Below are 72,089 nucleotides of genomic sequence, written 5' to 3' on the forward strand. Positions count from 1 at the left end.
AAAGATCACTAATTGACCCATTATACCTTTTAAAAAACATGAAGTTTTAAAAGGACACAGTGTGGTTTTACCTGTTTACAGTTGTTTTGGTAAGTAAGATAACTGGCTACTAGTATCTTAATTACCCTACAGACACAAGAGTGATATCAGTAATTTCATCTGGCTCTAGAAAACGTGTAAAATAATGTATTTAAAACCATTAATAAGTTACAGTTTCAGACTGAGGCCAGTGTGGCATTGATCAGAGCAATGCCAGTAAGGTTGGTGTCTGCTTTGTCCGACTGTGTCATGCCTTTGTAACCTTCACCGCCTTTGCATGTCACTTTTCGTGTCTATAATCACTGGACTAACAATTCCTCAAAAACCATGGCGAGATCTGCTTTTACTGTGTAAGGAGAACTGGAGGTAAACACTGGGGTTTTCAAAGTCAATAAAACCATCACTTTACGTCCACTGACAAACACTTTTCCAGGAACAAAACACACTTGTTTTGGGCCACATATTTTGAGCATCAGTGTATACTCATCAACATAGACTCGCACAGCCAGCATTGACTGGGAAAAGTAGACTATGCGGTAGCTGAGAAGATTTATTTCCTCAACCACTAATTGGATAATGTAGCAACAGCACTAAACAGATGTGCTATTTTCATGTGTACGCCACATGAAAAGGTTAGCTAATGGTTCAATTTAGAAAACACCTTAAAGGTAACACCTGCAGCTAAAGCACCAGCTGAACATTAGTTTTGCTGCAAAATTATATTCACATACGGACAGCTGAAAAGACCAAGGGCTTAAAGTCTATAACCTTTTTGAAAACTTCACAGCACCTGCCTTTTATTTTCCTGTCAAATCTATGTGTGATGGCATGCCTTCTTTATTTTTTACTGAAGTTTGTGCCTGAAGCAATCTTCTTCTTTCTGATGTGTGATTGATAGGACTTGGCTTCTGTTACAAGATGATTTCCCACTGGAAATAATTAAGAACTCTGTATCTCTTTTATCCTGTAAATACCATTTGTACAAGGCATTCTTGTCCCACCTTATAAACTGCAGATAGTTGGCATGCAGGATACATTTTAGCATACAAATAATTGTTATTGTGTAAGAAGAAAGAAACGCTTTACTGAAGAATGTTTGTGTGAAACGGAACACAAAATATGAGTAAATATGCTGTAGCAGCAACAAACAGACTGAACAAAACATAGTGGTATTATACATTGGAATTTGTTTGTTCAATGCTAAAGGAGTGAAACTTCCCTGTAGTCTTGTACTGTGCTACTGTTGGTTTTCGTTCCCAGCTTGAAACAAAAATGAAGACAGACGAAATCATTCAGTAAATTAATTACAAATGTGCATTGCTTATTCCTAGCACATTAGTGCTGCTTTGTAAGCACAACCTGTCTGCAGTAGATTCATAAATGCAAATGTAGGCGGACAGATACTATGTGTTTTTATCAAGGTTTTAATCACACTTGGATTGAAATAGAATAACAGTGCTTCACATGAACGATAAGGAGCTTGTATAGTCCACATTATACAGTATATGGCTGCAGTGGCTAATCTATATAGACAGAGATTAATTTGGGTGGTGAGTGTTTAAGTTTCATGTCTCTAATTTATCATGAAATTACATCAACACATTTTTAACTTGGAGCGAGGGGTTACACAAGGGAGGGAGCAGGGATGGAGATGGGGATTTATTTGTATATACTTCAAAATTCTTTTTGAATGTATTAAAGGGATAGTCTTTGCTCATGGTTACGCTAACATAGATAACTTAGAATCAGACCTGTTTAATACATTTGTATCTGTCTGCTTTCAAATGGAGAATCAGTGACTCTTGATCTTCCTAATATTCTTAAAGCGGGGATGAGCCTGAATGACACGGAGCTAAGCCATCCACTGGGTGATGTGTTCCAGGAGCTCCAGCCAAACCTTGTTCAAGCAGACCCCAATCAGTTACAGATTAGATGTGTGGAAGGGAGCAGCCAGGCAACAGTCAGACACACGGCAGGCTACCGAGACACTTCTCTCTGGATAAATTGACCTCTGCTCTTTGGTGCACAGATCTTTGACCCATATCAGGGTCAGCTAGAGTCAGGCCTGAGGCCTCATTTATCCATTGTCTGCTCCTATCTCATCAACTGCTTTGAGCATCCTTCATGCTATTTGTTACTTTGCCCCCTTTGAACCTTGAATCTAGTATCTGCCTAGTTTACACCTTTTCCCCTGAAGTCTTGGATATTAATCACATAATGCTAAAAGACTTTTGAGACCAATAAGCTATTTTACAGACAACATAATACAATGTGGGAAAAAAATTGGAAACTGTGAATGTCCTTGAATTGTCTTCAATTCACACTCATACCAACATTGTCCTCCCTCCATCTGAAGTTATAGATAAACACTCACATTCACCCAGAATCACATTCTTGCTGATGCTAATGTTGGACTGTCTAGACAACTGCATGACACAGTACTGTCCACATAAACTGATTTACTGGATCTGTACATCACTGGATAAACAATTGAAGGAGCTTACAAACAGACTTAGGGTGATTGACCCATTATGGTGAAGTTTATTCCAATGTAATTGCATGTTTATGAGTGTGCTCCATTTGTCAAGTGTGAGCTAGTAAAGGTGAGGGAAGAATGAGATTTCCCTCTTCTTTTGTTTACGTAATCTGTGAGATGTTCCAAAAATGTATCAAATCATCAAATGTCTGGTGGGATAAAACATAAAACTGCCGCAATATCTGATTAAACATTTCTTTATACTTGTGAACTGTTAAATTGTGATACTACTTAACATGGCAGCCCGCAAATTACACTCTAATTTTGTTCTTAAGGGAAACCAATAAAATACTTAAAATAGTATTTGTATCTAATCATGTCTGGCTTTGCCGCCGCAATTTATTTAAGTTTAAGAGGTATGTTTGTCTGTGTGTGCTCAGCTTGTGTGTGCTATTTTTACATTGTATAGAATAATTCCTGTATTTTTTTCTTTTCTGAAATATCTGCATGAAATAAAACAGGTTCCTTTGTTTCTTTATGATTTATTGGCATGTAAATCATTTTGGGGCGTCCAAATGTGAAGTCCATAATAAACATTAAAATACATGAAGTGTTCCATAGAGTAAGTAGACTGTTCCACAGTCATACAAATAACATTAGAGCAGGTCTTTTCCACATAGGAAATGATGGTCTTGTCATACCTCCAGCCTAAACTATTTGCGCCATGCTGTCACTCATAGCAGAGAGACAATCAAGGTTTCTGTCAATTGTACAGCACACCACCACCACCACTGCTGCCAAGCTTCCACAGTTAAATGACTGAATCCTCTGTTTCACCGCAGGCAAGGGATGTGCCCCTGCATGCAAACACAGCGTTAACACGCCAACAAAGTCTGATGGGAAGCAGCTCATACGGACACACAAACCTGACTGCGCTACAAAGCGCTTTCCTTAGATGATTTAGTAAATCCCTCCCCTCCAACTTGCAAAATTAAGTTTTCCAGAAAATAACTTTATGACCCCACCGCTCAATCACACACACACACACACACACACACACACACACACACACACACACACACACACAGATTTACACCACGAGTATTGACTCACTGACGCAGGCAGGGACACTGCCAGAAATCCACATGCCTTTGATAAGTGACAGCTGGAGGGCAAGAATACATCGTTACCTCACTCTGAGAGTATACTGTGAATGTGATATACCATACTGTACTCTGCTATTAGGCGGCAGAACAGAGCTATGACATCTGAATGTTATTCTTGCCTGGCTAATGGGCTGGATGCTGTCTGAGTTGAGTAACTATCAGACATGTTGTCTCTGAGTGGGTCATGTTTGGCTCCACTGGTGCTCTGAGGGAGATTCAGCTCTCTGCACAGCTCCCAGCTGTGTTGTGGCGTGTCTTCCTTTTGGAAAATATATCAAATGTTGGGAGTGTCCATTTCTGTGGTTTGCATTTTCATCCAAACATCAACAAATATGTGGATGTGCATGCTAAAACTTGGTGCTGAAACTTCTGCTTTTAGAATTTTCCATCAATCTTCCAGATAAACCAGCATGCTGTCTCTGGCGGTGCCCCAGAACAGACCAGCTGGAACGCACCAGTGATATGTTCATGTGTGCATGTGTGTACATGTCTCCAGCAGAGGCCTACTGGGGCGTAGTGAAGCATCCACCCGGTGTATTGTCACTTGTGTAAAATAAATTACCCTATCTCTGCTCCATTTCACATTGTCCAAGCCTCCTGATAGGAAGGAATACACCGATGCATCTTCCCCACAGTGGCAGTAAAGGATGCAGCGGCAGTAAAAGATGATGAGTGTCTGAGGGAAAGAATCTAATGCACTGTGTGCAAACATGTGATCTTACTCAGCTGCCTGCCAGATGACTCCTAATCCGCACTTTTCTTTTGATCAGTCTATGTTGGGGCAAGGTAGGTTTCACATGATGAAACAGGTGAGTAATCACACTCGATTGAAACTCTCTACGGTTTATTAAATCACATATTATGGTGTCATAATTTAGTTGTTTTGAAATAGTTTTGAAATTGCGCTATGTTTCCCCTCTACAAAGTACAATTGAATTAAACTGTTGTATTTCTGATGACTTTACCTTCTACTGAAACTTCTGATTTAAATGAAATCATGCAGCTTTGCTTTAATCTCCACAAACAAACAGTCCCCAAAGTACCGGAACAGTTTCAGTGCAATAAAAACAGCAGGGTTTCTAATTTCTAATCCCTGTATTCTCACTCTCCGACTCTGTCACTCATGTGTCAATTTTTCCATTATGTGTAGTGGTCCTTTGTGTGAGTGTCAGTGTGGTCCTTCTCACTCATCCATGGCCTTGGCTTGGAGTCAAAGTGGGAGCTGCTATTTTCCAACAGGCAGAGTGAGACGTTGGAGCTGACCCGTATCGAAAGAGGTCCCTTCAGCCACTGGAGGGCAGTCATGCTCTATGTTACAGGAATGCATGAGATGTGCAGACCTTTGTGTATGGAGGCAGATCGGGAAGAGCTCTGACAAAGCTCTACTTTTCTCAGATGATGACAAGAGCAAAGTGTGTATGCTGTCGTTTTGCATTGATCTCTGTCTCTCTGTTTCTACTCAAACATTTTCTGCATTACAGGGCAACATGATACTGCCAAAATCTAATCTAATAGTTTAATAATTTTAAAATGTTGTTATAGTATGGTATGTATAGTACACACACTTGTGTTCACCCTGTCATATTAAAGTTAGGCAATGTCAGACCATGGTCAAGAGCAGGGTCGCAAAGGGTGTGTGTGTTCTCTGAACTGGCATCAGCACAAGAACGTCTCAATAATGCTCCGTTTGAAGAGTCTGGGGGAGTTGAGACTGGAACTCATGAGCTCCCTCAGCAGTAGTTGAATTGACTAGACAGGTCAAGGTCAAAGCTGAGGTGAGACATATGCTCGCTGAACTGTGACCTTGGATCAAAGGTGACCCAATGTGCAAACAGAAGCTTTATTGTGATAAAAACAAGACTGTTGTTTTGAGCTGCTGCTCCAGGACTGCCATGTCTATACTAAGCGTCAAAAGCTATCACTATCATTTACAAGCGAATGGAAAATATTTTCCCCCATGTCGGGATATATATATATATATATATATATATATATATATATATATATATATATATATGTGTGTGTGTGTGTGTGTGTGTGTGTGTGTGTGTGTGTGTGTGTGTGTGCTTTTCTATTATAGCCACCAGAGGGCAGTAGTAAAACAGTGTATTATTTATAGGTTCTGCTCCAGCCCCAGACACTGAAAGCTAAAGTTATTCTGTATCTTAAACCACTAACTCCTGTCGCTGTGTAAATACAATAGCCGAGTTCCAGTGAGAGATTGAATTGGACCTCATGTTTTATTTACATCACATCACACATCACGTCTTAATAATAACTTAATGTAATTATTCTACTGCCTGAGGCCCACCATAGTAAACCGCTTAACTTTCCAATGCACTATATTATCTAAGAAGCTGACTAAAATTCTTCTTTAACCACTTAAATGTTGTTATACATTATGTTGATGCTTCCTCTAATTAAATAATGAATTAGCCCATTCTTCAATGTCAATATACTTTACTTGACAGCATTAAATAAGGATCCAAATATTAAGGATAAGTTTCTAAAAAATGTGTCTCGTTAAAATGGTAACGAATGCAGCATCCAGAATCTAATTTGATCATCTACGCTTAGGACCACTCCTAGTTTCACTAACCACATACCATAAGCAGCAGGGAAAATCACATTAAAATAGACTTAATGAAACCAACACTTTATGAAGAGACATTTATTAGATCAGTAGAATACATCACCACCATCATCATCATCATCATCATCATCATCATCATCATCATCATCATCATCATCATCATCATCATCATGTCAAAAAGCAGCAGCAGCAGCAGCACTTCATTTCCTCACTTTCACTCTATGTCCAGGACACATACAGTGAGGCACCCTATATTTTTCTCTTTATAATGATGATCTTATCATATGCTCATCTCTACTAAAAGCTCCAAAACTCTGGCGTTGAGCTTGACTTGTTAGCCTAAAATTGTTTTCTCGGGGGCGGCACCAGCTGTTTCTCATCTTCCGCCGTCATGGCTTCCAAAAGCAGATGAGGTTTGCAAACACTCACTTGACAAGGTCATCTGACATTCTGGTGTGTTGCAATGCTCAACTGGCATTGTTGTTCATTGTTGTTAACAGGTCTATGAACATTTAAATCCACAGTTAGATCATGTTTCAATCTATTTTTTTATGAATACCTCCTTCAGGAATGATCAATTATACAGTTGAGAGTCCTAACAGAAATAGTATGTACATCTTTGAAATACTTAATATTGTGTACTGAATAAGCAAACAACAGAATAACGGTGACAACACCAGACTAGTATATCATTGCTATAGCAAAACAGGAACACTACAATAGTATTCACATGCACTAATACACAGTGTCATACTTGTCAAACATACACTATAGTATTTATATTTACATAATGTTCACAGCTACATTCCAGGTTTGTGTTTTTGTGTGTGTATTGTAATAAAGGATTGTTACAATCAGATAAACTAGAGTTTTTATGTTACATGCAGTGGTATTAAGTTGTTGCACTGCGCTGCCTGTGAAGACTATGATTATGAGGAATTAAATGTGGAAGAAAAATATTATTGATACTGGGTTATTGCTCAGTGCATTTTTATATGTAACGCATGTAATATTGACCAATAATGATAAACATAGTCCAGTCTGACTACGGTATTTTTGATAATACAATTATTTTAAGAGATTGGTCCTGGACATCAGATTAATCAAACCAAGGAGAAAAAGCCTGCACATCGAAAGATATTCTCACAATGTACATTGTATATCAATAAATACACAGATAGTGGAAAAACGTGTATACAAATCAAATGAACATGAAAAAGTATGACATTTCATGCATTGATATGATGCAAAATAATAAAAACCTGACTTTGTTTGGGAAGCTTATCTAGGGCGTAGACACACTGACTCGTACAAAATCTCTCTGTTTCCAGATTTTTTCTTAAATAAATGTTTATCTGGGGAACAACATAAAACAACAAGACAACTGCAAGCCATTCCCTTTAGTCGGATGAGACACCATAGAATACAGTATTTACACATCTTAGCTACATAGTTGTATTTGTTGTCAAATGGTGAGCGTTGCTCCTAGTTTCTTGCAGTGCTTGGGTGTTTTTCTTTCTCGTGTTGACTGATTCAACCATCTACAATACCAAAAAATTACCAAATATCCCAAATTGTGCTCCATTTTTTTTGTGCTTGGAATTCCACTGCAAGTCCATTTACCATCAAGACTGTTTTCCTTTTACAATCACACCTACTCATATTTGTGAAGTAAAAAAAAGAAATGATCAGTTATTTTTAGGTACTTAGTTTCACACTGATAGGCAACTTACTAGCATGCCATGAGACAATGCCATTGACCTCTCAATGTGGAATCAGTCATGTCGGTAGGGTGGTATGTGTATCCAGTTCTTGTGCTGCTTGACACTGTTTTTTTCTGCAGTGTTCAGGCCACAGAGGCCAGCTGAGATAATATGCACAAAGGGTCTGGTGTGATACAACATCCGGGTTTCCTGCAGTCCTCTGTACTGTCGTACTGTTAACATCGCTGCCCACGCACAGAACACACCAGCCGGCTGATCAGGATAGTATTACCATTTACCAGTTGAACTTTTCTATCCAGTCTTTGTGGAAGATTTCTGTATCTCAGTATGAAGGAGACAGGTGGGTAGGTTAATCAGGGTTACAGAACAAGGTTGTGGTTTGAGTGTCAAAAGTCAAGGGTTATAGGTCAGACACTGCGGGGGGCCCTCTCTAGTTCATGGGTCCTGCGGTTGCGTCCCTTCTGCCTGTCCTGCAGGTGTTTCCATTTGGCTGCCAGCCCTTGAGCATGCAGGTGAGTGCGAGGGTTCACAACCTTCTGCTGCTGTTGGTGCTGCTGGTGTGTTTGTACTTGCTGCACCAGGTGAGCTTTCTGCCTCCTGTGCTTTCTCTCCCTTTTCCATACCTGCTCACAGAACTCGTCCACACTGTTCAGAGTTGGGTGATTGACCAAAGACAGGAAGTCTCTGTACCACAGCTTTTGATTTGGGGTTTCTTGAGGTGGGGAGAGATCCTGGGCAGGGACGATAGCTGCGGCAGCTTCATCCTGATGTAGCAGGTCCTCCAAGCGTTCGGTGTCAATGACCTCCAAGGTCACCTTCAGAAGCATCTGCATGAAGCCGTGCTCCACCGCCTGGCACAGATAGATCCCAGAATCCTTCTTGTTGAGTGTGCGAATCAGTAGGCCCTGGTCTGTGCGGACGAAACGTTCTTCTGATTTGATCTACGGAATGATAGAGTGGCAGTGACAGAGGCAGAGTGAAGGACAGATCAATACAACAAATGTATTTGAATGCACTATGGCTGCAAATATTTTTAAAATATGATATTGTATTACCTATAAATATGTTCATCATGAAGTAATATCCATCATTATTGAGATTGTATAAGAGTATTTCAACGCAATCGTGTGTGCTGAGTTAATTCCTACCTCTTGTTTGCGGTCATCAGTAGAGCGCTGATACTGCCAATATGTCAGGGCTCTCTGAGATTTGGGACTGCACTCAAGAAAGGTGCTGCTGTTCTCCACACCATACACGGTTTTATCCAGGAGAGTCGTCTGCCCACTTAGTTCGTCTGGATAGAAATCAGAATATGTTCGTCACCAAGTTTTTAGAAGTAAAGTATATGATTTTTGCAGTTTGTTGCAGATTTTATCAGTTGGTATAATGGCTGAATGTTATGCCCTAAGACCAATTTTTGTGATTATCAATTGAGTTCTGTATTACATTTTTTAATTTTTTCTCTGAATGAAATGTAAAAAGCGTTGTGAGATAGGAGCCTGGTGTTTTTTATCCCACACTCAATGATGTGCAGAATGCTCCCATCAGAGAGGCATTCGCTGGAGGAAAAGGGTTTTAACACAGTCAAGTAGGTGCAATGCTATTCAGTCAGGATACGGTTCTTGTTACTGATTTCCTAAATCCTGATGGAATTGTTAAAATGCAGACTCTAGTGAGATTTTGAAAATATTGTTGTTTCCTCATTTTCTTAAAACACTATTGTGTCCTTAATCTTTGCTTCATAGAGCGCTGTGTCTGCTTTTGGACTAACAGGGCAGTAGAGTGGAGGGCTTGGCGACAGGGAGGAGGCTTGGTGGAATCCTAACCATGTTAATTAGAAGCTACACACATGGACCAACTCTAATCTTCACACCACCAGACACACTTAAAACACACACATTCAACTGGCTTCCCTAGTGCTAGTGCTCCTAGTGTTTTGATCACATCAGGGAAGGACAGCAGCCACTTTGAGACAATGTTTATGTTGAAAGAAGAAATTCATTCTTAAAACAAAAGTTCAACATTTGGAATTTCATAGCATAATGCCAGTACTAAGCCCGACATAAAAACAGTGTTATTACACATTGCCTTGATTATACAATCGTTTGTTAAATACATCTTTTCAATAATCTTTTCAATTATGTACCATGGTGTTGCAGATCTGAGCATTGTGTGAGTGGGTCTCCATTCCTGATATCTTGCCTCCTTGTTCTCCTGCAGAAACACAAATATAAACACCTTCATGAGTCAGCAGACACACCAGCATCCTTGAATGTGTGTGTGTGTGTGTGTGTGTGTGTGTGTGTGTGTGTGTGTGTGTGTGTGTGTGTGTGTGTGTGTGTGTGTGTGTGTGTGTTGGGAGTTTGTGTGTGTTTGAATGTGGTTTCGATGTGCAGCAATAGTGGAGGCCAACACAAATAAATAAACTAACAGCAGGCAGCCCACAGTATCGTAGAAAAGCTTTAATTATAGGGTGTGTATGACGCAGGAATTCAAACCTACTCAATCATTTCAGCCTGTCATTCTTCTGGGTTGCGGATGCAAAAGAGAGAGAGTTTTAAGTAAAGTGTAAAACACAACCCTAAGGATAAGAAACTATGGTAACACCAAAACAAACTGATAACTTCTCCTCTCTGCTTCCCATTGTCCTGACCCAGCGTTTGTGTGTTGTTAATTGTAGATAAGAGTTTGCACTGGCTGTCTTGTGTTTGACTCTGGAGTTCAACTACGAGCGAGAGATTCTGTGCAGCTTGCATTTAAATCAATAAGCCCCATGGAGCTATGAGTGGGAGGCTGCACACAGAGCACAAGTACACACATACATGAACATATCCAGATCAGTCCACTACTACAAGCATACTACCACCGAACCTCTACCACCAACCTCACCCCTGGTTCACCCAGACAGCCTCCAGACATCCCTGACATTGGGTTTCATTCACGGTAAACACATGAGGCAGGTTATATTTCTGGCTCTCTGGTAGAAACACAACCCACTACCTTTAGGGTGCTTTGGCAAATATACAAAGCCTGCACTAGAAGTGTAGCCTAGCTCCAGCCCTGAATCGCAGTCTGACTGCTTATGTCCTCAATCACTATGTGAAAATACTTCTATATAATGTAGTTATACCTCGGTTAAATATATATATATATATATATATATATATATATATATATATATATATATATATATATATATATATATATATATATATATATATATATATATAAAACACTTAAACAGGCATGACTCAAATATGTTTATAGTTAAAGCAGATTTCTCTAACTAAGTGGAAAACACAAATGTTGATGTTATTATTTTCATATGAAAAGCAAATCCCAACAGTGCTACAGTATGTTTGAGAATGTGGTCATTTATCCAAAGTATGCATGACATTCAATGTGTATAACTTGCCTGTTGCATTAAAGTAATGCTGTTGTTTGGAAGTATCATATTGAGTTTGTGGCAAACAAATAAAACACCTGCTCAATGTTTTGAAGCTCTGATTAGTCGTTGTGTACAAGGTGTCAGGCAGCTTGTGAAACACAATGACAGGTTGTCGACATGACATAAATGTAGAAGTATGCATTCAGTACCTCTTAGCCATGGGAAAGTATCTGGAGCACTCGGTGCCATCCCATGCACAGTAAGGGTCCCTTGCCAGGCAACACTCAGCACAAGCCTTTCCATAAACTTCACACCGATGCAAAGGCATCTGGGACACACCGATGTCTGAGCCCAGATACAGTTGTTGCTGTGAGGGCAAAAGAAAAGAGACTTTAAATATACAATAGTTTATGTCTTTAGAGCTTCAGTTTTATGTCGTGATTAGCGGTGTGCTTTGAGTAATATGTCTGTTTGGCTCAGCTTGTGTGTTTGCTCAGTGAAAATACAAGTCAGGAATGTGGACAGACCGTATTCCTACAGATGCACCAACCCATCTCTCAATTAGCTGTCTCGTTTTGTCTTTCCCTGTAATTTAAGTTCATGAGCTAACTGTTGTTGAAAAGCCAACAATTGAGATATTTGTGCGACAAGTCTTAAACACAAACACGTCTTTGTTCTGTATTTCAGCCAAGCAGCAAGGTGTGTCACCTATGAGGAAAAGCTCTAACTGACTATGAGACAAGGTTTTCAGACACGAAAACCCCTTTTTCATTATGTGTCATATCTCCAAATGTTTCTCCCAAATGCAGTCCAGGAGGCTTATATCCAGCCTTCACTGAGCCCATTTAATGAAGTAGTGTTATTTTCAGAGTAGATCTCCTCTTGGCTACAGTGCTGCTAGTTTTATTTTACAGAAAATAAGAATGACAATCAATACCTGTTTTGTAGAAAGTTCCATCGCTGTAATGGCTGTTGGCTCCTACAACGAATACAACATGACAATACAATAGATTGATTAGACAACACCCGCTGATTCTACAATCATTCTGTAACCTTTAGGAAAATAACCTACTCTGAAGACAGTCATTTCTTCCAATAGGACTTCCTCCAAGTCATGCCAGGAGCCTCTGGGGATGGATACCACTTTCAGAATGGTCCCCATGTCTAACACACAAAGGAAGCACACATGATGCAATATATTATAATACAGCATGTAGGCAAAACAATCAGTAACATATTAGCATAATATGGTAAATTATAATGCAGTTTGGGATATAATATATAATATTAGATGAGCTAGAAATATAATAAAACATAATATATATATATATATATATATATATATATATATATATATATATATATATATATATATATATATATATATATATATATAGTACATGAATAAAACATAGTGGGGAATAGAAGGTCACATTTACAGTATGTATTTGAATGTATACCTGTTCCTATGAACATTACGTCGTACTGCCCATCTTCTGCTTCTACTTTGTCCACCACTATCTGGGTGAACTGGTAGTCCACATCTGTTTTGACTATGATTGGCCGATTGTTAATGGGGTATACAGGGTTGAACATGGCTGGGTGGCTTCTGGCAAAGGTTACAACTTCATCAGGAAGATCCTTGGTTGTGTCAAACCCTCCAAACGTCTTGCTTGGGCACTGTTGAGAAGAAAAAAAGGATAACTGTTAGAAGAATTAAGATGTAGGACATAAAGTAGAATTAACTGTCAAGCTCAGTTCATAACACACTGACATCCCAGTTATTGGTGTACTGCACTCACTGTGCCGGGCCGCGGGTAGGGAACACGTCCCTGGAAGGGCACCCACTGATAGTTGGGTCCATCTCTATGTGCGTAAGGACCCAGGAACACCCTCCTGATGTCCGTCATGCTGTACATACACACAGCTGAACCTTTGAAGATGTTGCTGATGGTGCAGTAAAAAATGAGTCAGTTAAGGAAAGGTCAGATTCTTGTTGAAAACATGGGTCAATCAGTGAATAATTAGTACAGCCCAAAATATGTCCATGTCAGGCATAGTACCTGGAAGTGGTAAATACTGCATAGATGATCGGGCTCTTAGGATCCTTTGTGCTCATGAGAAAAACATCCTCTGAAAACCAAAGAGAGGATATATATATATATATATATAAATATATATATATATATATATATATATATATATATATATATATATATATATATATATATATATATATATATATATATATATACCAGACACATTCACCACTGACAAGATTCCATTTCATCTTCAGGAAAAAAATTGTGAAACACATTTGAAGGTGCGGGAACAATCACTCACGTAGTTCATCAAAGTGTGTGTCTATTCCATTACTGCCGGGCACGGAGCAAATAAGTCGCGCCTTCAAGAAGGTGGTCCACTTATTTACCAGACTCCTGTGGCCTCCCAGGTCATTCTGTTGGCCAGATCACATGCACAAGCTCAGCAGGGAAATACATTTATTTGTAACTCACGGAAATATTGAGGACTGCTGAACCTGCTGCCACCACGACCTGACCCCGGATAAGCGGTTGAAAATGGATGGATGGATGGAAATATTGAGACAATTGCTGTTTTATTTTCTACAGTTTCTTTCCCTCCTTTAGCGTACTAATATATCATAGAATGTACAACTTTCTTAAAGTTTTTGTATGTATATGCAACTAAACGTCTGTAAAATAAGAAAATAAGGTTTATAGAGGACTTGCATAGCCTTATTTCATACTTTCATACTGCTGAGCTGAGAATATGCTTCATTTCCCTCTAGTTAAATAAGGTGCGGTGTTCTCTTGCTGGCTGCATATGGAGCATGAGAACTGCTTACCCTATCCAATGGTTGGTCTCATTTTCTCCCTCTTACTCTTTTTAGAACATACTGTAGACACTGTTTTGGCATTTAAAACAGATATGGAAAGATATTAAAAAAGCCCTTTAAAGTTTGGTTATGCATTAAACTTGTACAACGTGTGTATGTCAAGGTGTGTCAATGAATCTGAAGCAGATTAGGAGTCTGGTAAACTACATCCTCCTTACAAAGCTACAGCAGAGAGTAACCAGGGTCTGATCATTAAGGTAATATCACTATGTTAATATGTTTCTATAGTAAATGATTGCATTTGTTGGTCATGTGACTATGGAAACTTGTGAACGGTCTTCAATAGTCTTTGCATTGACTGATTATTTCCACTAAATAAATTTGAACCTTAAACACGACACATTGACAAATCAGTGTTTACAAAATTCAATGGACAGTTTCTTTAAAACAGATTAGGCAGACTAAATGAAACATAAACTTTTCATTAATTGTGATGTGAACATTTGTGCAGGATGCGCTTTCTCTTAAGAGGCCTGTCAATCAAACACACATCCCATGAATTTCCCATGATAAATAATGAATTTTTAGATGCTGTGTCTCTAAAGTACTCTATGTCCCAGCACACAGCTTAATAATATGTGTCTGTGCGCCTCACAGTAGAGTGTTTTGTTTTCCAGAGTATAGCACACAAACATAAAGTGCTGGCTCATAAAAACAAATCCAAGTTTGTGTTGATTTATAACAGTAAATAAGATGTGTGTCCAAATGTGCATAGACCATAATTAATACCACATCTTGCAAAATGGATGGCTTGTCTTTCGTCGAGCAAAGCAGATTCCTGACAGACTGGGTAATGGGAGATTATGACAGAGGCACAATATGCAGCTAAATAGGCAGTTGAGGCTGGACATTACATTACTCGCTGATCTGCAGTCAGCCTGGTGGATTCCTGCTTCATGAGTAAGAGTAAGATTTGGACTGCGAAAGCTGATACAAGGCCAGTGATTTAACATAACCACCCCCCGGAGCTAGAGGGTGTAGCAGACCCAATCAGTGCCAACGCCTGACATTTGGATAACAGTGCTGCCATTGACAGCATCTTTGCCTCTCAGGTTCTGGTGACATTTAACATTTCTCTCAGGTTTCTGTCTTCAGGGGCTAATTGTACTACACACAACAAAGCCCACTCTTTTCCTGACTAAAAATAATCACAGAGCCCCTGAAATCTGCCATTATGAAAGCCACTCAGACACCCGTCAAGTGTTTTTCCAGATACAGAAGCTATTTCACATTATGTCGGTGTAAGAGTGTGTGTGGCTTTGTCTGATTTTGTCTTTGTGAGAACCATCTTGTGTGAGTGTGTGCTTGAATGAACATGTCGCTGTGTGTTAATGTGTGTGTGCGTACTTTGCAGAGCTGCCCGATGCGAGCGTGTGTGGCCTTCCCAGCGTGCTCTCCGTCCATGGCGTTCTCTTTGAAGAGCAGGTAGATTTTGTCATCTTCTGGGTTGTCACTCTCTGGAATTAGATGAACGCCCACGAACCTGGGATCTGAAACAAAGAGGGACACACATTTGAGATGAAGGAAATCAAGGTAAGTATCAATTAAATGATTAGGTTTTATCTGTATGTATTTATTTGGTCATTTAAAAATGTGTTTGAAGTGCCTCACAATAAAAGCATTTAGTATTAAATATCAAACAGACAGGATAGTAAACACAAGAGCAATAAGGACAGCGAATTATTGGTAAGCCTTCATTTACGAGAGTTACTCAAGGGCTTCAGGGTGTAGAGCCGCTTAGATAATAACAAAAGTTTTATATTAAATTCTAAACTCCACCTGCAGCCGAAGGAGAGAAGCCAACACTTGAGTAATCTGCTTCTTGCGCTTTGTTTTTGTTAGAAAACCGGCTGCAATGTTTTCAGCCATGTAGAAAAAGATTATAACGAATTACTAAAACGTATTTGTGAGGACACAAATGCCTGGATTCATCTCTATTTTCAAAAGATAGAATATGTTTCTTGATAACAGAAGAAATACTTCACACAGACAGATGCAAGGTAATTACATTGTTAAATTGTTTTTGTGACAATGTCTTGTTAGTTAGTTTGCTGAGACCATATATTTATCAGGTAATAAGTGCCATCCCCATAAAAGTGGACAGAGATATTTAAACGTGAGATATTTAGGCGTGACGGTAGCATATAGAAAACAAAAGAGACAATCCAATGTGACAGCATCAGTCTTGCCATCACCAACTGCCATTTAAGATTTTCAGGATAATACATTTAAGTTTATTGCATATTTGTAACCGCTCATGGTTATATAAATGTTAACAGTGATTTATCTCTTCTCTCTCACCATTTAGCCATCGGGAGTCATGCTGCTCCGTCCTGATCGGGTGATGCTTTCCAAGAGTGCGAAAGATGGCAAAATCCCGTCCCATGAAGTCAGCTGAGGTCCCAGCATACAGTTCTCCATCTGAAAGTAAGAGGAATAAAGTGTGTTAGTTTACTACCACCGGATGAGAAAACCGTCTGAGGGGATTTCTCCCCAGGGATCCAGGTGTATAAGTCTGAGGATTGTTGAGGGGCTTAGCAGACAGACAGTGATGGACGTGATGAACATCGGGAGTGTGACATTGACATTAACACAGTAGGCAGGCGGAGAAGGGAGGCAGGGGAAGGGTGAATGGGTGGATAGACACACGAGGAGGGACAGGACAGAGGTGTAAGACAGGGGGAGTACATAATAATGGTGTTGTGTGTAGAGAGAAAGGGGAGAGGAGATGAAGGGTGATGGGCTGGAAAATGGCCATCTGCTAGGTTAAACGGTGTGATATAGCACAATGTGACTGGCAATAATTGGGGGTAAAGAGGAAAGACATGCTCACATTATTCTGCTTTATTTGCAAACAAATGTGGATTCAGTACAAATAAAACTCAATAAAGCGTCATCTGCCATGCACGCCCAGCATTTAAAGGAGGTATATTGAGATTGAAATAGAGTTTGCAGTTCTGCCAATGATGGGGTTCCCAGTGTGTAACTACAAACCACAGAGCTGATCCACTGGTAATGAATAGCAGGAATGCCTGTACGGTTATTCACGTTTACTTTAAACCCAATATATCTTATGAGATGAAAGAGCGAGGCAGAGGGTGTTTTCAGGACTCCCACGTTTTTATATGACCTTGATCCAACACACAGAAGAACAGCTCAGCGTATACGGTCTTAAACCTCACCAATTAGCATGGAGGCAGTGAGTAACTTGGGATCGTAGGGACTCTTTCCTCTGCCGTTTTCTATAAGAGGCTCCAGTTTGAACACACTGTCCTGGACATGGAGGGACAGAAAGTGACAGGAGTTGTAATACATTGTCAAATACAGGGGCTCACATTGTAGGCAAATTATATAAAGAAAGAGAGACTTCCTTCAGTATGTCTGGAATTATCTCTGGGGAACCAGTTTTACTATGACATCCAAGTTGAGAGAACATTACAGTATTTTATGAAAATGAGCACTGTAACAACCCACAGAATCAGGACAGAATGTAGACACCATTTTAGTCCAAAAGGTTTCGTAGTGAATCACAGAAAAATGTGATCAAAGGACATTTTAGTTTACTTTGTTTATAAAGCAATTACAAACCCATTATGTCATACCATGTGTGGGAAACTTGGATACTGGTGCTGTTTAAAATTACATTTCCCCCTGTTATATACTGTTATATACTGTTATACTCCAGGAAAGAATTGAGAATGAAAACTACAAATCTCATTACTCTCCATGACTAGGTGACCTCGACACTCAGGCTATCCATCAGATAAATTACATGTACATTTCTAGGTTATGATCTATAAACAGTAAATGGCTTTTCTCTGAAATATTTCCCTCTAATTGTCTGCAAATAGCCGTCTAATGAATAGGAAACGCACATAAGTCAGACTCAGTGACATTTGGAGGAGAAGAAAGCAATTTCCTTAGCTACTACTGAAATGAAAACGCACGCACGCACACGCATACGCACACACACACACACACACACACACACACACACACACACACACAACACACACACACACACACACACACACACACACACACATAACGCACAAAGCATTTCCAGATTAGAATGATGACTTGAAAATCCTGCAGACTATGAAACCCTGTGTGTAATTTGTCCATCTAATTCTGGTGAATTAAACCATTTTTATGCGATTAGCAAATCATCAGAGAATGCAATCACACCCGACTACACATAGTCCATTTCAACTTTAAATACATAAACTTTACTATGATATGAAACTTGGTATAACTGTTATATTGCCAACATGCATTTCTGTGTTTGACAGCTAGTGGAAGCAGTGAAGAAAACTAAATGTGTGCCTGTACCTCTGGTTTCTTGCCGACCTCTAGGTAGGAACAAACAGGGTGGAAGGCTCCTGTCCCGCACACATAGAGATGGGTCTGGTTGAATGTCTGCAACACCTTAATGAAGTTCGAGCACTCCCTCTGATGGATCAAAGACAGATAACAGATTAAGCTGGATGGGTAATCAACCTTTGACAAAAAGCTATGTTAAATTCACAGTTGTGACAGTCTTTGGTGCCATGGTTGTCCAAAACCTAGTTGTGATAACAACTGACATTTGTGTCAGTAAAAAAGTGGTGAAACAGCTGGAGAAATAAAGAGGTCAGACCTCACTAAGAGCACAGGTCACAAAGGAAAATCCAACACTTACAGAGAAAAAACTCTAAAGATAACAAAGAGCAAAGCCTACTGTAATCTACTGTAAGTATCTGGACAATGGCTTTTATAAACTGTGCTGAGTAATATTTCTGAAAACAATATTATGACCAGACTAAGCTTTTTTATCCATGACTGTATCTTTTTTTTCACTTCATCTACAGACACATATACGCTACAGTGTTTATCTTTAAACTCAGTGACATCTATCACTGTTGACCCCAGATATGTTCTGCACATGTGCTTTGTAATTTCCCATGGAATAATTGGGAAAACCATACAGGAGGGAATTAGACCGTAGAATAACAAAACAGGCAGTCGACAAAAGTCAACCACAATAATCCTGCAGTTTACCAATCTCTGTAATGCAGGCCAGCGTTGCCTTACTGTCATTCTGTCAGTGAAGTGATGGTCTTCTGCATTGTATTGGACTCTTATGTCTTTGTTTTATAATTATTCTAGGAATATAGGCATAATTATCACAATAGGCATCTGTATTTGTTGGATGCATCGCTACATTAACATATGGCATATTTCCTTGTGGTCTGTTAGCACGTGCCTGAGCAGAACTGACCTCAAATAAAACCGAATGTGTCGTCACATATTCAAAAGGAAAAAAAAAGAAAATAGTGCCACAAATTATGCATGACTAAGTTCATCTGGCTTTAGGTCATCAGCATATAGCAGACTCTGCTTGTGTAAGCTTTTGTTGTCATCTAAAGCAGCTTTAGATGTCGGTGCCTTAATTTAAATGTGTGTGCGGGTGTATCTGAGTAATGGACATGATTGTTCCAAGCAATGAAACACTACTGTAAGGAACTGCATGACCTCTTTGCACATTGATACCTCTCATCCCTCTAAATATTAAGCAAGATGATGCAGACAAGAGGACTCAAACCATACAGGTGTGTCCAACATGTTATACCTTGAAACAATGTCAGATTTTGTATTTAATTTGAGATTTTGTCGCAAATCCTAAGAACTAAGTACAATACCTGAAACTAGATCTGCACCAGGAAGCACAACATATGAATATTAAACTTAAACAGAGAATATGTTTTCTTGTATTCTGCTAGATTAAGGTATTTTCACATTTGGCATTGACTTTCGATAGCTGCAGCTTTATTTTTTCTCTCCTGGGTCACACCTTTCACACCCATCAATATATTTCTTCCCTCTCAGCTTTATCTCTTGAAGTGTTTGCTTGCAGTACATCAGGGGACATCAACAGACTCACTCTCCATCTCTCTCCAGCTCCCTTTAATTCTCACTCTCCTTCGACTCTATAACAGAAAGATCACCCCTCAGGGCGCCTTATTCATCCACGCCACAATGTTTACAGAAAACACACAAAGGACTTCATGGCGCTTCAAATCAGCCACACAGAAGGGCAGGAGAGCTTGGCCAATGCCCAGGAAGCCAACAGAGGCACACACAGCTTTGACATGATTTTAGATTTCAGCATATTGCCCGAGGCTGTATTGAAAATAGAATGCATAACACAGCTTGAAGGGAGCAGAAACAACCTCTCAGTGTGTTTACACAGAGTTTCACCACACCATACAGGATGCTTTAAAACTGGACTCGGCCACAGGGAGATGTGTTGCTTGGCTTGTCATGCAAAGGTTGAGTGAGGTAAGGAATCTGAAAATGCCTAATAGCACAACAGCCTTTTTTTCCTTTTATTTCAGATCCTCAATCTTCGAAGCTCATCGAATTATTCAAACATTCTTAAGCTAAACAAATAAATACACTGTAAATGTTTTGAAATCCCACTTGATTAAGTGTGTTCGTGTTTTGTTCTCAAAAATACCACTGTAGGGCACAGGATAAGAATAATGCTCTCTATTATGTATCTTAGGGAAAGGTTTAACTTTATTATCTAAACTGACTGAGATTGAAGACTAAACTCTTAATAGGTCCAGTGGATCTGGCAGAAAGCACAGCAATTTCCCAGGCTTCACTCTATTAAATGGAGAGCCCAGAGGCTTGTGATTAAGGTCAAATGGTGGTCTCAGTCTCGGCTCTGGGATTATAATCAGAACTGTGGGGAGCTACAGAAGGCGGTGAGTTGTCCATGTGACAGATTGAATATGTCAACACAGTCGGAATAAACAAGCTGATAAAGAAAAATCTCATATTGTTTAAGATTAAAAAGTAATGTACATGGAGCGCACATGCCATGTCATCCCAGCACATCTTTCAGTGAGGTTTTCTGCCAGACCTGCAGAGTTTCCATTCTTTCATAGCTCAAGAGAACAAAAGTCCTTTTCAAAACATCTGTGGGAGGGAAGGGGCAAAAGGCTGAAACCTACTTGCGAGATGGATGGTTTTAGCTCTTACCGAGAGATCTTTTCCTGCCCACTTGCATTCATCCCTTCTGGTGGGAGATGCCAGCCAAGGGATCTGCAACACAAACACAGTTCCTGTGCATGTTAGAGAAGAATCAGCCCATCCTCAAATAAATGTAACAAAGTGAGTGAATACAGCTGCTTGTGTGCATGCGGGTTGAAGGGGTCACAATGCGATTTGTTATCCACTTTGTTTCAGTTTACTCCATTATTAATCCAGGTGTGCAGAGAGCAGCTAACATGCCTGGCACAGCGTGTGATCGTGTGCGACAGCCCTGGTCTGAAATATTCAGGAGGCTCTTTTCTGTAGAAACAGAAGAGAAAGTCCCGAGATACCTGAGCCCCTGACTGGCACTCTTGTTGGAGACGTACACTCAAGGCAGATATTAAATTGGTCAGAAACAAAAACAAACCTAAAGTTATGATGAATTCATAAATGGGTGAAGCCACCAGACAATCAAACAATGGTTGTACCTGTGCGTAGTCTCTGCTGATATTGAGGAGGTTGAAGGAGAAGATGTGGTCCTTGGCTCCCACAACAAGTCTTCCTTTCTCCTCGTCCAACAGGAAGGTGTGGTAAGCTGAACTGTTGGCGAGGCCTTCAAACGTCACAAGGTTGTTGGACTCCAGCATGTCTGCAAAGAAAAATGGAAGGAAAAGTGATGATCAGCATAATATGATAATCACTTTGTGAAAATCCCAGCAACTGTGGGCAGCAAAAAAGGAAGAAAACCCACAAGGTCAATATTTATTTGAATTATTTCATTAAATTTCCACGGGTGTCTGAAATACACAGCCTTGGTTTTAGAAAGCTTTCAACATTTCCAACCACTTTGATTTTCTGTGACCACAGGTTCACCTCTCCAGTCACTCGTCTGTCTGCTCTGTTGTAATGTTCCACATGCACTAAATAAGTAAAAGAAAATGTTACATTTGGTTGTTTTGGCCTGTCCCTAATCGACTGGTTTTCTTCATTTCATCAAAGTCTCCTTCAGAGCTTTTTATATTTATTTTTGTGTAAATATTGTAACTTTCATTCCTTTTACAAAAGGATCTCACGACTATAAATTGTAAAGCTTGGCCAAGCATGGCAACTGACAGATAATGAAGAACCACTGCCAAGCCAAATTGGACTGGGCAGGTGATGCCAGCACTGGTAGCCAATGATCAAACTGTCTACATGGGGAAGTGACCTTGACCACGGCAGCCAAGCAGAACTTATTACACTGGCAGTGGAAAACTGGGAGGAATATGTAATGTTATATAAATCTGCTAATATTTCGTAGTCCAAACTGCAGGACTACGATAAACCACATGAGCTCGCCGGACACGTTACCATGGGCTACGGCTCACGTTTTGCAGTGTAATGCAACGGTCTGCCAAGTCTGGCAACGAAGGAACATTCGCTTTCACAGCGGAAAGCCAAACTTGTCACAAATAGACAATGAGGATCTCATTACCGTAACGACCTCTAAAGGTGGCATTATGACTATGGCATTACAACACCTTTTGTGTAGCATGTGCACACACACACACACACACACACACACACACACACACACACAAACACACAAACACAGTCATGCTCTTTCCATCTCACATTTTGTTCTCACCCACAAAGTCTGACTACACCATGTTGCCCTCCCATTGACCACTCACACAAAAGAGTGGAGAGTTATGGAGCAGAGGAGAACTGGTTCTGTTGATGCTTTCTTTCTCTCGCAGTCTTTCTCGGGAGTAAATAGCAAATACGTTCATGAATGTTTTAGCAAGGAGAATGCCCCCTCTCTGAAGTGTGTCAGAGCCCGAGAGAGTGAGAAGCTGTACGAGAAAAGAAAATTGGAAAAGAGGGGGGATCTGCTTTTACCCATTCATAAACTCTCATATTTTTGTAATAATTTAAAACATGGATCTTGAAAGTTGCCCAACAAGACTTTGGCAGTTGTAATCTGAGAAAGTAAAAAAATCTAAATGCATTTTTATGAATTTGATATCCATCTTTATGCTTCTTGTCTCTTGTACTAGATACACAAGAACAGTTAGCACACTAAATGAGAATAGGAATATAAGTTTTAGCATCTAAGGAAGACAACAATGGTGACATTTGACATTATTTATTCATTATTTACCATTTGCCTGTTAAAATAAAAAAGGCGATGAGATAAATGAAGAAAAAAAAGCTGGATTTGAAAAAGGAAATGTGTTAATAGTTGAGGAAACAGCTGTGGGAGACAAAGGAAAAAATAAAGAACCTTTTGGTTCAAGTTAAAAATGTCCTTGTCTTCATGTGACATTTTGGCTCTGGCACTAAGACAAAAACAAACCTTTACTTCCCTGACGCACATGCATATATATATATATATATATATATATATATATATATATATATATATATATATATATATATATATATATATATATATATATATGTATATATATATATATATATATATATATATATATATATATATATATATATATATATATATATATATATATATATATATATAAATGTCATATATATATATATATATATATGCAGATATACATGTACATTCATGTGAATGTCGTGTTCACATGGAAGCTCACATGAACACAACTGGACACACAGGATGGGAGTATACAATGGGTTGACTTTGGCTCTATTGTTTTGGTGATTTATTTGGTTTCCTGTGCAGAATCCTGGACACATTTAAGTATAAACTCCTGATACTGTGTGAGCCAGCTGGAGAAGTTGACATCTAAACCTGATTTAATAAGTCCATGAGGATTGAAAATTATTAAGTCATAAAGAACAGATATAGTCTGTAGGCATTAATATACATCATGATACTTGTTCCAAACCCAAAAGCTGGTTATTAACACATGTCACAATGTATTTTATGATCCAATAAATGTTTCCACACATTTACAGTATCAACTTGTATCTGTGTGTATTTATGTGTCTGTAAATCACAGACAATGTCACACTAAATTGCTCTATTTGAATTTTATTGGGGGGATTTTCTTGGAAAATTAGTTACATTCTCTCAAGGTATACTTGGGTTGCACATACCACAGCCACTGTTTAAGAATAGACAGAAGCTCAATGTAATAAAAAGTTGCAGTAAAAGTATTGCTTAGTACAGTTCATGTTGTGTCCCATATGTATGCTGCGTATAACCTTGGTGATCAATCATCAGTGTAAACCCTTCACTGACAGAACAATAACACTCGCCTTCTACCTCTGACCCTCGTGCTGCGTTTGTGTTTGGAAGAGAAAGCCATCCTTCACATACAGTAGTTTTCCTTGTGCTCATAGAACTGGGGGATACTTATAGCTTTGCATATTGTAGCAAATTTAAACTTAGTGCCTGATATTCCACAAGATAATTACACACACACACACACACACACACACACACACACACACACACACACACACACACACACACACACACACACACACACACACACAAATGGAACGTACATGGAAAAGAATACGTATGGGCAGAAAGAAGCAGCGTATGGTGTGGTCCACGTGGTCCACACACACACACATGCACATTAAAAAAATATGTGTATGTGTTATTATGTAATGTGTTTATAATTTGTTTATCTAAAGGAAATAAGAATACACTTGTTATATAAACAGCAAGGTGTCAAGGAGCTGAAGGGAAACTGTACAGACGTGATGACTGCACTTCACTTCTCCTAAAACCACATCCCTGTATGAGAGAATGGAGAACAGCATCACCACATCCACCCACCAAATTGTCTATGGGAGTTGTGTCCATGGCAACAGACCATTCAACAGAGATCACTGCTAAGTTATTAAAAGCTATTCGTCCAGAGACAGATACTCTACGGGTATTGTGTGTGGATCTGTGTGTTTATGGAGCATGCTCTGATGTGTGTTATTGGAAAGAAACAGGATGTTTCCAAGCCACGCCGGAGGCAGTAGCCTATACATGTCTGAACTGGTTTGCCCTCTGGTTAAATATACGATGGGTTAACACCCTGTGCACAGATAAAGCAACACTTAGTTTTCTCCCATTTGTCCGACAACTTTTAAACGTGTTTCCTGCAAAATAGTTTCAATGCACTGGAAGCTCTGTATCAAAGTAATAATAATCATAAGTCTCTCATGTTGTGCTACATAACATATGCTTGGCTGTATTAAAAGAGATATAGACAAACACACTGGCAGAAAGACAGACACAAAGACAGATGGAAAGGCAAATGTGTGGCCTGTAACAGGTGTCAGCTGTTGCCCTGCCATGTTTTACGAATTTTCTCTTTTGGCTCGTAACTGTTGAGGTAGGGCTGTTAATTAAGAATCCTCCTGTTTGGTCACTTCCTTTCTCCTTTGCGTTCTTCTCCTCCCTCCATTTAATTTAGTAAAAAATTACGTTATGGTGAATTTGTGAGTTGCGACAGAGAGAGACGAAGAGGAAGAAAACATGGAAAGTGAAAGAGACAGAGAGAGAACGTGAGAGAGAGATAAGGGGGCGAAAGGAATGGATGCAAAGAATCAACAGTCCCATGTGAGACTGATAAAAATAAACTCTTTTACCCTACATTCTCTCTGTCTTTCTCTTTCTCTCCCTCAACTGAAGGGCAGAGAGAGTGATATCTAAGTGCTTCCTCAGAAAAAGCAGAAACACGTTTTAACAATTACCCACGTGTGGCCGCACTGTATATGGGAACACTGACATTTGGCCCTGGTTCAGCAGCCTCACTAACTTCATATGGCTGAGTGTATGATTGCACACTGACAAAGCACAACGTATCACTGTATCACTTTAAGTGTATACAGTCACTGATTCATCCACGCCTGAGGGAAAACACCACTAAGCTTCAACAGTCAAGTAATTTGTTCAGCGTCAAGCAGAAATGCAGGCAAACACCCTCTCAACCTCAACTCTCACATATTGCAGGCCGGTCTGCACACTTGCTTGGTTTGGGATTAAGGTGATTGCTTTAGAAGATAATTTGCAATAACATTTTTGAGTGACATATGTAAACGTAAACTTTATTAGAATCATAACATCTATACATGAATGACCTCTGCATTTAACCCATTCTTTAGGCCATGCACTTCGCCATGCACGGTAGGAGCCAAGGATTGAACCGTCAGCCATGTTGCGTAAGGGCAACTGGCTCTACCGGCTGAGCTGCAACTGCTCCTTTTATTTATCGATGGCTGAGCAATACTTCAATAATGTCATGTATATGACATGGCCCTTCTCTGTAGTCAAAATGTTGATTTCCATGCTAATCGTAGTTAATAAGAAACTAAAACCAAAATCCAAAGTAGTTGCTGAAATGTTGTTGAACACAGTTCTGTCGTGTGTGTTTTATCATAGTGGTAACAAGTCTACTGCATTTTAGTTTCATCATTTTAAATGTGATTTTTTTTAAATCAATTTGCCTTATCGTAACATTGATATTGTGATATTGATTTAAGCCATTTAGAACACACTATGCCTGTTTGTCAGCCAATAGCCGTCAACAGTGTATATTATGTAAGCAGACCAGGGACGTGCGGTCAGGGGAGGCTATCATAAATAACAAATAATTATACAATTAAATTAATATTAATATTTCTCTTCTGATCTGTGTTATAAATGTAATTTCTGTATGATTCCAATCGCTCTCCAAAATCGCTGAATTTGTCCTGTTCAAACAGACCGGAGGTGAGACATCTCAGATTTGTCCATCGCTCTTCTTCTACACTTTTAAAACTAAAAGAAGATAAGGAGGACTTTTACAACATACCTTACGCTATAAATTGGTGGAATATACTATGTACCTTACCTTTGTATGTATGAAGAATGCTGATATGAATATGAAAAACAACAATAACAATAGTTGATGTACAAGCTGCCAATTGAATGGTGGTTTAAGCTCCTCTATTGGGTTAATATATTTGTAAATATAACTCTGAAAGAGTCAGTGTATCACCAGATATGAACCTCACCGTACGTCACTGAAGCAGACGTATCTTACTTTGCAGCTGGTACAGATGACGACTAAGTCAAATGACTACAAAGATTCCTCTTAGAGCCCCTGAAGAAACAAGTCAAACAAAAACGGAACAATGCCAAAGAAAAACTAAACATGCCTGCAGTTGGGAACAGACTATTCAGGACCTGAGAAAGCCTCCAAACATCCAGCTCCCTTAGTGTGTGTATAGGATACCTTCCCATGGCCATTCAGAGTTTATACTGTACACACCCCGAGAAACCCAACTCCACTCGGAAGATTCTTAACGTGCTTATGGATTAAAGGTCTTTAAGAGAACTTCTCCATTCTCCACCTCTGATTAAAAGTCCATTCGCACCACAATGAAAACAAGAATAACAGAAAAACAAAAACAGCTGAATGTATGACGACTACGATGAGGAATTTTGTGAACACTGAACCAAGGGGTTACTGCTGTAGTTTCAATTTTCTTGCCCCTTTTCTTCCTTGGTATTCAAGAGTAAGAATTGTGTTGTGACGCTTTTAATGCATTTGCGTGTGTGTGTGTGTGTGTGTGTGTGTGTGTGTGTGTGTGTGTGCGTGTGTGTGCATGTGTGTGTGCATGTGTGTGCAAGCCGTTGGCTCTGATCAGAAAAGGGGTGGACAGGTCGAAGTGAAGGAGAAGAGAAGAGAAGGAGTACTTTTGGCAGTACACACACTTGCATCCTATAAAACTAAAGTACCCCCTTTTCCCGTCCCTGGACAGCAAGCTGCATGTACTCTACTTCTTGTGCCCCATAAACTTGCAAAGCCATATGTTTAACTCCATGAGGATTCACTTACCCTGGGGGTGGGAATCAATCTCATATCAATTTATGTCAAATGAGAACATATACGAAATTACTTAATTAATGGTGCTGGGGTGCACTGTAAATCAACGGCCTCCCACTATCTCATCATCACCCGGTCACTTAGTTGTTGATACAGTTGGACCTTAGCTCTTGTTTAGGTAGCCATGGGGTACCATTGTGATCTTTCCCCCTACTCCACTGCCCTTCTGCCCCTCAACCCTCGCTTTCAAAGATGTGTTGGAATCTCCTGTGGTTCAGCGGGAAAGTGTGTGTGTGTGTGTTTGTGTGAGTGTGTGTGTGTGTGTATATGTGTGTGTGCTTCAGAGAGTCAAACAGTTTTCATTGAGGGGTTTATACTGTGGGGGAGCAGGCTGCTGCTCAGGTTCACGCCTTCGAGATAAACACTTTCCTGTTGTGTTCAGCTGAGGAAAGTCATCATAGAGTTAAAAACATGTTCAAATGTGTGGATGTCTGCACCCACACACATTAATTTGGACACACAGAGATTTTCCAAGTTATACCAGTGAACTGTAGGGGTCAGAGTTCCTTCACCTCACCGTCCCATGTGTCATTGATCAGATATTCCCTGCTCAAGACGGGACGACTTCTCAAGCTGTCTAAGCAGGCTCTGCTCTGTAATTCACCACAGCGGGTCATATGATTCCTTCCTCTCCAGGAGTAAATCTTAGTCTGCTTCACCTGTCACAGGGGTAATACATAATGTATATGATGATATAAATGATTCACAATGCAATAATCCCATGTCACTTGCCTAATGGGACCTACAATGGATAATGTTTGATACAATCCTACAGTTTGATATGAATAATACTTTAACTATGTTCCAGGCATGAAGATTATACCTGCTTGCTATCATGTGGCTAGACCTCCTCAGCCAGATATGGTGCCAAATATTGCCCCCTCCAGCCAAAATGCGGATGATGTCTATTGGAAATATTGAGTGTGGAAATGACAGCCAAATAACCAAGCTTGCCAGGCTGCTACCTGAAGGCCTTCCTTCTAATCGAGATATCACTGCATGGGCGTGTTCCTCCAAACTGACAGCATGTTGTTTTAAGTGACTGATTTGCTCACAGGTATCATTAGCTAACTACAGATGGCCATGTATTTATGTGTGTGTGCGCATGCTCGTGTGTATAATTTTGGATCTCCCAGTGCTGAGCAAGAAAAATGTCTCTTTGGGAAAGCCATCTGCTGGAACAGACCTGCACCATTCATCCTGAGTGTAATTACCATGCAGGAGAGAACGGAGCAAAATACTGACAAACAAAAAAGAAAAAGGGAGAGAGGGATGAATGATTCTCAACTGCCAGGGAGTCCATGTCTGGCACCACTTTTCATTGCAATACTGATAACAGCAGTTCATCAAAACAGTGACAGAGAGACAGGAAGAGAAAGTCTATCAGGGAGAGATTAATGTTGTAAACAATTTAGTTGAGATACATTAGGCAAATCAAATGTATTTTCTAAATACCACTTATCTGCTCTCTTTTTGACGTAAAGGTGCATGTAGTGAATTATTCCCATTAATTCCTATTTATTATTCTCAGCTGATTGATTTACTGAAACAGTTTACTGGCTCACTGCCATGAGGGTTTCATGAAAAAAAAACATGTTTGAATTATTTTATACTATTTTAAATACTGAACATTAAATTGGAACGTGATGTAAGATCATATAACACAGATTATATGTTGAAAAATGGATTGTAACTACAAAATTCCTAATAAAAAAACAAAACAGATATGCATTATTGCACCACACAAGACACATACATCTGATGAGCTATACAGCTCTACTTGTTTCATCTCAGTTTACTTTGCTGGTATTGTTACAGATAATCTCTCTGCCTCACAGGAATATAGGACCTCAAAGTTGCTACAATTTATATAGACAAGCGTTTCTGGTTACTTCATCGGCACACCACATGTGATTTGGGCTTTTAAATACATGATTAAGAGGCAAGGCATTAGGACATAGACATATACTCTAATTCAAACCAAAGGTGAAGAGCTAAAACGTGTAGAGATTTACAATTTGTGACAGAATGCACAAATGCAAGGAACTCACCTTTATAGGACAGTTTTAGCCGTGGGACGTTGTTCTTGGTCTGTTGGGCTCCGCTGGCCTCTGTCCTGAGCAGAACCAACCCACACAGCAGCATAATGCTGCCCCAGAGTGAGCCCATGTTCCTGGGGCAATAGCAGCCAAAGAGGTCCTTTAGATATACGCCTCCAGTGCGGTCAGTCTCAGATCCGGTGTGCTAAAAGAAATGTTCCTGTTGTCCAGCGATAATGAATAAATACTGGTGGGTCAGTCCAGACTGGTTCTCAGCAGGTCTCGTCCCCTGCCAAATCAAAAACCCTTTCCTGTTCCAGGGGTCAAAAGCCAAAATTAGAGTCCAACTTCAGTGGAGACAGAACCTGCAAAGCAGAGTTGTGGGTTATGCGTCAATGTCACTGCAAGTTAGCCTCCCACACCAGCAAGTCCAAGATAAACTGAACCAAACCAAGCATAAAGAAGAGATCTTCACCATACTAAATACGAGGAAGAGTGAGAGGAGCTGGGTATGACTGCCATAGTATTCTGTTCTGGTACCTGACCGGCATGCAGCTCTTTCTAAACAGCCATCCACGTTGTCACTGAGCCTCTACCTTTTGCTCAAGACAGAAAAAACAGGTCCAGTTTGTTTCAGCTGTTAATCCAGTTTGCTTCGTAAGCACAATCTGCACTGACTCTCTCTCCCCCCCCATTCAAACTGATTTCTGTCTACTTCTCTCTCCACTCAACACTGCTTTGGACTAGTTTAGCGCCACTCAGCGCAGCTCTGCTCTGTCCCCACAGCACAAGGCACACAGTGCAACTGAGAACAGCTGAGGCAGACAGCATAGTCATAGAGAGAGAGAGAGAGAGAGAGAGAGAGAGAGAGAGAGAGAGAGAGAGAGAGGAGAAGAAAGTGCAGTGTAGGTAGGGGAGAGGGTGAGAGGGTGAGAGTGAGCATAGAAAGCATGAGAGAAAAGAAAACAGTGAAAGCTAAAGTAATAGGAGAGGAAAGGTTAGGGCAAAGCAGGAAAGCAGACAATTCTTAGAACACGCCTTCTTAGTAACACTTTTAGATTTAGTTCTCAGTATGAATGAGACTCTTAAATATAGTATGATATTTTTGAACTTTTACCAACAATTAACAAAACTGAGACACACACAAGAGAAACACATGAGTCCGAGTCTACACGTACACTTAATCTGTATTAAATAAATCCATGATATAGTAAACCACATCCGTTATTTTCTGTGTTCAAATCTCTTTATTTTTGTTCCTTTCCATTTCATAATGTTGTATTTCCGAGAAGACAACATATGTTTTACATAATTAATAATTTCGCTCAAATGTATTGCAGTATAAGTCAATTCAGAAGGTTCAGTGTTCTGTTTTGTTAAAAGTCATATACTTTTAGTTTCCAGTAAAAACTGGAACAGTAAAGAATATAAGTGATTCCATTACATATTAGATAATGTTATTCTCTGCTGGTTGAAGAAGCCAGACAGTGGGAGTGCCAAGAGACTCCACCAACTGCATGCTATTTAACTGGCTCCTTTGCGATATGAAACATCAGCAATCTACTTTGCCTGAGTCTGATGGATTAGTGGTGAAGTTGACATTACAGTACAGTAGCTCATGATATGGAACTATCTGGACAACAGACAAATACAACCTTGTCAGGTCCATCTCTCTGGTGATGGCGTCATCAAAGTGACAACAATCACATGGACGAACACAGGAGTTCCTTGAATTAAGGTTACTTTCAAGCTTAACTTCATTTTCAAGCTAAACATTCTGTTTTATGGGTCAAAGTGTAACAAATCTCATTCCCTGGAAAAACACGAAAGTTTCTAGAACTGAGCAAAGAACGCCATCCCCATCCTCTCACGTAATTCACAAATCTCTATTCACTACAATACATTTCTCTACGGACATATCACAATGGTCTTGGTAAAAAAAAAACTTGTGTGACCAACAAAAGTAATCCACATTTGACATAAATACAGTGTTCCAAAAAACATTACCAAACCAGAGTAACAATAATAAATAGTCCTTTAAATGCAGATTGATTGGGCATTTATGGGCCACTCCATCATAGTCTGAAGGGGAGTTCCCTGTCTTTTCTCTGAAACCATCCCAAATGAGATGTCAATCTCACTCCAAACAGCAGACCCTCAGTGAGCTGATTCCTTCTTGTGGTGAATGATAATGACTTTAGTGCCAATGGTGTGGACCTCTAACAGGCTGTATCCATCTGGATAAAGAGCCATCAGACAGTGGGAGGAGAGCTGAACTAATCCTGTAGTGAGTGGATGGGCCTCACCGTTATGCTAATGTGAGCTGGCGCTTGGAGGTTCCAGTGAGTGGAGGAACAAGTGTCACGCCACAGTCTCTGCTTCCCAAACAGACTGGATTAGGGGCTGGAACGGACAGATCCTTTTCTTTGCTATGTGGGATTGGCAGTGTTGACGTACCAGTTCATTATTCCAGGGATCATGTAACACAATCTGCCATAACTGAGGCCAGACAGAACGATTGTTGGAGGTGAAATAGGAATGAATGGGCCCTTGAGAATGTTACTCCACTCTTCTCATGGTCATCCTCTCTCCATGTTGATAACTGCAAAGTGTTTTCATGCATTTGATGTTCAAGTGGATAACAGTAGCTATAGCTTATTGTATATTCGTATATGTCACATCAGTAAGATCTTGAAGTACTGCCACTTATAATTAATGATTCTTTGATTCTTATAAAAAAAAATGCATACGCAGACTTGAAAATTGGCAGTAAATCCTCCTGGCCCCCTCCTCAAAGAGAAAAAAAAGACAGTGGTGAGAATGTCCCCGTTCCTGACATAAGGGAGGTATTCAGAGCTTCCAACTCAAGTGTTCCCCACTTCTCCACTGAACCCCACTGAACTCTCTCAATTCACATGTTCTTCTACCGCATCCATTCCATGCACTTCCCCGAACTTTTCTCTTGCCCGGCTCTTTATTAGGATACATAGTTATTTTGTATGTATGTTGTTTTGTTTGTTTTATTCAGATTTCATTCTTTTTTTTTTTTTTTTTTGAATCTTTCATTTCTGTGATTACACCGTTGCAGACATTAAATACTTAAGTATGTTGCTTGTTGAGAGTTTGCTATGTGTTTGAGGGGGTATTTATGTTTTATTTTATTTCTTTTTTTTACATGTTCAAAATAAGATATAACCTAGTCCAATTTTTTGTTATCTAAATGGCAGGAGACAAGTCTTCTGTTTTGAAGAGATTCCAACATGTCGTACAGTCTTGTAAAATGTTTGAATACTTCCTTTGTCTTTTACTTCTCAGCAGAGCTATGGTTTAAAACTCTACTGAATAATGTTGGTCCAATATAAAAGGGGGACCCATCCTTGACTATGTGTGGGTTTTTACAGAGCCCAAAGGGAGTTGTGTACTTAAAGGACACAAAAGACTTTCTGAAGCACTAATTCAACCCCATGGTATAAACTATTTTATTCACTAAGACCGAGGGCCCAGAGTACCCTGACCATCTCAGAATTCATCATTTTATATGTGGAAGTGCCGCTAGAGATGGGGGGGGCTTCTTTAACTTGTTGAGAGGTATGGTGTGTTCGGAAGTGGGGCAGATCAGTCCTGTGGAGTAGAAGTGGCAATGGATCTGTCAATACCCATTGAAAGCTGGAGCCCCCCATCAGAGTTCACTCAGCTCTCCTTAAACAAAACTCTCCCCAGCGCACCACGCCTCCTGGCCACCCCCAACTCTCAGATCTCTCCACACACAAGCTGCTTCCCTCTTCTGCCTCTCTCTGAGCATCACCTCCCCCACCCCACACCGATACATACATTAACCCCCATCTGGTGCCGTGTCTCTCCATCCCTCTACACCTATACTCCACACTGAAATCTCTTTCCATCACTTGCTCCATTCCTCTGTTCGCATTCCTCCTTTCCTCTATTTCATCCTCTCTGACCTCCACCTACACACCAAAAGCCTTTGGAACATAATCCCCTAAATGAGAGGATTTGGCTCAGCAAAATTAACCACAAGCCCAAAGACAAGCAAATTAACCACATTTGCCGCCCACCTACCCTTTTCAATACCGGCTTGCATAGTTCACCCCTGCATCCACCCACCCAGCTGTAGTTAAGATTAGCTTCACAGCATTGAGTGATTGGAACAGGCAGCACGCAAGAAAAACAAGAGAAAGTGCATGCATAAAAACTACAGGTTTAAGGAATAGCCTGTTAAGTTTTAGAAAAAGATTTGTTAAGCCATTTATATTTCATCTGCCTTCAGTTCCTCTGAGATAAAAAAAAAAAAACTTTAAGAGAATTTAAAAACCATTGTATGTCATATTATTCCAATGCCCCAGACGATATGGGATACAAAGCAGTGACGCAGTTTGCCCCACTGCCATAGAGATTGTGTTGCTACTTATGAAAGGACTGATGTATTGTCATTGTGGTTATTATTGGCATTCATATAACACACACACACACACACACACACACACACACACACACACACACACACACACACACACACACACACACACACACACACACACATGTACATACAGCAATGGAAGTCAGCTGCCTGGTATGAAAGAAAGAGGGAAGGCCTTTCTTCATCATGGCAGCCGCTGGGATCCTAACCTACCCCAGGGGCATCTGGGTGACAATATACAAGAAAAACACATTAAGTCTGACCACTACTGAACACTTATAATACTATTTAGAGCTCTAGTTGGGACAGGGTAAAATCATATTTGACTTTATCTGTCATCGCTGCATCAAACAAAGTATGGAAAAACTCTTTTCCACTCCAACTCTGCTATGTAAGCAAACTCATGAGAGTATGGCACAAATAGACAGAGTATGTTGTGCACTATTAATGACTGAGTAAACGACATGCTGTTAGTGATTTACTCTTTCTTAATGAAAAATGGATGAAAAATACAGCAACAACCTCAGAGTTATGAATAAATTACTGGGAACAGAGCGTCGTCTTCAACACCAAAGCCACCACAATCTCATTGTGGCAACCAGAGTGTCCACTACAGCAAAACTGAGAGCCAGTTCATATCAACATTCATTCTGTAAGCCCATCACAATTTGAAGGATAGCCATACAGCATTCTCAAATTTCACTATATATTAACAAGAATGCAAGCTCAAATCATTCACAACATCACTCCTCTAGACTAGGACAAGACCAGTTTTCCACAGATGGGCATTAACACTAAGATTAAAAGACCCCGACAACGTTTGTTTGGACCTGCTTCACTCTTTCACCAGCCACATGAATTTATCATCATCCATCAATATTTCAACCTTCAGGCTACCTGCTTCTCACCTCCACAGGGAACAAGAAAAACACACCGTCTCTCTCTCTGACTCATGTAGCCAGGCAGAGAGAACACGAACAAGGACAGCTGCTTAGCTTGGTCATATACTCCAAGAAATAAAGTCACACAGAAAAGAAACTAACCAGCAGACATTCAATACGTTTTGCCGTATATAGTAAGATTTATTTTCACCATGTGGAAAACAGTACAGACTAGCAGAGTAGAGTGAGTGACATATGAACTAAATATTACATTTGTGAGCAGAACTTTTAGTGACTTCATGAAAAGCCTTCAAGCTAAAATGTGTTAATTCAAAGAAATGTAATTTGATACTTTTTGTTTGCCTTTTTTCTTGGAGGTTAGAGTGCAAGGTCAGCTGCAGTACACTGACCCCGGAACAGAAGTTTTGCTCAACATTTCATCAGTGGGCACTCATTGCGGGATAACGCCTCCAAGCACTTTAAAGGAATAGTTTGGATTTGTTCGTTTTATTTGAATGCTTGTAAGAGGAAACAACTTCTTTTTTTTTTTTTGCCGAACATTGCGAGGAAGTTTGCTGGTCTACTGCTGCCTCAATCGGTTCGGTTAGTTTGTTTATGTTATGTGACTGACTTTGATGACTCTGAACTAATCCTTTACACCGAACTCACACAATTACAAAATCTAACTAATTAAACTAACCTAAATGCCTTTGTGAAATTACTGTTAGAGTGCTTTGAAGAAAGAATAGATAACAATTTCAATTCCCCGTCTGAAAGGGCATCTGCCATTGTGGTGAATCAGCTCCTGCTCTAAAGTGTATGTGTCCCAACTGAGCTTTTATGGTTGGGAGATACAAACCAGATATACAGTGCAGCTTAAGTCTTACACCATTACTGCCGAAGCTATTTGTAACGCATCAACTGGAGAATAGTATTAGTGCTATTGCTTATTTTGAAAGAAACCATCACACTTGTGCTATGATCCTGTCAACTTTTCCAAATACTCTTTCATGAACTGAGTTTGGAAACTGTAAACTGTTCTTCTTGCTGAATGGCTTGTTGATTATTATCTGCACTATCGTCACAGCACACAAAACTCCTCTCCTCAAAATATTCAGGCGCAGTTTGGACACATGCATGTTTTTTCTTAAATATTCTGAAATCTGATTTTATCAAACTAAAGCAAGCTCTGTATCTTATTACAAATAGAAAGTTTACAACACATACACAATGTACTGCCAAGATGCAATGCGACAACAGTGAGACTTGCACAACCAAACCTGAAAACACAGTCTGCACTTTCTGGAAACTCTTCTCAACTCTTATGTTGTTTGTGCTTTTTTTTTTACTTCAGCATTAAATTCCGCATCTGTCACATGAATTCTATATTTTAAAAGGTTTGTAAAACTGCTGCAGCTTCGCAGATCTATTGTACAAAAGTAATAAAGACCTTGAGAGTAAAACACCAATGTTTGCAAAGCCCACGTGTCAGAGCAGTCTCGCTTTCCAGGGAAGGGGGAGAGGGTATAATGAGAGAGAAAGACCAGTTTGTTTCTGTTAACATTGTGTGTCCGTGTTTGTGTGTGCGGTGGAGACAGACAAGCTGCAACTCATCACTGATGCTGGTTATTGACTTAGCTCAGCGGAGGGACGGCGGTCTAGACATCACACAGTTCACTCCCTTCATGCTCTGAATTGACGTGACCATACACTTCACTTTCTGTCTCTCCGTCACACTTCTAGTGGTTATCACAGTAATCTCTGTATAGCTTGAGGTGTGAAGGGGGAAAGGTTGGGAAAGAGTAGAGAGAACCATAAAGCACTAAACCATAGACCAGCATGAAACGGTATACTTTCTGGATGAAGACATAACAACAACTTCTTCTAGGAAAACATGTGACCGACTCACACCTCTTTTTATTCCACTCGTGGGTAGTGCCAATGGCGATGTGGTTCACAAGACATACAGAAGCTATTGTCTCTGCAGTTTCATAAAGTTCCGACCTGCTGATACACTATTCTTGGGACAGAGGCATCTTTCCCTGCCAGCCCGTCTCTGCCAACTCATACAAAGTCCAGAAATATTCAACATTTTCTAATGGTTTCACGGCACACGGAAGAAAGATGTGACCATTAAAAAATAAGCTACTTTACTCTCTGACTGTAATTTTGCACGTGACAGGCACACTCAGTGACTACTGTCATGGTATGTTGGGGCTTTTTGGTGGTCAGGAGTCAGGGTTCAGGCTTCATTAAAAAACAATAGTGGAGACTTGGGATTACATCCCTGCTGAGTCTTTGATCAGAAAAGAAGGGGGTCAACTAACCCAGCCTGTGGCCCTGTGTGAGAGGTTAAGCCTAACCTTTAAGCCTGTAACTGCAGTAATATCTCTCATCAATGAAGTCAATACATGCACAGAACTAACGTTGTTGAAATGATCCTGCTAGATCTGAGAGAAAAGCTCTGACAGCTCCTCCAAGTAAGCAGAAAAACATCTGTTTGTGTTTTCTCTTCAAAATGATCCATAAGACCATTATGAATGTGATTATATTATTATGAGTGTTTCTGATATGCTATCTCCGTAAACTGCTTGGTCGTGGTAAGCTTAAACCTATGTTGACCTCCCATCTCAAAGTCAGATACTTTCTCTCACATATATTTGTCTAAATGAATACCAGAGAAGAATAACAACAACACTAGTGCATTGATTACAGTTATTCCTAAAGACTTAACATGTCCTTGGAATGCTCCTTTATGCATTTTAATCAAATTGTCTCACTTTCCGCAGCTGACCCCTAAATGTGCCCATCAGCAGTGTCAGTTGAGCCCATACACATTGTGTGTTCTGACATATACCGATGGATTAACTGACCTTGTCAATAACAAGGGAGTCTGGAGGAGGAAAGGGCTTGATCGATCTGAGGCATCTCTTTTAATGGGGCTTCTGATGTTAAGCTGGGGTCAAACAGACGGAATCCATGAGCTGCATCCTTCCACCTAGATTTATACCTTCAATCAGAACCTTGACTCTGACATAAACCCAATAATCCCTGGTCAGCCTTCGACTGCTCCGTGCAGACTGAATACAATCTCTACCTACTCTAAATCACTGTGGGTCACAAAAGATGAAGGAAGAGAAAGATGTAAAGGGAGGACAAAACATGACCAGCAACAAAAGTAAAGAAAAAGAAGTAAAAGGTGTGAAAAAGGAGAAAAGTATGTTATGTTGATTAAAAAAAGGACCAGAGGACAGGATCATTTATTACTTGATGCATTTTAGGAAAGAGAATAGTCTGTAGGTGAACATCAATCACTGTGCAAAAGTATCTTTGAGTGGGGTCATTATTGGCCTACTGCATGGCCTGATGGCTCCATCTGTGCTCTTAACATTATGTGAAGTGAGAAGCGTCTTTTTCAGGTCATTAAGAGACCAAAGACAGGGTTTATGTTTCCTCCTGGATAACAGAACCAACAGAAAACAACCTCTGGCTAATGTCTTCTGTCGCTCCACCCTTTCTTGTCCACACTTTTCTGTCCCTGTCTTGTCTGTGTTTGTCTTTACTCATCCAGACAACTTCTAGCTTTCTGTAGCTCCAGCTAGGAGCTCCTGCGCTGAAGCCCCGGGGAGGCTGATAAAACAGCACCAATTCCACACTAATTAGTCGAGAGGAAATTGCACCTAATTTTGGCTTATTGCTGGACACGTAGCAGAAACGTGACACAACATGTCTTTCATCCTGCCTAGTCAGTCCAGGTGTTGACTTTAAATTAACCATGGCACATTCTCATCTGCATTTTCAAAGAAAAATATGTTTCTTCATTAGAATGAATATTTTGAATTTTTCCCCGCATGTTAGACTAACAACTCTACCCTTCATTCCACTTCTGTCCTCCTAACATTCCCTTGTTTTCCCTCACAGGTATTTTCTTTAGACAAACATGCTTTAACGTCTGCTGCAGTGTGCCGGGTGCAGCTATAAATTTAACAAGAATTTTAACATCCGGCTCATAAATAATCTTGTGCCAAGTACCAATTAAGATTATGTCTTGTACCATTTGTATATTGCCTCACCACAGTCAGAGCCCTGCACTGACCCTAATATTTCCTTGATGCAAACAATTCTTATAAACATGTTTTTAACGGATCAAATTCCATGTCAAATAAAAAGCACTCATCAAAATGAGTGCCCCACAGACACAAACAAATCATCAAGAAAGGATTGTGTGTTTAGTTTCACTTCTAAGTAGAACGCCTGCATTCCTGTAAGTTAATACAGGGCACTCACTGAATACCAAGAGTTTCTGCTCTAAATTAGGTAGGGCGAACCTCTCCAACCTGCAGAAAGGGAAGGAGGTATTATTGTATGACCCCCTTAACTAAAGTATCAATAACTGCCGAGCTTGTCATGGTCGAGTGAGAAAGGCTGTTACCTGAAAGGTAGAGAGAAACAACACATATCCATCTCTCAATCTCTGATCACAGCTCTGATAGCGAGAACTTTACACTGAAGTAATGCCAATATTGAGCAAGCAAACCTGGGGAGAGCGAAGAGGAGTGCATAAATCATCAGGGAGCAGAAAAGAAGCTTACAGCATCCTCTTTTGTGAAAATATGTGAGGAAAAATGGTCCAGCTGTCCAATTAAGCAGAAGCTCCAACCCAGAAACTCATGCCCAGGAAAGAACCATTGGCCTTGCTTTCAGTACCCAGTGTATCACGCCACATTAGTCAGGCACCAGTCTCTGCCAAGGCATCAAACACAACACCGTTACTGAAATCTCCTTTATCCACCCTTCCTTTCCCTAATCCCTTTATCTCATCCTCCTCCAAGCCTCATGTTCTTGTGCTGGGGGGCCTCACCAGCGCCCATAGATGTATATAGTCTTAAGTGACCCACGGGTGAACGGAGATGAAGGCAACCACTGTTACAGTGAGCGGACACATACTGGTGATGCTGCTGATTGCATACAAAAACAAACAAAGGGCCTAAGAAAACCATTCCGAAACATGTACAGTTATTGTTTTTCTGCCTGTGACCCGTTGGCCTCGATATTCGATGGCACTGCCCCAATGCTGATCAAACAGGGTTACAGTGCCAAACCTGCCATCTCCAATCATACCACAGTGTTCTGCATCTTTCATGTGTCCGTCCAAATGGGAAACATTGTCTAAATGCATAATTTTGTTTTCATCATTATGGCGGATCCATTGAATATGCCCACTCTGATTGTTGTAAACATGGGTTTAAACGGTTGCTAATGAGGGCTTAGTTTTCTAATCTAGTTCTGAACAGTGTTCACTGTTTCAAGTTTCTGCAACACACTGTACCTATAAAGCCATCCGTGAATAACCCCTTCATACAAAACGCAACAGTTTCTCCGTTGTTAATGATATGCCTTCTTTCGGAGATGCATTACAAAGTAGCACAGTGCCAAATCTAGTACCTCTTCTGGATATTTCGGCTTGTTTGTTTAAAACAATCAAATTGAGTGGAAAAAGGACACAGTGAACTTCACCACTCTGAATATGCAACAAACCATAATTGAGAACACAATGTTAGCTACATTGTTAAATTGAGTAATTAACCAAACCCTCAGCAATGTATTACCATGCTTGGCTCCCTCTCTCTCTGATATGTGGGCTGCCATGGTGCTGCTGCATAATATATTGTGTTGTGTTGGGGTGAGCAGCAAATGAGAAGAAGTGGCTCAACTGTATTATCTTGAAAGAACAGCTCGTGGGTCACATAAGACCATATTACACCACAGAACAATAACAATATTATGAACAAACACAAACATTCAAGCTTATGTATGATGTATATCTATGAATTGTAATATTTCTTCATGCCACGACCTCCACATGAGGTTTCTATTCTTGTTCCTTTTTAGAATCTAAAGTATTACAGAGCTTTTGGAGACGTTCGTGACCTTCTGACCGCTGTCACTCATGCTTGCACAGACAAGCTTATCATAACCCACCCCCACCCCTTCTCACTCCTCTCCATGGGTATGAAGGTCAGCAGTATGAGGGGGAGGAGCGGGAATTAATGGCACACTTAGAGGATCTTCTCAAAACAAAGTGAAACTCACTTCAGGACATCAGGGTCATTATAACACTCTGCTCTACAAAGTCACGTTTCCTTTCTAAACAAGATAGAGGGAAATATAATACCACTCAGGTTCTGTTGTTTACAATGCTTACTTAAGGTATTGAAACAGGTTGATACATATTATCATTGAACCATGTCATATTCAACAGGTAACTGCGCTCAACTGGTCCCACTGCTGGTTTTTCATGTACTGCGAAAAATATTAAATATAAGTAATGTACGTTTGCACATTGGCCAAGTCAATGCATTGTCAAGTTATTGTACAAGTGCAGGGCCCATTTGGCCGATTACTAGGCCCCCAGTACTTTCTCAAGAGCCGCTCATCCAAACAACTTTACACTGGACATTGCACTTCCTTGCATCCTCAACAATAAACCCACTAAGTGTTCAAATCAATCGGATGAATGGTTGTCAAAAGTAAACACTGGAAGGACCGAGATACATACATAAAGAGGGAAACTCCTTCCATTTCAGTCTAGTGCAGTGTCCCTTTGAGGAGTGGCGGTTCAGAGTGCATGGCCATTCGGAGCAAGACAATTGCTTGGCCCCGGGTATTGCTTCTTGCAGCTTTGTCAGGGGAAGTGAATGTTCAGTGCATGTGCCCATTCAGAGCGTGATGATTGCACGGCCCTGAGAGAGCTGATTGAGTTTTTGAGAACCGCTCATCGTTGACTCCAGTCAAGTCTGCAGAGCCCTGATGCCCCTCCCCCGCTGCTGCTCAGTTTTCTTGTTTGTTCAAAGTGTATTCATATTGAATGTGTCGCGTCTCCAAATTGCACCAAATTAATAAACTGCAGCATTAGCTGTATCAAACTCTTACCTTAGTCCAACGATCTCAAAAAACTAATTTAACATAAACAACCTAGCTTTACCCATATCAAGGCTTATGGAGTGGAAATAGTCAACCTCTATATCTACATGTCTATATCAAACCTTCCTTTGGTGTGAAGTTGCTTCACCTCAACAGCAGTTAGCAAGCTACAGTGTGTTGGTCACCTGATCACAAGCTGGTTCAGGTGCATCTTTCTTTAGTGGGAATTCAAAGACCCTTAGACCTCTCTGTTGTGTTCTGGCAACCGCAGTTCAGACTGTATACAAAACTTGTACACACTCTGAACGGTATACAGTCTGAACGGTATACAGTCTGAACGGTATGCAGTCTGCTTTTTGTGCAGGCCTGTAAGACATTGTTACTGAATAGAAATAAGGATGATGATCTGTATAAAAGTACCACGATAAGCTCCCTCAAAGTCCCCACTAATATAAATCTTTCAGATAAACCGTTGGATGACACTTTCATTTTGTAGTTCCAGGTGCCATTCTGCAGTAAAAGCAGATAAGAGTAATAACAGAAAAGCAATAGATATTGTGTTAATGAGTAAAACAGACATGTCGATTCATCATGTCTTAATTAGTTGTACATTCATTAACTTTATCTTAATAACTCCCCGCTAAAATTAATGACTCATTTAGCTAATTAGAATATCTGCGTGTGTGTGTGTGTGTGTGTGTGTGTGTGTGTGTCGAATTCTGTGCCTTGGAGCGACTTTAGCAAATGCCAAATAATCGCTTACGTTAATTTAATAAGGCTTTGTCCTTCACTGACATATAGGCTTACTTTAATTCAGAACAGAAGTCCAACCACAAAAGGGTTTCACTAACCCGGGTTTCCTGGAATGTATGTGTGTGTGTGTGTGTGTGTGTGTGTGTGTGTGTGTGTGTGTGTGTGTGTGTGTGTGTGTGAGCATGTGCAAGCATGTCTATGTGTCACTGAATGTGTGCACAAGTGGTGCAATGGGGGTGTGATAGGTAATATGGAGGAACATGCCCAGATCCCCTGTTCCTCCACGGTGCCTGCACTGAGAGAAAAGGGTAAATCTGATACTTTGTCACAGTTTGCAAACAGAAGCGTCCGGTGGGGCAGAAGGGTTCACATTATGGGTCAGCTAGCATGAACTAGCAGAGCACCCATCTGTGTCAGCACCGGGAGGGCTTTGGGTGAACAGGATGGTGTGCGGCTGATATAAAGGCGCTCACTGGAACAAGAGAGGAAGGGAGGATGAGGAATTTTAAAAGGAGAGTCTGCAGCAAAACAGGGAGAAAATAACCTTGAAAAGGAGGTTTGAGGTGGATAGATGGGGAATTGAATGAGAAGCATATGGAGGTCCAAGATAATATACACAAAAGGAGCTCTGAGTAAACTTCAGTTTAGTGAATACAGTAAACAAATAGCTTACTGCAAATGACACAAACATGTGTTTGCACTCCATCATCTACTGTTATTTTCAAGATGAAAGGCTGCTTTAAAAGAGAGCTACTATGTTGCTCACAGTTTGAAGCAGTGACTTGAAGGAAATCTGAGCTGGTGAGAGGGGGGTAGTTTTTCTGAGATAACCTTGGAGATAGTAACTGACAGAGGGTCAGCGATTTAGACACACTTAAGATACATTATCACATTGATGTAAGTTAAAAGGAGGATTGTGTTTCAACAAAAACTAACCAATCAGTACAATATTACAGGAAAAAAATAAACACCTGTGTTGTATCATTGTTGCAAAAATAGTCAAATTACTTGTGGACGTTATTGTCTAATGTCAAATTAATTATTGTTTTGCAAATTATTGTGGACCCAATAATACAATCAATATCATTTTTTTAAATATAAGCCATTGTGACTACTACCTGTTAAAATATATATTATTTGTATTTTTCTCTGGTTAATTGCTATCATAGTATATTATCTTCAACTACTGTCAAGAAAGTAGCTATCGAAGTGTACAATGTTTTACCAGTGTCCTTCTCAACTGTCTTTCTTGTGTATTTGTATTTTCTATAATTATGTATAATAACAATTATTAGTATTGTTATAATAGTATATTGAGATGAGATTTCTCCGACAGGCCCCACTACTTAAAACTTGTGTGTTTCTGCTGCTTTTTTTTATTGCGCAAATATATAAATCAGATTTTAGTCAGTCCACACAATTGGATATAGTTCATAGGTTATATGCACAATCCTCAAATTGTATAATTTAATTACATTTGCGTTATTTTCCAATCTATGGAAATCATAAAAGCAGTACAACTTTCTTTGGGAATTTCTCTGTCTACCTCGACTGATGACTGATTCTGTCTGGATCTTTAACAAAGAGTCTCTGAGAAATATTTAACTGCCAGCAAACATTCAAAAGGAATGCCTGTTTCATAATGAAACCATAACAGCCACTCAGGATATGCTGTTCATGCCAGTGACAGAATGCGGTAGAAGTAAACTAGTAGCACATTTCTTTTAAGCTAAGGCTCAATTACCCCTCACTCACTGACCCTAACACCTTGTGAAGAGGGTGTAATGAGAGGAAATAGCATAAGTGACTTCTGCCACCCCACGTAATGACAATACACAATGGGGAAGCTACATTTCCAGTGGTTTTCAACAAAACTGCATGGTTCTGGCTTTGCAACAGCTGCCCATGTGAGGGGGAAACATTTAAACTCATTTATAGAAGACAATGCATTTTCAGTTCAAGCTGGCCCAAATGTAATGCCTCAACAGAGATTCAGCACTTTGTGTACCCCCGAAAGCAAGCCAGCAACTTTGCGGAAGCCGGGACACTGATAACAACATTTGCAAAGTTTGTTAAATTTGGCATTATGGGTGTGGCTTTGACTTAATAATATAACAAGAAATATAAAAGTCTGTCACTCTGTCATTTTTTTGGGGGGGAGGAGGGGTTTCCTACTTGATGTTAGTTTGTAATTATGTATAAGGTAGGAAGTGGTCTTGTTGAGGAGGGTAGTCTGCTCTCTCTCTCTCTCTCTCTCTCTCTCTCTCTCTCTCTCCGTTTCTCTCTCTATCTCTCTCTCCTGAGACAGGGCAGCTGTGCACTATCTATCTCCCTCTGATGTGTGCATCTCTGTGTGTGTATGTGTGTGTTACAGTATTTAGAGCAGCATGAGCCACTGTCAGCACCTTTAACTATAGTCCCTACAGTGCAGCATGGCAGTAAATAAGCTTTGACACCTTTCAGCTTCTCACTTAAGAGAACACATTCAAGTACATAGCTTTTAATTAGATACTTAAAAGATCAGCGTAAACACATACAGGCGTAAGGAATAACATCCCGAAGAGTGCCGCACAATTTACACAAGTTATTTGCAGCCCTCTGACGTAAATTGAATTTGTCTGACTAACTTTTGACAACATATTTCATCACAGTGCACCCAAAGGGCTGATTGTGAACACACATTGTGTCTCTCATACATGCAGAAATGTGGTTGCAGATGGTTGGGTAAATGGCACTGAGTAATGTTAAAGATGATTGAATGCATCATCAGGTTACAGAGGATGTCATCAGAGGATGTCTGATCAAAGTTTCTCAGTCACTAAAGGTATACAGGTGATGGGGTTGCAAGTTTATGTAAGTGCGTCTGGAAGTGTGTGTACTGTTCATCCTCACTAACTTGCTCAGCAAAAACTAAAGCATGCGGTATTTTGATCGTCAGTAATCACCCTCTGTAGCAATTCATGTAATATCTGACAGAATTGTGATATCTTTCAAATCTAAAATAAATACTGAAACCTGCAAAACAAATGATACTTGAAGTGTTTTTCTCTAATTCACACTTAAATGAAAACAGAACAGCTGTGAGTGTTTTCCTCTGCTGAATCTCCCAACTCCAGACCAATATGCTAAGAGACTACAGATTTCATAAAAGGTTTGACTTCTCAATTCCATAAACTGGGCTCCTATCATAAATCACACAAAAGCACACTGAGAGTGTCCTAGTTGCTACACTAATGTGATGGGAAAAACACCAGGTTGTGTTATGGGATCACATAGCATGCCCTCCGGTTCTGTTACTCAGACCAACAACACCAACAAACTGTACAATAAACTCATTTTATTGCCATGACAAAGGATGCGATCACTGAAGTCCCTACCCTGCCAGCATGATATCAGCGATGATAAGACAATAGACCTTTACATGAAAAAACAGTAACAACTGTCCTGTCTCTTACCTCTGATAGACATAGCAACTCTCTTGTCATAATAGAGGAAGAATGCTGTGAAAACAAACAAAAGGGTGTACACTTACAATTATTATTCCAGATGGATGTTTGCATAGAGTTCCGTATATCTGACAGAGTGTGAATGAGAGCGATCGCCTTTGGGTGCGTAAGAGAGAGCGTCTGTGGATGAGTGTGCATTGAGTCCAGCCTTGTAGTAGTGTTGGGGGTTGGAGTAACAGCAGATGAGTTGAAGTGGGCAGCAATATCAGTCCTCGCTACATCACTCTACCATCTGCCAACCGCTGATCATTAGCATCTATTTCTCTCTCTCTCTCTCTCTCTCTCTCTCTCTCTCTCTCTCTCTCTCTCTCTCTCTCTCTCTCTTTCTCTCTCTCTCTCTCTCTCTCTATGTCTTTAAAACATAAACACACACAGTGCCTTTCTTAGTTACTGGTCTAATGTGAAAAATCAAATTGGTGTGAGAGTGTTTATGTGTCTCACAGAATCACCTGGGAAAAGAGCGGTGACGTCAGCCACTCTCAGCGGAGGACAGAGGCTGGCAATGGGCATGCTCGCCTGCTGCCTGCCTCTGTGGGGAACCTGGAGTGTTCTGTATTTGGCAAAGAGTGAGAGTAAGATAGGGAGAGAGAGGTAGGCAGGTACAGAGTGAATGAAAAGTGTAGGTGGGGGAAATGCAAATATCTCCCTGGTGTGCCGAGATACAAACATCGTACCGCAGAGATCCAGCCAACAAAGAATCACTCATATGTGACTCATTCATGGAGACTGTGTGACTGAGTGTGTGTTCCAGATGCCACAGACACATAAAAAGACTACACTATGTACAGACTATGGTTCCCAAATGACAAAGATTTACAACTCTCCAAAGTGCTTTACACAGTACAGCAGCCTGCCGGGTAACCATTCAGAATATTCCAGCAGAGTAGCAAATCTTTCCTTTACAACAGTCCAACATATGACTTCATATCACCCGTTTACTGTATGTCCTCATTCCGAAAACACACACACATACCAACATATCAATGAATATTAATTTAGAGGCACGTGTCATCACGTCTAATTAATGCAGTTCACTGTCAGAGCCTATTAACAGGATGTCCACTGAACCTTGACCACAATCCACTTAGCTTGAGCTTCCATAAAAATAAGTAATGGAGCCACGTACAGCCCTGGCATTGCATGTGGCTTTCATCAACACACACTGTCACCACCATGCGGCAATGGAACAGCCACATATCCAGCACCTCAAGAAAAAGCACTTTCAAGGCCACCTCTGGTGCAGTATTTCCCTCGATTCACATGTTTGCACATCTATTCAGAATCATAAAGGAAAACACGTGGACCACACCATACGCTGCTTCTTTCTGCCCATACGTATTCTTTTCCATGTACGTTCCATTGTGTGTGTGTGTGTGTGTGTGTGTGTGTGTGTGTGTGTGTGTGTGTGTGTGTGTGTGTGTGTGTGTGTGTGTGTGTGCGTGTGTGTGTGTGTGTGTGTGTGTGTGTGTGTGTGTATATATATGCCTGTGGATGTTCTCATGCCATCATTCAGCTCGAAAAGCAGATTCCATTGAAAACTCAAGATATTACTGCTGGATTTGACAACATTCAGGTCAAAATCAGCAGTGCTCGAAACAAATAAAGGTGTGTTGCTACAGGTAGCAAGCTCAGTATTGAATAACACATCCAACAATGGGATGGCTGTGGCTCAGGGAGGAGATCAAGTTGTCCTTGAACCACAAGGTTGGTTGTTTGATCCCTGGTTCCTACTGTCAGTTTGTCCTTGAGCAAAGCGCTGAACCCCAAGTTGCTCCTTGGGTGCTCTCCAGCAACCCACTGAAAAGCTTAGGATGGGTTATGTGCAGAGGTCAAACTTAATGTATTCACCTGTATGTATATGATGAATGTAAAGCCAAATACTACACAGAATACTGTAATATTATGATGAGAAAGGATTTTACAACTCTGGAAAGCTTTTACCACAGCAGTTCATTTCTTCTGTGTTTCCACTGTTTACATATAAGTAGAATTACCCTGGTTACAAGGTGCAGTATATATTACATAGAATGTGTACCAGTGCGGATTTGATCACATTGAGTGAACTTGTTTTTACAGGGCCCTCTGTGTTGTAGAGTCTGCTGTGTCACCATAGTGATCTCATTTAAATTAATGAGGAAGCCATGCTTTTTATGCTTTGCTAATGTTTTTCTGAACACTGTTTTACTACTCACAGTTGTGATGTTTATCGTTTACTACCAAGGTTATACTTAGCACGGCCAAATGGCAGTGGGAGACTTGACAGCATGTCAATATTGTCAACTCGGGACAAGGTTCAGTCAATCAATAGTAAAGACAATGGGCCACAAGCTTTCATTGAGCAAAGACAGACAGTCAGATCTGTTTTCATCGCTCAACAGCTTGTAATGGATCTATGGAAATATGATACAAGAGGTGCTTGACTTTGCTAAACATCTTTCACATCCATGCCTGTCTTTCCCTCTGAGGATCTGGAGTCGGAGAGACCACCCATTTCAAACTATGAAGTCAGCACTACTTAACTGGCACAATTGTGAAGTCCCAACAAATACATACAACCACAGACACACACAATGCACTTGTGTGTGGCTTCTATTGATATTGTACAGGAAGCCCAGCAGTGTATTTGCTTCAAAAATAGGCAATTACAGAGACCACAGCAACCGATACAGACTTGGCATATTATGCGTGAGTAACTGTTTAATTTTTTTTTTTTGACAATATTATTATTATTTCACCACATAAATGTTTTCAATAGCTCCATTATGTCCCCCCAATGAGTGTTTGCAATGATTGATCCAATGGTGAACATCTGCAGTAGTAATTCAGTTTTTCCAGATTCAATTTTAAATGAGGTGTGTGTGTGTGTGTGTGTGTGTGTGTGTGTGTGCGCGTGTGTGTGCGCGTGTGTGTGCGCGTGTGTGTGCGCATGTGTGTGTGTGTGTGCGTGTGTGTGTGCGCGTGTGTGTGCGCGTGTGTGTGCGCGTGTGTGTGTGTGTAGGGGTTGAAACTAAAGTGGGTGTCTGTCCTGGTCCCTGTCCTAGGCTGTGCTCACCGCGATCATAAAGTTATCCAGTGTCACCACAGGACTATTGGATGGCTGTCAGCATGCTAAATTAAAAACCACAAGCATGCAGCGTTTAATTTCTGTGTTTCTACCTCTAACTGGGACTGCCTGCCGCCGCAGTGCTGAGAAGTGTGTGTGTGTGTGTGCGCGCACATGGATGTAAGCATGTGTGTGTTACCTTAACAAAGCCCCTCTGTACTAGGTGTTCTACTGTCCCTCCGGCTTGTCTTCTTACAGGGAGAGGGCCAGACAGACTGGCTCAACCTAACAGCGTTACATAAAACAACATGGATGAATAATGTGTCTGTTATGAAAGTGTTTTTGTATTATAATAGAATAAAGTACATGATGAATGGTTGAACTGAAGCATGACCCGTTCCATCAGCAAAATCAAATTAGTCCAAATAACAAGACAATTAAGCCTGACCAAAAAGTTGGGTCTGAGGAAATTCAAGGGACAGAAGAGCCAAGAAATCTCAGAGTTTTAAAAGATAATTATGTGTCTGTACAGATTAGCATACTGTTGATGAACTTGGTAAACAACAGTTATGCAAGGCTCCAGATTAGTGGCTTTACATCAGAAGAGCAGTAGACCAGGTTCTACTGTTTACAAGCTCGAACTTAAACGTAATTGCTTGAATTGGACACTGTTGAGCAAGTATAAGTACAGTTTGTCATTAAAACATAATGAAGCCAGACAAAGGAAACTTCTGTAAATTCAGCAGATTTGATTTAACGAAAGGAATGATGTAAATGTGCACTTTCATGCACTCTGTGGGATCCACATTCATGGACCATTACAGGCCTTTCACCAGTAATCAAGCATATTATCATTCAGCCATTTCAAATACGTGACACTTCTTTGACCTTCATTGTAAAGAGCACTGTGCAATGGAGACACTGCAGATGCCCTTTAACAACCTGCACCACGGTAATGCAGAAGTGAGGAGAGAAATGGATGTGACCTGACAGTTATCGCAAAAGAGGGAGTACAATTCTGATGACAACATGTCTAACCTTGTCCCAAATGTACTGTATACGAAGTGGAAAGGTGTTAAAAATCTAAGGTCATCCTGTTTAAATGGAAGAAAACAAGCCAAGAATTCTGTAGAGTTTTTTTGTATTATTGTGACTCTGTTCGATGTATTAGTCTTACAATATCCACCTATAAAAAGTTAAGTATTTGATTGACTCAGACTGCTGAAGCCTCATGTAACTTTACAATATATCTTTGTCTGGAACAAGGAATGTCTTTTGTACTCCATTTTTTCCACTGGAAGCTTGCCAGGAAAGGATCTCTTAATAGCGAGTATGAAAAGGAGAAATGATTACAACAACCAAAGCTTCAGTTTGAATGGACACATGGTCCCCTGACTATTGTTTTAAGACATACTTGAAACAATATCAAACCAGCCTTGAATTCATGTAACTAAAATGTGTTGCTTATTTTTTACGGAGAAATGTAGGTCATTTTAAATAAAGGTCATATATGCCAATGTGAAAGGCAAACAACTCTACATGTATCCACCAGCCTGATGACCACATTCTCTTTTCACTGCAAGGAACTATGACATCATATATTGCTTGTGATTGTCACACTCCATCATCATGTGTTTCCTTTAAAACAGATGTTTCTCACCTTTAAAGTGGAACCCTTTCAATGAGTAAAAAGATGAATTTGAGGGTTCACAATCATGACATTATTAATGGGACTGTACTCCAATGTTATTTTTTTCTAATGAACCTCTGGATAGTTTAACAGTTTCTGGTAACTAAAAACTACACAATGAAACAATCCAACAAGTTAACAGGACTTTTTGGCAGAATTTCGCACAACTCAGAAAAATGCAAGCTTTGACAAGCAGTTAGAAGAAGTTACTGCTTCAGATACTAAATTAGTTATAAACCGTTATCATTAATGCAGTTTTTTTACATTCAAAATTAAATTGAACTGCTTTTCACTTAAATGTTTTAAATTATTTTGTCTGGATTGTTCCTTAAATTGACCTGCAGTAGCATAGTGGGTAGCAATTAAATCACTCAATCAATGATTTCAGCATTTGTCTCAACCACTGAGATTTCTTGCGCACAATGTTAACTGTAACAGGAAGATTATTATCTGACGCACTAAATCCCTGACAAATTGCTGTATAAAGCATCTCCTCCAAGAATGTCCACAAAGACACTATCAGAGGTCTGGTCAGGCTTCAGTATATCAGATGGAGAGAGAATGGGATATATAATCCTCGGTCATCCTGCTTAAACAGAAAACCAGCGCCAAAAAGGCTGGCTTCAAACAGTACTCCACTACAGTCTGAGATAAATCTAAATATCATCATTTTAGTTATTAGAAGTATTAATCTAAATCTTCTGTTTCCATATATGATGCAATATATCTCAACGTTCTAGCTCTACCTCTACTGTAATTTGCCTTTGATTTTCAACATCATCAAAAATGTTTTTGGACATATCTTGCAAAAAAGGTTTTTGAAAAGAATGCCTGGACTTTATTGTAGCTGTTGGTTTTACACAAGTAGGAGAGAGCAAGTCATAATCATGGAATTATGTTTATTCTATCTCTGTGACTGTTAAGTGTCTACAGTCTGGAAAGAAAATATTGATACACTTTCTTTTTATAAATATTTTGACTAACTATATCCAAAGATCAGTTCCTTTTATGTTTACAGTATTTGTTTTACTCTGAACTGTTCCTACCCAGAAAAGAGTAAATAATTTCTGAATCAGTAAAACATGTATATTGCAGTGCGGTGACGTGCAGATTATTATCTGACACTGTAAATCCCTGACAAATTCCCGCATAGAGTCTATCCTCCCAGAAAGTGTACAAAGACATATCGGAGGTCTGGTCAAGCTTCAGCATATCATATAGCCAGGATGCAGAGAGGGTACGTCCTGTAGTTGACTACAGTGAGTGGAACCATCTGTAGAACATTAGAGCAGCCCTTGCAGCCCTTGTCTTCAGCTGTATGAAAATACACATCAGCCTCTCTAATCTGACCTGCCCAGCCTTACTATTTATTATTTCTACCTGAGACGGATATGTTTGGTAACTGGACCTACACTGGACTGATGACTGCGTGGACTGTAGGTGACTGTAGAAGAAGAGGAGCTTGACATAGGTGTGTCCAGGAGTACTGTGAGCAAATACAGACCCCTTGAGAACTGCACATTTTGGGTGCTGAACAGGCGTTCAGGCTGAAAACAGTCATTAAATCATTAAGTCATTAAGATATTGTGAAGTGATAGCTGATGTGTGATATTGTGATCCCGAATGAATGAATGTGATTGATCAGGTGAGTGTATGTGTCTGGTACATAATGGGAAAAACAGTTGGACCACAGCAAAAGTGTGAGAGAGAGAGTGTGTCTTTGAGTTGTCACATTGTAACTGAGGCCACACTAAACACCTCAAATTTGCCAAATCTCCTTATAAACTCTGCTCTGTTTTAGCCTGACATCCACATCCGCATAAGCTAATACTTTCATGCTATGGCTTATCAAAAACACTCCCTGAAAACACTGGTCACCCACCTTTTTTAGTTTCAAGGGTAGTGGGGCAGCAGCTGTTAGTGACAGTGTATGTCAGCACATTTCAAGTGTCTTCTGGCACTCACTGCAATTCACTCGCATATGAGTCACGTGATGAGACCGTAAAAAGAATACAGATATCTCTCTTTTTCGCTCTCACCTTGCTTTTTTTTTTATCTCACTCCACCAGTTTATTTACTCTGGGTCTTTTGTCACAGGTGGCTATAGGCTGGTGTGTGCGACAAGGTGTTGATTTACACACACAGCAGGAGCTCTACATGGTAACCAGGACCAACCAAGAAAGAGCAATATAAACAACACCTTGTGAGTTAACTCTGTCGAGAGGAAAGGACATGGAAGGGCATGAACTCAATAAAGATTGAAAGTTAAATAGTATAAATATTTTCTCAGGATTTTGGGGTGAGTGGCACTCTGTGAAACACACATGCTCACCCATTATGCCCTTTCATTTATTGTGTAATATTAATAACATGGTAGTAAGTATTTACTACCATCATAACAAAAGTACTTTATTGCCGGAAACTGAAAGCACAAGCACTGAAATTGGAGCATCCTAGCAATACCTCTGCAAGAATGGAGCTCTACTATCCACCATCGCACTTTGAGTCATAAAAGTATACACCTTCTGCTGTTATTAACAATTGATATATTAACAGTAAAAATATTTATCAATGATGAGATCCCCATGTGTGAAAGCGCTTGCACACACACAAGCACAGAGAGACTCTGCAGGTCATCTGTCTGGCCTCAACACCTGGTCAGTGAGAGGAAATGAGTGGTCAGCCATCTCAGGACAATGGCCACAGTGTCCATTCGGCTCTGACCTCACACACACTCTTCGCCAGTATGCAGGATACACTCACAGCGCCATGGGAGGCCTCGACCAATTGAACACTGCCCTGGCCCTGTGTGACACTGTCCATGCATGCTGTTGCTGCTGCAGAGTAAATCACAATTGCAGAGGAAACATTATATCTATGAATACATAAATATAAAACGAGGCAACAGTCATGACACGGAGTAGGCTGATATGCTATGCTAATAGCTATCCCATTAGACTGCTTTGTGCTTTTTATTTTATTTTGAACCACATGCTGTACTGCCCTGCCAAACCACAAACTAAAACAAGGGATGTAAGAAAATAGAAAGAGGAAAGAAAAGCAGAACCAAGGAGGTGGGTGTGAAAACAGGTCATGTAAGCTGTAGAATGTGTTTGCTTGCAGCCCATTCACCTCCAGAGCAGGGTGGGGGTGAACAGGCTCTATATATAACTTCAGCGAGGGTGCTTTGGTGTGGCTGCTCATCTCTCTGCCCTATAACTGACTCCAACTATATAGACTACAAAGGTACTACAACACAACCACAGCTTACTTTTAGCTCTCATTAAAGCCCCGCTAAACAGAGATGGAAAGCGTTGCTCTCTTTTCAAACTCTTTCAAAAATCCCTTCACCTCTAATATCCTTTATTTCCCCCTTTAATCAAGTATATGGTCATATGTTTAAAGGTATGCCATTGTCTACATATACTGCTTCACTTACATCACTACATTTATCATTTAAATTAAAATATAAATTGAAAATTCTTGTTCCTAATGATTCATTTTCTGCATATTTAGTAAAGGTTTTGAAACTTTGGAGTGTGTGATTTTATCATAGAATGAAAATTAACCCTACAATGGACCACAAGGTTGAAGAGGTAACAGATTTTTTTTAAAGCATCCACTGCTGATCTGGCTGGTCCATTCAGTGTGGGCAGTAAGAAGTAGATTTTGAACCTTAAAGGGCGAAACACAGCTTGCCTGAATGGGAGAGAAGCTGAGGCAGTACTTCAATCTGGTGCCTCGTCTGTGATTAATGGGTGTGAATATGACCCTGAACTTGATGGTGGACCTTTGTACACTGGAGGCCACAAGCAGAACTAGTAAAACACACACACACACACCCCTCACATACAGGGGCCGTGTGCAATCGATAGCTCACGCCTGTTTACAGCCAGAGTTGTATTTCTACTTGTGTTTGTGCTTGTGATAGAATTGCAGAAAATGAGTCAATATGGTTTGAAAAGGACTTATCACATACTCAGTTTGCTCTGGTATTCAATACTAGTTCCTGTATAGTTTGCTCAGCATAAATGTACATTACTACATAATGATGTTGTGTAGATAAATGTCAAGTTTCTTGCTCCAGTAGTCAGACATCTCCTGTTGAACAGCTCATCAATCAGCAGGAGTCAGACTGGCTGCAGGGCTCTGGGTCACCTGACACCATACCTCACACCACAATCCCTGTCCCTCTCTCATTTTGGGCAATTCATCCAATTCAAACTGATATTGTGATTCAATTATTTTTAAATTGCAGAAGCTGTGATTCAAAAAGAATAAACAACTATAAACAAGTGACCCTGTTAGCTTCACATGCCCACACTCTAACATACACAGGTGACATACAAGCAAATGAGGGTAGAGAAAGAAAACAGCGTTTAAAATGTCACGCCACACACAAGCTGTGATGCTCACAGCACTACTATTTGAAAATGGCCGAGTTTAAGTGCAATCCACAGAGTAAGAGTCAGCAGTGACGGTGGGTGTGCTCAGAGCAGACCGGTGTAGAGAAGAAATTAACAATAAAGTTGTCAAGGAGTAGTAACTGTGCAATGTAGGTTTCAGAAATGTGTACTATGAGGTTTTGCAAAATCTACATTTCTTTTTTTACAATGGTAGAGCCATAGTCAATGCACTTTAGTTTGTGTCATTTGTTTCTGTATGACTGGAGATCAGAAAGATTCATATCTATTTTTCATATCGCAGTTGTTTCACAACAGGCCTGTTTCTATTTGATTATATAACTTGTTTACCAGGCTTGAAGTTACAAGTTATAACATTATACTGTTCAAGAGTTGTTGAATTCAATAGCAAAGTGATAGATGTGTTATTATTATCATGTATTGCATTAATTCATCTCATTTCATCACGTAAGCCTGGCCTCCACGAAAAAGCAGTTTATATGTTGACTGTATTCAGCGTTGTGTTGGTCATTCTATTAAATTATATGTTTTTGATTGTATCGTGAATAATACAGAGATAAGGAACGGAAAAAGTTGCATACTAAATATATTGCTCTAGTAAAATCACAATTAGATTATGTTCTCATCTTGGTCAGACTCATTGTCAACGTCTTTCGTCCCCATCTCAGTTCAATGCATCATTCCACCCTCCTTTCATCTTGTGAACTCTATCCTTACTTCTGTTTTCTGTCTCTCTGGGCTTCTGTACTTCTTTTCCCCCCAGGCGCCATCACTCTTTCCCCCCCTCCCTCCCACAGGCTGGGCAGTAAAACAGGAGCGGGCTCATGGGAGACCATTAACCAGCAGAAACACAGCATTAGAGGTCTGCTGCAGAGCAAATGACTGCAGACTTTTTTGCACAACCGCTGAACCTAGTATAGACAAGCACTGTGCAACAAATGAGACTTCTGTCCCTGCAGCTGTTGACTGAGAACCGTGATCAGCTCTAGATCAAGTACCTATTGTTTGTATCCAACATCCTGATGACAGAGAGACTGCAATTATTCATGTATCTGAATGTTGTTGTTTGTCTCGTCTAATGTCTAATGTCTAATGTCTAATGACCTTCCGCCCAACTAAATTCCTCGTCTGTGCAAACATTCCTGGCAATACACGGTTTCTGATTCTGATTCTGATTCTGATGTGTCTCAGGTCGAGTGGTTGATAGAATAACATTACTGAAGGCTTTCTGGTATTCAAGTTAACATTTGCAGTTTCTTTCTAGTTAATCCAGATTACAGCATAATTTACACTTAATTATATTAATGTAATTGTATAGAATAAGTGTCGCTTGTGAATTCAAGAACAATCACACAAAAAAACATACCCAAAGTCAGTGAAGTGAACATTATAATCGTAGTTGTCCTATTATAGTTCTTCATAACCTTGTGTTCCTCCTTCTTGCAACCACCACTGCTTGATACTGTTGAAGAGTGTCGAGCCAATGAGCCTTTGTATCTGCATTTAAGGAATTTCATTCTGTTCCAGGGGTTTGGGGTTTGTTGAAGGAGCTGGTCACTGGCAGACAGACGATCACAGCCACTAATATGATCCAGGGCATTCAACATTGCTCAACACCCAGAGAACTGACGAAGCATGGCTTTTTGGCGCAATGATTTAAGATTTGAATTAAGGGCTGTAAAGAATATCTTTGGAATAATGCACATTTCTGTTGAGAAATTTCTGTTCTTCAGAATCTGTTGCACAAATGTGTTGCCATTTGTTCGCTAATTAAGACATTTCTAATTTCCAGAAAATGTCATTTGAGGCCAAACTGCTTTCTCTATGCTTCTGTTGCTGGCAAACATATACATTATACAACTTTAGGCATGATGTTCACTTTACCTTTTGCTTTGTTTTCACAATCATACAATTGAACTACAATATGTCATCACATGCTTGGCCATATTCATGTCTTAAGTGCAATTTACAGCTGAAATGATTAGAAACAACCTTTCATCAAGACCTGTGCCACAGAGAGTGCAGTATTTGTGTCAGGGTGTTCATGTGTGAAATATGTGTGAAGTTTAGTTGGATGGGGAAATTTGCTCGGCCCTCACCCAGGTCAGGACAGCTGCATTGAGGACTAAATGACAGCTTCCTCCTCGTGCCCCTCCCTCTGCCACACACAGAGACATATTGACAGGATTTTGCAAGGCTTTAGCTGGGTGCCGATCTTGCGTGTGGTCTGAAAGGCAATGCCCTTGTTATGAAGTGCTACGTGCTCAAGACGCTTCCTGCAGGATTTACATGAGAGGGAAGTCTCAACTGTACTTCTGATCTAGACATGTAAAACCAAACACACACATCTAGGTCAAAACTGCCACTTAAAGCCAGATGGTATACAGTAATAAACGAAGGCAGGCGTATTCTCAATTAGTGTGTCATAGGAATAATTCATTTATCATAGAAAGTTTATTAAAGACAGACACACTAACTTTACCTTCTCTCTGCAACACCACTGATCAGTTTGCCGGAACAACAAAGCTTGACAAGCTTTTACAAAGATGTATAAGTAGGAACACACACATGCAATAATTAATACCTAACATGCATTTCTATGCAGAAACAGCAGAGAAATCTGATTGTATGTTTTTCAGTGCTAGATATTGGGCCTGCATTCTCACCTCAAATGAAAAATATATGCTACCGAAACCTTAATAATAAAATAAAATTACACACTACTCTTTATATTACTTAGATGACATACTACAGCAAATGTATGCAAATGATGATTATTTTCAATCTTGCTTTCTGCATGAAAGAAACATCAGACTTAGAATACTTAAAACACAATAAATACTGCTTGCTCTTCAGATTATATCAGGGATGAGGCTGTTACCGGTAACACGTCAACAGCCTGAAACGTATCAATCTGCATGCTACTCAATGCCACTCAATTAATTAGTTTTCAGTTGTGGTAGAACATGATCTTTTACTTAGGGGGCTGTTCTTCAAATTGGTTTCAGAGTTACACTGCTTAATAAAGATCAAGTAGAGATGTCTCAAGACACCTGTGTGTGTGTGTGTGTGTGTGTGTGTGTGTGTGTGTGTGTGTGTGTGTGTGTGTGTGTGTGTGTGTGTGTGTGTGTGTGTGTGTGTGTGTGTAATGTAACAGAGACCCCTAGACTGCTCCCCAGAGACAGGCTTGACACAGAAGCTAAGAATAGCCATGGCTGTATTACCACCAGTTGGGGGGAGATGATGGGAGGGCAAGTGACACCGAGATGACACAGAGCCTCCGCCCATCATTGGACATCTCTTTTACCTGGCATAGATATCATACACAGGACCTGCCCGATGACCCCTCCAACCTCTCAAAGAGACACACACACACACATTCACATACACACAACTGCGAGCTGCTGCTGCTGCTGCTGCTTGCATGTCAGGCATGCAGGAGCAGGCCTAACCTCTTATTTTTAGACAGAGTAAACAGTGGTCTGTGCTTAAGATGTCCATCATCACTGGGTGTGATGCCATGAATTGTAGGGGGTGGGTGGAGGAGATGAAAATGAGGAAGGAGGGGAAAGGGAAGAGCAGGCGTCAGGAGCAGGGGATGGATAATCATCAGGAAGTAGGATTGCCGGGGGTCCTAAGACTTTAGGTTCACCTAGGGCTATATCACTGATTAAAGGACAGCAATGCAATCCGTATTACCGTTTGGTTACTGCTGTCATTTCAAACGCATTTCTATTTCAGCAAAGCAGAGCCCTATTTATTTTGTCGGATACTGGGTTTGAAGATGGATGGACAGGGAGAGGCATAGGAGCTTCAAGAACAACATATCATTGGATGTTGAACAGTGCTTCTCACATGTCACACATACTCATACACACACAGTCTTCTCACGTGTCAGGTGAAAGGTCGTGACCCTACACTAACAGCTCTGTTTCCTTTGCCATCGAATACGAGCGCTTCACCCAGGATCCCTAAATGGTTCAGAAAAGGAAGCTGCATTGAATGACCGGTCATTGAAATGACAGCAGGCCAAGGACTAACTGCATGTGTGCATGTGCTTGCATGTGTACCTGTGTTGAAACTAAGAAAATTGAGCTATGAATAGCTATATTCAGGCATGCCAAACAGCTACTCTAGAGGTGGTGCTACAGCTGTATTGGTGATGATGTCTGATAATCATGTCATTTGAAATAATTGGGTAATTGGGGTAATGGGTTTTCACTGTGGTCCTCTGAACTCATCATTATAAACAGGTATGGACTGCTATATTTATGCCATCTACACTAGCTGTCCAGTGGAATAATAGGATAAGCCACAGGTAATTGTCTGCTGGGAGTATTATTATTTTGGGTTTGGATATAAGATAGAGAGAGCTAGAGCACACTGGCAGACCAGGATGTGAGAAAAAGAGCAAAGAGAATGATCAGCATAACATTTGTTTTTTAAATAACTGAGAGAGGCCGAGAGGTTCTGCCAGGTGGTTAATGGTGTTTCAGGGTTGTTCAATATACAAAATGGGGAAAGACGGAGCGCATTACAATAGCAGCCTCACATTAAAGTCCCACTGCCATTTTAGATTTAATGACATGCTGGGTGGTGTCCAACTACATTTAATGTGCTCATCTGCATAATAGTGCTGCCCTTACAGGACTGACAGGGGAGTAATACCTCTGTGTGATCAATCTCCCGCTCTTTATCTCTCTCTTGCACTCTTTCATATTAACACACACTCACACAATCTCACACACAAACACATGATCATTAGCATATACTTTGCATAAACCAAGCCAGTAAAAATGGGTAGAAAGGACATTTGTGTATGTAAAAATAAGATTAAGCCAAATTACCAGTTGTTAAAACTTTTCCCTCCGCCATTATATAGTTTGTCTTTTAAATTACACATTAAAATCATGTGCATTTCCCTTTAACATTTTCCCTTTCCACTAATGGGGAGAATAGCTCAAACAATTTCGATTATGTTGCTAAAAAATGCAAATCTGCTTGAGTGATGACAGTACTAACAGTAGTAAATTATATTATATTAATGGGGCAAAAAGCACAGTTGAATGAAGTTCAAGTAGTCTTTAAAATTGCCTCGCACTCCCAAGGTAGATATCAGACACCATCGACAGGAATAGTTGAGCCTTGAATCCAGCGAGCAGAGCTGAACAGCTGGACGTACTGAGACTCATGAATCTTGTGAAATGACAGTTTCCACTGAGAATGTTATATCATTTATCAAGTTGATTGTGACTTTTATTTCAACTCTCTCGCCATTTCTCTCTCGGTAACACACATACACATGCACGCACGTATCTAGTGAGTATAGGAATCTGAACCACCATGAAATTCATTGCAGGTTGGATGTGACCTCCATAGTGTGACATATATTCTCTGCTTATTCTTTCACATATTTCAACTTTAAGCATGGCTGAAGGAGCCATAAAATGGCAGTGAGTGCGGCCATTCGTCACTTGCACAAGGCTGCCGCACATCCTCTGCCCTGATGATAGCGATGCCCTTCATGCTTGCCAAAAATGGTGCCTCAGTACCTTTCACTATACAAGTGAATATAGTGAATATGAGTTAGTGCTGCGATGAGGGGTAAGGTGAGCATGTGCTGATCAGTAGACAGTGACCGATTCATAGTAATTCCCTGAGTCAAATTAGTTGCAACTAACATACAGTGGGTTTAAATATTTAGCTACATCACTTATCTTAAATGTAAATAATATTGCACAAACATGAGACATATGAGAAAGAATTTTAATTTGACTGAGAAACTGACCATGTGTGTGTGTTTCTGTGTTGAGAGGCCCTCACACTGGAAGACAGGTATGTGCCTGCCATGAAGCAACATGACAACCAACATGCACGTAGATTTGGGAAAGACATCAAAGACCAAGCCATATGGGTGAGGTTATCAAAACCACAGGAAGGAAGAAGGGAGGAAGGAAGCAGGAAAGAAATGTACTGCATAAATATAAAAATGTCAGAATCTAAAATGAAAAAAATAATCATAATAGACTTCCATGTGTCTGTTGACGATTAAGGAAAGTAATTAGCGAGCAATTAATGTAGAATGAGCTCATTAAGACGACTGCTAGAAGTCGGGGGCTTATCACATTCAAAGAAACACAGGCAGCTTCTCCTTTATGAAAGTACTGAATAATCTGTCATACAAATCAGTTTAAAATACAAGGAGGACCTGCTGTGATCACCAGGCCATGGCATCAGTTTTATGAATGATGAAGCAGTTTATGGGATGTAAATCCACGGATGTAATTTTTCATTTCCAGCTGTACACAATAGGCCTCGCAAACTGGACTGTTTCTCTTCTGATGACTGCCATTCAATACTGGGACATCTGAATGGCCTTGACTCTGAAAAGGATTTTTCACTCAATAGGAGCATGGCCCTTCCATTTATTAAACTGAAACTGATTCAAACTGATAATACAAAACATCTGCCTTTGCACTGCTATGCTGCCGTTTCACAGTGTAGTGCAAGCACCAAATGTTGTTAACAATCGTAAATAGAAATGTGACACGTCAAATGCCCGTCTATATATACTTAGTCTGGTGATGAAATTACACTTTGCATGCAGTGGGGTTAGTAAGGTCACTACAAATCTAACTGCTGAGTTTAATTTAAAACAAGATTTTTGTTATTGTTCAGCCTGCTCTGCATTTAATTGCTTTCTCTGCTAATTTTGTTCAGATTGTGTCCTGCGTGTTGTTGTGAATTTGGCGAGGCTCCTTGGAACTTAAATCACATACCCCATTGGTCCTATTAAAACAGTTCTATTTGGAACTGATCCCCAGTAAAACAGAGAGGAAAACGTTGTGTATTATTGGAAGAAAAAAAAACAGCCAGTGTGGAACTTGAAAACAGGAGCAACGAACCAGGTTAAACATTCAGAGATATCTAAAGTTATTATTCAAATGTTTTGAGTTAAAGGAAACAAAGTCTTGCAAACGCGTATTCACTCAGAGGACTCCATAAAAACTTGATATTTCACCCGTGGGAGATGCCTTTAGTCCTTGTCACACAGTGTTGTGTTGCAGATGCTCCTGATGTTCTTGACCGCTTACATGGGGTTGTCTCGTCACTTATTGTAAAAGCTCTTAAAATTGTAACCTAAATAGTTGTTTATTTACCTAATCCTTGCCTTAACCACAACATTAAACCAACATGAGATCTCACATTTAATTGTAACTTCAGAGATAGTTTTCTTTCATTTTTTGTGGTCACGGATTTTACGACGATATATAGTTACATACATCTTGCTCCTTGTACTTCTTCCCTGCAGATTTTCAAATGGATAATCATAAGGTTATACTAGAAAAAAAAAAGGGTAAAGGCACCATTCACTCAACAGTGACATAAGACCAGATGTGCCTGCAGTCTTGACTGTGTTTAACAGTATCATGTGGAAATCCACTGCGCTGCAGCTGTTATAGTGACACACATTTCATCTAAGCTTTTGATCTACCGATGCTGGCAACCTATCACCATTCACCCCTTTGGAAAATACTTACCGAATGTGCACACACACAGACACACATACACACACATACACACACACACACACACACACACACACACACACACACACACACACACACACACACACACACACACGGTTATACACTTACCGACTTAAAAGACTCATGAGTCTCTACGCCACCTTATTTGTTAATGTGTTAAAAGGGGCTATGAAACCTTCACAGCTACACAGTCCCTGTTCTCTAAGCCAACCACAAGCGTTTGAGCTCTACAACGCCGTCTTGTATGATTTATTATATTTTTAGAAAAGTAAAAATCTGTTTATTTTCTTAACAATGTCATTATTGCTGCTGATAATTGGAAATGGTGAAACCGTGTGGCAATATTAGCATCAAGCAGAAAGCCCATCAGGCCCACAGCATGTGTACATTTTTAAAACCAAGATCATGTCTTTTGACAGTTTCGATAAGTATTCATGCATGTTCTCCTCAAACCAATTGCAATGTACACTGCAATGTATTGAAATGTTAAGAATGACCGATAGTAATGCAGTGGGGTTATGGGAAGCATGTCGCACGTGTGATATTGTTTCTTGCATATCAACTCATTCTAATAAACAAAATCCAGTGACATACTGTTGCTTAATGCCACGGTATCTAACGTGTAAGTAAAGGAATCACATCAATGTCAATCAAAATACAAGAAATACAAGACTTGTAATTAATCATTAACAAAAATTTGACTAAAACACAAGAAAAAGCTGCACTGATCAAGAAAAGTCCCCCAAAAAGTCATGATATAGGCTGCCTTGTACAGCACTCGTAGACACACTGTCCCTCAGCTCAGTTTCCCAGAATGAACAAAGTGAATTAGTGACCCCAAGAGGCAAGTATCTGATCATGGCAGGACAAATGCAACTCTTAAACCTTTTGTTATTGGTTTGAATGTATGACAAATTGTCCTTCAAAAGGAGAGAGAATTTTTCTCACCTTGGAATCAAGCAGAGGGAGTCGAGTCTTGCAGCGGTGTTTGGTTTCAGCTGCCAAATCCTTAGTGGTATGATGTGATGCGGTAGATTGAAGGCAATGCCATTGCATGCCATCAAGCTGTAGAGAGATACTAACACCATTCAAGTAAGCACTTGTCTCTTGTACCTCTCTCTTCGGCTCGTTTGCCTCCTTCCTCTCCTCACCCTCACCCTGATTACTTGCCAAGTATCCTACTCTCTGTTTCATACGATGAATACCCCTCACTCTTTACATCTGTATCCTTTTCTGTCCTGCTATCTTTGTGTCTGACTGTTGTGTTATTGTACCCTGCACATGTCAAACAGGAGCCTAAAATATTGACTTCATCAACATAAATCACAATACATTTGGTTGAGGGGAGTGAGAAGTCGGAGGACAGATGGACACTCGGACTGTTTAATCTCTCTCCAGAAGCTGGACTGCTTCGGGACCGCTAACAGCGTACAATATTGTCTAACTGCTATTTAATTAAAATGGAAACTTAGATACAGTAGTGATGATGTGAAGGCACTCATACCAATCATGAATATATAAAAATAGATTGACATGGTATGAGAGTCACTCTGCACTTCCTTTCCTTACAGCCGGTATCTGCCACGTGAATGAGGGAACTATTTTCCAAATGACATTAGTGCAGTCCATGTGGCTGCATAGCAATGCAAGGATAACGTAGAGATATGTGACCAATTGGAAAAAAACAATTGAAAGGCTAAAGGTCAATGAGGTGTGGCATCAAACTGTACTGAAAGTCATATCCATTTCATGGATACACACACTGCGTTTGCCCCTGGGATCTGTGGATGCCAGCAGCAGCAATATGAGACAAACACACACACACACACACACACACACACACACACACACACACACACACACACACACACACACACACACACACACACTCATACAGAAACACATACTGCTAGGAATGTGGTCTGTTGCGGTGTTGCATACACACACACACACACACACACACACACACACACACACACACACACACACACACACACACACACACAGCTATATCAACACACTGTAATCCCTAATATCGATGCAGACATTAAACTCAAAATGCCAATTCATTAAGTGCATTAAATAAACTGTATAATTTGAAAGTGTTGTCTGCAGATCGATGAAGCACTACCCACAGTTCTGATTGGACGCTGTATCTGAGATCTAAATTGCATCAGCTGACACAAAATGTTTCTCAATAGTCTCCTATTCTGTTTATTTTTTTTTTTTGTGATTTGTTGTATTATTATTTAAAACACATTTAAATTGTACAATTGTGGAGTAATGACTAATATAAGTTGTAAACTGTGTAAATTACAGAGTAAAAGCTATTATTACTGTTGGCACTTTATGACTGTAATTAAAGGATATGACTTGTGGCAGTAAATTGTATCATACAGGGAGAGCGACATAAACAATATGAGTATTAGTTACGTAATATGGAACATGAATGTCACATATTTACTGAGCAGATTCTTAATTCTTAATGTATTCTTTTATGCAGATTTTTTGGTTATCATTTATCTTCCTACATATTACATGTTTTCCCTTCATTCACCAATTCAAGCACACACATGTAGACAATGTTGAGGTACTAACAAATAAGAAAAAGCAAAAACCGATTTTAATAATTTACAAAATATAGATAGAAATTTGTGCATTTTTTTGCAAAGCTGATTGTTTTGTTAGGAGATCCAACCATTGTGAGATGTTTTCAGGTTTGGTATCATCAGTCTCTGTTGTTATTTTGACATTGCTATTTTTAAAACGCTGCTAAGAGATGATATGATATGATATGTTTTTCATATTCATTATGTTGCTGAAGATGTTTTTTATTTCTTTAAACAAGGTTTAATTACTAAACTCCCTGCCTTTATTCATATATTGTCCAGACTCAGAATACATATATTGTTGAAGAAGGACACATATTTTAGTTTACATGTGACGAGAAAAAGGAGATTCCTCTTTAATGGAGAAATATCAAATGTTTTACAAACAAGCATTGAAATCACTTTCAAATAACTGCAAGGATAACAGGATTTATATGGTTAATGGTTTGTCTGTCAAATATTTGTTCAAATTTAAATGGATTTTTGTGACTTAGCTGCACCAATACATCTTTGATCAAGTTAAACATGTCCTCTTTTTGACATAATGTAAAAACAATTGGAAACTAATACTTGTTGAAGAACGGTTCCATTTTTATACAATCCAAAGCCAAATCCTAACATTTACCAAACACAATCCTTGAGATATTTTGTTATGCTGCCAGGAATCTGCAACAGTATAAACACATGCCGTCTATATTTTCACAGGACTGAATTCATTACAGTTACAACCTGCATGGAAGTCAGGCTAACCTGAAGCTGTTTAAAAATGGTATTTGTGTGTTGTTCTGAGCATACAACTAATTATCACAAACCTTCCTCGCTGTAGCCATATTAACCAGAACAGAGACAAAAGACTCTGCAGTCACTTTCTGCAGTCGCAAATATTGTCAATAACAAGAGAAAAGTCTCACACACGGAGGGGGAAAGCTCCTCAGTCAAGGCAGAGGTCACTGCTGGAGGTTCCACCATGAGCATTATGGCATTTAGCAGGCCACAAATACACCTGTTGGAGACAGTCATGACTAATTCTTAAAATAATTATACAACAGTAAAAAAAAATGGAAATGGAAGTTTAATAAACCACATATTATATTTCATCTTTCTATTTTCAGTGCAATTGTTAAATGCTGAAAACTGTCAACTGCTGCAACAAACAAACTATTTATTTTCCAAATGGTTTATCCTAAATATTTTATAACAACTGGCAACCACCTCTATGAATAAATGGGATGGGTAATGACACGGTAACATGAAGGAATGGGCCGGCTTTATGAAAGAATTTGGGGTGAAATTATGAATATTATTGAACAATACCAAATGCTTGAGAACCACTTATCAAAAACACTCTCAGGTTACATATTTCTATTTGGTGAGTGTTTTGAGTGGTAATTAGTATCGTAACTAGTAGTTTGTTAATTGTCTCATATCTAACGGCTGTTACCAACACAGTCACACTAGCAGCAGGTAAATGCAGCAGTTAAATGCATGCATTGTGATGATACCAACCACAGACTTGTAGAAAGACTACAAACACAGGCCATATAAACTACCTTACACTAGATTTAGTCATAAGTTTATTTACATACATTTTATATTTGCATTGTTTTACTTGCCAATACTTTTGATTAAATCTGAAACGTTGCTGCTTTGATACAGAAACGGTAGCCTGTTTTTGTGTCCCCCGACCTACAATAAGATCGAAGAGCGGAGAGCGGATATGTAGACAACGCAAACTGACAACCAATATCAAATCTGCAGCAACGAACCCAAAGCCAACACTGAAATGCATTTGCCACAGCAAGGGAGAACGACAGGGCGAGGAGCTCTTGAGACATCTCATTTACATGGAATTTAGAAGCAACTCTTTACACAACAAATGAAGACATCTATCATGGGGTGTGTTCAGGATTTTCATTGCAGCCTGCCTGTCCTGCCACAAATTCTGGAGTGAGGAGAGATCGTGTATATCGGTAAATCAGGCAGAGGGAACACAGGTAGTCATTACTTCGGGAGGGAACAACTGTTTGTAGCTCATACACACATACCTCTCGCCTTCCAGTACCCCCAGGCGACCATAAATACCGCCCAGCCCGACAGCTCCCATACAACACTTGGCTGTCTCCACCCAGCCCAGAAGTTCACTGTCAACACCTGACAAATACACACATCTGCACAGCTGTAAATACCCTGTAATATAGAACCAGAAACACCTCTGTGGTTTGACATCTCAATTCCGCTTTCTTCTCCTTTTTCTTTCTCTCATGTCCTGTCATAGTGTTTGATATCTTAATTCTGGCATGGTCCCGTTGAAATTTCCGCTTGGACAGTGTTTATTGAAAAACACCTTTGCTTTACATTCTTGCACCTGGGCACACTTGCATAAACTGAGATAAGTATGTGCTCACTGGTGGCAGGATGATGGAAACAGACAGAATGACAGATTCAGGTCAACGGATATTGCATTCTGTTTGTATGTGGCAATTAACGCCAGGCTGTGACACTCTTGATAACTGTTTTTGAGGCATGTATTGTAGTTTGAGTCTATCTTAAAAACTCTTTGAATCAACAGAGACATACATGTGTTACTCAATCATACCTATACTGACACAGAAAAACAAATATGTTTTGTTTTGATTAAAGAACCCATTGAGGCCCAGATGAGTCCAACCGGAGCCACCTACTGGGAATATGCCAGTCCAATTCACTGTATCTAATCTTGATGTGTCCACGTGGGTCACTGGACACAGTAAAACCACTTAAAATGGAGACTGGGAAAAATGAGTATGCCTTTGTCTGTGTATCCTGTAAGGCCACTACAGGGGTCCTAAGCAGACAGCTCATTACATCGATCACATCAAATGAAGCACTTCCTTCTTTATAATCTTCTTTCCCTGAATTATGGAAGCCCATAGAGGACCTAATTGTTAAATTAAACTTAAACTTAAAATAAAAACATAATTCTGCAAATGTCAGCATTTACTGTATATAAGGCCATATATATATATATATATATATATATATATATATATATATATATATATATATATATATATATGACCATGTTAAAATGAAAAAGCTGTTTGACAGTTAATTTTCAATGTTTAACCGAGTTGTAAAGTGGAAAATATTACAATTTTAATAAAGATTTCCCGAGCACAGTTTTTCTTATAACTGAGCTCATCTACTGTAATGTCAACAGAAGTTGTGCATTATGGTCCATTCATTCGTTAAATTATGTCATCAAGATATGTTTAATATTATAATCTAAATGTACTTTTGGGTGAGAAACTTAAATAAATCCAATTGTTTGAAGGATTTGTTTTCTGTAAATTTGATATTAGAGAGGGGATCGTGTCCTTTTTACCTTCCTAACACTAGCTCTAATCTGTTTATAATACGTAATACAATGAAAAATGAAATTTTTTTTCAATAAGATACACTCTTTTATTTCCTAATCATTTGAATTGTGTGTGTTTTTGCAAATTACCACAACAAATTACTTAAACAAAGTAAAAGAGAATAATCGATGATGATAATAAATATTTTAGTTTATTAGCTATAGGCCTATTATAAATATTCTGGTTATTAGTCATGAAAATCGTGAAACTGTCCTATTTCTTCTGATAATTATTGTGATATAAAAATGTCATATCATGACATCCCTAATTGCAAATACAAATTTAAACCTTTTTGTAAAAATTGCTTTTTCTGTTCAGCGGGATTGGACTATATCGACTGTAATACAATCTATCTGGTGCGTGATGATGTTTTTTACGACAGTGTATGTCTGCTTGACTGCAATAAAAATGATTGAAAACGTTATCTTAATTGATAAAAAATGTATTGACAAACTGCATAGGTTACAGTCAAAAGTAGGTAATACATTGCAATATATCACACTGTTTCATCACAATACTCAACATATTGCAAAATGTCTATAATAGCAAGTTTGTATCATTCAGTATCGGGATAATATTGTATTGTGGACCTCTGGTGATTCCCGCCCCATCACATATCATAGTATATTATTCCATAAATGCCATAAACTGGGCAGAATCATTGAGACACTTCTTCTACCTCGTTCTGTCGAGGCGGAAGGGAGAACCCATCAGCAGAAATGATTCTCGACCAAAAGTAGTTTAAGACTTGTTGGAGTAAATGAGAGACTTGGCTCATTAAGTCTGCTGTGCAGTATTGTACCCAGAGGATGTACAACACTCCGATAGTAGAGTAACTGTCTATGTGACCACAGCAGGAGGCTCCTGGCTGAGCGCACACCGCCCCTGTCATGTTGCCTGTCCTCACTGTGACATGACTGTTTGGAGCAAGGTAAAAGTATTTTAGTAGTGCGGACAGCCCCGCAGTTTATGTTGAGGCATGGGGGAGTCCCCATTTTCCTCACAACTTGAGACAGGGTTATCCAATGTAGAAAAGGACCCGATGTGTGTCACGTCACCCTCCCGAAGGGAACCCCTGGCAACTGAACACAGGGTTCATACAATGAGGTAGGGAGGGTCAGCGCCTTTTCTGCTGAACCGGATCAAGGCGGCGGTGGCCCGAACCACCTCTTTCTCATTTGGAGGAGTCACATGGGGACCACAACATGGCGTGTGGACATAGCAGGTGCATTACTGACAGAGGCACAGTGTGTGACAACAGAGAGTTTGGCTGACTGGAGCATGTACCCTCTTAAAACTAGCCTTGGCATGCATGCATTCATGGATAGAAGACTGGGCCACACAAAGCAGTGCTCCGTAAGCGAAAACATATCTGTGGAGCATCTGATGACCGTTTGTAGCGAGCTTAGTCATCTCCACCATGGGAATGCTGCCTCAAAAAAGGCCAGTGCTGGCCATGGTGCTGAAACAAAATGTCAGCTTTCAACTCTGTGTTCAAACTCAGATTCTGACACAGATCTTGTTGGGATACCACTACTAACTCACCCAATGGGTGGGAGGCGGTTAATAATTATTTAAGGTTGTGTTGAGCGAAGCTTTATGGAACGTGTCGTTCCATCGTGAAACTGTGGAAAGACACGTGCTTCTGAAAAGCTTGAGGAAGCAGCTTTAAGCTTTTAGCTGAAGTTCAAATGTGCATGCACAATAAGAAACAAGATGGTGAGATTAATGCCTGATCACAAGTGTTTTCTGGTAGTTCGGGTTTTCCACAGATGAAGAACAATGGACAGTAGCTTCCTTAAACTTTCTCTCATCAAGAGAGAGTCCTTAATGGACTTATGTGTCTGCTGATATTGTAGTATTCCCTTCAAACTTTCTGACAGAATACAAAGTAATAACATATTGACTAGAGGGCAGGCAGATTTTTTGACTTTATTCTCGTAATAATACAACTTCTTATCCTCAAAATGTTAACTTTATTCTCGAAAACTGAAACACACGAGTTGTCCATATATATAATACATATATTACATGTATGTATATGATAAGAAATATTTGTTTTAAATCATTCGCACGTCTGTTTTTGTTGCTTCTTTTGTAGGATTATTTGAAGAGAAAATTAATTATTAAATATGTAATTATCTGGCACATTTGTTAAGTAAACATACTTTCTAAAGTGTGTTCTTATTCCAATGTTTTGCAGATTTATATTTTATTCTCAAACTAATTTTGAAGAAATCTTGTGTCATTACAATACACTCATTCAACTGACACTTTAATCCAAAGTGATTTCCAATAAGTGAAATTGACATGTCATCAACCCAATCTACCCAAACCATGCAATAATCATGCAAGTACATCAACCTCAGTCTGATCTGGGGACTAACAATATCAAGATAGGCTGATGCCTTAGAAGTCTGAAGTGAAAGGATAAAATCCTGTCTTCCATGACAAGCTAGCAAGCGAGGAAGTGACCTCCTAGTTGACGACATGCAGAGAGTTTTGTCAGCTTGCATTTTCATTTTCACTGTCAAACTAAAAGAGTGTGGTGACATGTAAGTGTAAATGGAATATCCTGGGGCCGTTGTTTCGCCTATTGTATTTTAATATTGTCCAAAGTACAACGGATTAAGTCTTAAAAAATAAAATGTCAAATGCTG

At 39.8% G+C, this 72,089-nt stretch overlaps 1 protein-coding gene across 1 annotated transcript; it reads right to left on the reverse strand.

Moving 5' to 3' along the window:
• Positions 1-7,971: 7,971 nt before the first annotated feature.
• sema3ab (sema domain, immunoglobulin domain (Ig), short basic domain, secreted, (semaphorin) 3Ab) lies at positions 7,972-30,346 on the reverse strand (the record flags this gene model as incomplete). The annotated part of the gene is made up of 17 exons (XM_079223982.1): positions 7,972-8,939; positions 9,147-9,292; positions 10,145-10,212; positions 11,596-11,753; positions 12,324-12,365; positions 12,459-12,550; positions 12,847-13,066; positions 13,189-13,333; positions 13,450-13,519; positions 13,730-13,844; positions 15,651-15,793; positions 16,605-16,724; positions 17,486-17,576; positions 18,636-18,755; positions 21,333-21,395; positions 21,815-21,975; positions 30,229-30,346. The coding sequence occupies 17 exons, from the start codon at positions 30,344-30,346 to the stop codon at positions 8,406-8,408; spliced, it is 2,406 nt and encodes an 801-aa protein (XP_079080108.1). The 3' UTR covers positions 7,972-8,405.
• Between the last annotated feature and the right edge of the window lie 41,743 nt (positions 30,347-72,089).

This window comes from Taurulus bubalis (assembly GCF_910589615.1).
Source record: "Taurulus bubalis genome assembly, chromosome: 9".
NCBI lineage: Eukaryota > Metazoa > Chordata > Actinopteri > Perciformes > Cottidae > Taurulus > Taurulus bubalis.